This window comes from Leucopleurus acutus, assembly GCF_964270905.1.
Source record: "Leucopleurus acutus genome assembly, chromosome: 5".
NCBI lineage: Eukaryota > Metazoa > Chordata > Mammalia > Artiodactyla > Delphinidae > Leucopleurus > Leucopleurus acutus.
Window position 1 is genome coordinate 40103202 of NC_139147.1, and position 72089 is coordinate 40175290.

General features: G+C 34.5%; 2 protein-coding genes across 3 annotated transcripts; one reads left to right on the plus strand and one right to left on the minus strand.

Annotated features, from left to right (window-relative positions):
• The first annotated feature begins 5782 nt into the window (after positions 1-5782).
• On the plus strand, positions 5783-35742 carry CHMP2B (charged multivesicular body protein 2B). The gene is made up of 6 exons (XM_082839515.1): positions 5783-6024; positions 21512-21603; positions 26478-26672; positions 30404-30506; positions 33734-33840; positions 34045-35742. Exons 1-6 carry the CDS (start codon positions 5991-5993, stop codon positions 34153-34155), a joined length of 642 nt encoding a protein of 213 aa, XP_082695641.1. The 5' UTR covers positions 5783-5990; the 3' UTR covers positions 34156-35742.
• Positions 35743-40402: 4660 nt separating this feature from the next.
• Positions 40403-55169, minus strand: POU1F1 (POU class 1 homeobox 1; the record flags this gene model as incomplete). 2 transcript variants are annotated; one of them, XM_082839650.1, is made up of 6 exons in its annotated part: positions 40403-40613; positions 41705-41765; positions 42500-42664; positions 44690-44914; positions 52065-52136; positions 55028-55169. In XM_082839650.1, the coding sequence occupies 6 exons, from the start codon at positions 55167-55169 to the stop codon at positions 40403-40405; spliced, it is 876 nt and encodes a 291-aa protein (XP_082695776.1). The 2 variants fall into 2 exon arrangements, with proteins under 2 accessions (XP_082695776.1, XP_082695775.1); XM_082839649.1 differs by having other exon boundaries at positions 52065-52214.
• Between the last annotated feature and the right edge of the window lie 16920 nt (positions 55170-72089).

Consider the following 72089-nt stretch of genomic DNA (forward strand, 5'->3'; position numbering starts at 1 on the left):
TTACATATATTAGCTCATTTAATTCTTTCAACAGCCATTTGAAGGTAGTACTAATATTATCCCTATTTTACATGTGATGAAATGGACATGGAGAGGTTCAATGACTTGCCCCATGTCTGATAGCTAGAAAGTGTCTGAGCTGGTTATAGACCTGGGCAGTCTATGTCCAAAGTCAGCACTCTCAACCGTGATGTTGTATAACAGCCAAACGAGTAAAAGAGGGTGTCCGTTAAAATTATAGGCTATGACAGCAAAAGACTGGAGAATGGCAAATATTCTGGTTCTCAAAGAGGAAACTATGTTATAAAATACTTCAGAAAACATTCTTAAATAGATTATTAAATTATGTTTTATTAATACTCGAAAAACAAATTGTTGAGCATGTGGAGTGAATGTTGTTTCCTCTGGAATAAATTACGCCAAACTCAACTCATCTTTTTTATCTTTATGGTTGTTATAACTGATAAAATGTGATATAACAGGCATATTGTACCTTGATATCAGCAGAAGTTTTTCTGTCTTAATAAGGTTACAAAAATCTTCAAAATGATCTTAAAAATGAAAATTAAATAAAATCTTGATGATTTTGTATAAATAGATTCATAGATAGCTACAATGCCTCAGAAGTACTTATAAATGAATCAATACAAAGATGAATGGATGTCTCTAGTGATGCATGAAAACTTTTGTATTTGGGTTAATATTATCCATAATCCAGAATAGGATGAGTGGACTGAGTAGGAATTTATATTTTTAAAAAATGCTAAAAGTTTTACTTGACTAAAAGTTTGACGCATTTCAAAGAACATGATAGTCAAAAATGGTAATGCAGTCGAAGAGAGTGCTATCAGAAATTCCATGTACAGAACAAGGGAGGTAATAGATGGCATAATTTTAGGATCGCATGTAAACAATTATGTTCCATGTGAGTGACTCATGATGAAGGGAAATAATTAGGAGGGCAACCTGGATGGTAAAATTTTGAACATATAATGAATGAATAACAGAAGTTCAATCTGTAAAATGTGTGTGTGTGTGTAGGTACACATTCACATATGTATGTGTGGTCCAGACATAAGTATTGAGATTATGTTGATCTCTTTCTGAGAAACAGATAAGCATCATCAGGATGCTCTGATTCACATTTTAACAGGACCACTCTGTCTCTATATTGTGACAGAAGAAGAGTGAGGTAAGGATGGAAACAGAAAAAATAACATAGATCAGCGGTCGCCAACCTTTTTGGCACCAGGGATCGGTTTTGTGGAAGACAATTTTTCCATGGACGGGGGCGGGTTGGGGGGATGGTTCGGGATCGCGATGGGGGAGCGGCAGATGAAGCTTTGCTTGCTCGCCAGCCGCTCACCTCCTGCTGTGTGGCCTGGTTCCTAACAGTCTGTGGACTGGTATCTCAGGGGTTGGGGAACCTTGACATAGATGGTAATGATCTAGAAGAAAGATGAAGGTTACTTGGATTGGGATGATCCAGAATGGTAAAATGCTATCTTTTTTTAAACAACTTTATTGGGGTATAATTGCTTTACAGTGGTGTGTTAGTTTCTGCTCTATAACAAAGTTAATCAGCTATACATTTATCCCCATATCTCCTCTCTCTTGCATCTCCCTCCCACCCTCCCTATCCCACCCCTCTAGATGGACACAAAGCACGGAGCTGATCTCCCTGTGCTATGCGGCTGCTTCCCACTAGCTATCTATTTTACATTTGGTAGTGTATATATGTCCATGCCACTCTCTCACTTCATCCCAACTTACCCTTCCCCCTCCGCTTGTCTTCAAGTCCATTCTCTACGTCTGTGTCTTTATTCCTGTCCTGCCCCTAGGTTCTTCAGAACCATTTTTTTTTCTTTTTAGATTCCATATATATGTGTTAGCATACGGTATTTATTTTTCTCTTTCTGACTTACTTCACTCTGTATGAGTCTCAGGTCCATCCACCTCACTACAAATAACTCAATTTCGTTTCTTTTAATGGCTGAGTAGTATTCCATTGTATATGTGTGCCACATCTTCTTTATCCATTCATCTGTCAATGGACATGCAGGTTGCTTCCATGTCCTGGCTATTGTAAACAGAGCTGCAGTGAACATTGTGGTACATGACTCTTTTTGAATTATGGTTTTCTCAGGGTATATGCCCAGTAGTGGGATTGCTGGGTCATATGGTAATTCTATTTTTAGTTCTTTTGAGGAACCTCCATAGTGGCTGTATCAATTTACATTCTCACCAACAGTGCAAGAGGGTTCCCTTTTCTTCACACCCTCTCCAGCATAAAATGCTATGTTTTTTTGGCTTCCCATATCTTTAAAGGTGAAGCCAATAAGATTTGATGGTATTACCTGTAGGATATGGGACACCATATGCCAAGATATTTGTCCTGAGCTATATTTTATTCATAATAAAATTCCAAAATTTAAAGGAACCTTAGAGACCTTCTAATCAAACCTTTGATTCTTCAAAGGAATTCTTTCTACAATAACCTGCTCCCGCTTGAACACTTCTGTGACAAGGAACTCACTGTCTCACGCGGCACTCATCCTATTTTAGAGAAGCTCTGCTTTTAAAAGCTCTTTTTCTTATACCGAGCTAACGTCTGTTCCTCTGTGATGGACAAGTGTGCTATTATGATTTATAAAAAAGAAATATATATTTGGTCTCCCTCCTCATTTCTCGCACAAAGCTTCTAAAACTCTTGGGAATTCATAAATGATAAGAGCAATAAATGTATGTTGACATTCATAACAAACACCTTTCAAACACACCTGCGTTTATGTTAATAAGGTGATTTTGGAAAGCCTCTAAGGATGGGGGCTGGTCATGAACGGAAACAACCATGTGAATAAAGGGTTGGAACTTCTAGTCTCCTTCCTCCAACCTCTGGAGGGGAGAAAGGGGCTAGAGATTGAGTTCAGTCACCATGGGTCAATGATTTAACCAACCATGCCTATGTAAGGAAGGCTCCATAAAAACCCAAAACGTCTGGGTTTAGGGAGCTTCCAGGTTGGTGAACCAGAACACATCCACATGCCACTGTGCCTGGGTCCCAAACTCCATGGAGACAAAAGAACCTGCATTCAGGACCTGGCCCTATGTATCTCTTCATCTGGCTGTGGATTCCTTTAATATCCTTTGTAATAAACTGGTAGTCTAGTGAATAAACTGGTTTCCTGAGTTCTGTGAGATAATCTAACAAATTAATTAAACCCAAGGAGGGGGGGTATAGGAACCTCTGATTTACGGATGCTTGGTCAGAAGCACAGGTAACAACCTGGACTTGCGACTGGCACCTGAAGTGAGGATGATCTTTTGGGACTGAGCCCTTATGCTGTGGATATGATGCTATATCTCTGAGTAGATGGTGTCGGAATTGAGTTGAGTCGTAGGACACCCAGCTGGTGTTGGAGAATGGCTTCATGTGGGGAAAAAAATCCCACATGTCGGAATTCGTGTCACAGAGTAACAAGTAAATGATAAAAGATGAAAAACCTGGTAGGAAGGCGGGTAAGAGAAAATGATGGAGGAACTGTATTTGTTTCTTCACACAAAACATGGTATGTGTCATTAGGTATATAACAAATATATTTTTCACTGCCTGAGCAGTTTGGAAGACTATTATTGGGTCATAATGACCATAGGATATTAGTTCATTATTTCTTAATGAAGTTTAAAAAGAATAACATTAAAACATCTTCTCTATCCACTATGCTTATATATATGTCTTGTTGATTCAGTGAGTTTGTATGCGATGATGGTGGTTTTGAACAAATGAAAAATACCATTGTATTCTAATTTATGGCACCTTGGTGTCCTAAGTCTCAGTTATATTTAAGTGTACATGCCCTTCCATAAGGAGTGATCTACAAAATATAAACCAGTAGTTTGGCCAGCAACTAATCAGAATGGATGCCAGTTTGCTTATCAGCTGCATATCAGCCTGCTTCAAACCAGGGGAGAATTAAACTATTTGAGTGCTGAGCTTAAATACTGCATATTTCTATTTTGTTTTTATTGTAATGAGGAAGCCCTGCCTTTAGCTCCTGCTGTGCACTTTTGGAGGGTCTTCCATATGGTTGCTAAGTATTTTGGCATTTTCCCAACTGTTACAATTGGGTCAGTGGGGGGGATTGTGTGGGAGTAATAAAACAAGGGTGACTGCATCAGGGAGGAATACGATCACTAAACACATCACAGTTCATTGCCTCTCAGGCACTGAAGCACAGCTCAATGCTATTCATTACAACAGGCAGCCAGGGCAAACTGCCTTTTTGCTATAGAGCTTACCCCAAGAAAGGCCGGGACTTGGGGGCAGAGGCTGTTTACTGCTTATGGTTTTTTTTTGTTTTTCCTGTTTCCTTACTTCTTCACCTTCCCACAATATCTCAAATAACTTGAGAAGGAGTAAGATAATTATACCTTGCATACAACTATGTTATTCTCAGAAAGTTTTCATGAGCAGACTCTTAGCTAAATTTTAGCAGCAACAGCGGGATGATCAGTGGCTCTGAGGGCTTTGATGTCTCAAGAGGCAGAAAAATGGGGAAGGAAAGTCTGACTACCCCAAATACTTAAAAATCCTTGAGACATGATTCTTAAAGCCAGAGGTGACTAATAATACTGATACTATTATTGAGGTGTCTTCCTATCATAAATCACATCTTTGTAAAAAAGGTACTATGATTTTCATCCTGTGGAAGGCAGTGCTGCTTAAAGCACTAATAGATTGGGAGAAAAAAGTTCAAAGCAAAATTAAGATTCCAAATAGGAAAATAATATATTAAACAGAGATGTGTAAACACAAAGAGAGACACACACACTCACAAAATGAACGATGAACTCAAGGTCTTGATCCAAAGACAGTATTTCCCATATTTACACTTATACACAGGATTCTTGAAATAATTCATTATGCTTTTCCTTTTACATAATATGGAGCTTTTTTCCACAGTGAATACCAATGTACAGGTATGTAGCATTCTAATAGGTTCACAGTGTAGCCATAAATTTTCCTTGAGCAATTACAAGAAATTGAGATATTAAAGAAATAGAGTTGGAGACATTTAAACCGGTATACAACAAATGTGTATGGATTTTTTTCATGTTTCCAGCCAAGAACATTAAATAAAAAATGTTGCCTTAAGGAAGCTGCTCCCCATTCCCTTCCTCCCCCGCCACTCCCAAGCCTAGAAACCTGATCCCCGGAGACCCACACCTGGTGGTCAGAGCCTCGGGCTCAGGGCCGCAGTGAGCGCCTCGGGTCCGGCAGCGGGCTGCGTGGGTGGCGTCGGAGAGACTGCTGAGCAAGTCAGGGCCCAAAAGAGCGTGAACTCCCGAGACAAACACCACCGGGGCTCGGACCTCAGCATTAACACCAGCCCCTGCACTTATGAATGCCTTGATACAGACAGCAAGGGGATGGTCGTAAATCAACTGGTTCCAGGACGACCCACGCTTGTCCTAGGATTCTGGGGACCCCCTTACTTCCAGCTTCTCCGGGGCAAGAAGAGCGCTAAGTAAGGCTCATCTCTGTCAGCATTCAGCACGGAACCCGCACCTAGAAGCTACCTGACACAGCCCGCAGGCTCCTACGCACTGCTACTACTCTAGCCTCGCATGATTCGCCACACTGGGACGCCGCAAGCAGGAGAGCGGGCAGCAGCTGAACTGAGGGCAGCGGCTGCAGCTTCAGGCGCCGCAGTACGCAGGCGCGCGCGCAGATCGCGCAGGCGCTTCCTGCAAGTGACTTCTCCAAAAAGTGTCTTAGTTCGCGGTCACCTGAGCTGAGGGCAACTCCGCTGCGGCAGGGTTCGTGGATACCCGCCCTCCGCGGGTCCTGTCTGGAGACCCCGCCCTCTTCTCTTGCCCATCCGCTCCGCCATCCCGAGCCCTCCAAAGGCCTGTCCTTTCCCTCCGGTTCTTTCCCAGTCGCGGGCCGGACCGGGCCGAGCCGGGCTGCCCGGGCGCGGTCCCTGACCATGGCGTCCCTCTTCAAGAAGAAAACCGTGGATGGTGAGTTCCAGGCCGGGCCGAAGGGGCCCAGCTCTGTCTTTCCCCGGCGTATTTTGCGGGCTTCCGTCCGCGATTCTTTTTGCTGTCCCTGGGGGCGGGGCTGGATCAAGTGGCCCCACAGGTAACCACTTGACCTACCTTGTGCGTCACTTTTCTGTTACCCTATCTCTTCTGACTCGCCCCACCTCAACCTCACCTGGGCAGTCTGGCTTACTCTCGCTGATAACAGAGTCCTTAACAGCCCCGCCCCCAGGTTTCTCCTTTAGCGGGATCCCGAGCATACAAGGAGGCAGGATGCGGCTGACCCTTGAGTGTCATTAGATTTGGTGATTTGATGAATTTCTTATTGGTTTCCCCTGCTTGGTTTACTGCTCCTTCAGTTTGGAGCCGTACTACTTCTGGGCATCCAAACCGGAAACCTGTGTTGGGGTGGGGGAGGGTGTAATAGGCTACTCTTACAAACTGAACTTGGGTACGGGCCGGTCTTGCCCTAGGAACACCCCATCAATAGAGACGTGAAAAAAATGCTTCTTGACTGACACCGGTAGAAAAATTAAAGAAATCCAGGGGAAGTGCCTGGATTTAGTTTTCATAGTAGATTTTTCTCCCTTATGATTATCTTTGGCTATCTAAAGAGATATGGTATGCATTATCTGCATAGAAGTTTATATTTTAAGATACTTGCATTACTTCAGACATTTAGCTCAATGTCATGTTAAGGGGGAAAGAAGTGAATGTACAGGAATATACAAATGGGTATTTATAAGGAATGACTGTGATATGTGTTTATATAACTGTTTAATTAGTCTTGATACTTTCATTGACTCTACTAGGAATCAAATTCATTCAAGTTATTTAAAAATCGTGTTTCTCATTACATGTTGAATCTAGGTTGTTGTTGGTTCAGTCGAAGAATCACTTCTTTGTCAGGGTCTAACTCTGCCACAAAAGGAGCAGTGGTAGCTAGACAGTGATTGGTACAAACAGGGTGCTCAGTCCAGACCTGGGGTAACTCCTTCATTCCTTTGTAGTGACTTTTCCAATGCCAGCACAATTATTTTGTGGAGGATGACAAAAACATCATCTTTACCCTGCCACCCTACCCTTTACTTCAACACATAATGTCATTTTACCCCTAATTTATCACAGAGCATAATAATATTTTTGCTTATTCTGAGTGGGTGAAATTGACCTTTTATTAACTGAGAAATACCACTTACAACACCTGAAATAACTACCAAGTTGGAATAGGAAGTAATACAATTATGTGAAATGAGTTTTATGTGTGTTTTACCTGAGAATCCTATTTAATCTTTAGCATGGCACTTTAGTTTTTCAGTGTTTCAGTACCAGTAATATGATTTTCAGTCATTGTATAGTACTCCAGGGGAAAAAAAGGTTCATTTTTTTTGTTTCAGTTTTATAGAGTGAGAATTTACTAAACAGAGGAAAAGGGTTGCATCTTTCTTACTGTGATGTTACAGATTAAATTTTAAAAATTAACATTATAAGCCAAACATCCTAGCTTTAATTGCTTGATATCTGTAAAATATTTACAAAGACATGAATATCAGTTCTATATTTTTAGTGCTGTGCTTCCTGGTGCTTTTGGCAATCTAGGGATTATTGTACTTGAAGTATAGAGCAGAAAAAAAAAAAGACAATGAGGATGTGCAGTGAGGGTGTTTAACTGTATATTTATTTGAAGTTGGGTTAATTCATCCAAGAAATAATGTTTTTGCTAAATACACTTATTTGCGAGAAAAAGATCCTAAGGACTTTTGGCAGGAACTATACTACTGTCTTAAAGATCTGTGTATGAAATTTCTGAATATAAATTTGGCCACTGTGTACATTTACTATAACTACCAAACTGCATACTTGATGTTTTCTTAGATTATCATGTCAATTCAGATCACTTAATGACATCTTAACTGTCGACCTGTACTTTCATTATTTTGATCTAGATATTTACTGATGTTTTTATTCTTTGTTTTATCAAAAATCAGGTGTTTTGTTTAAAAGGTGACAGCATTCTTCTTAGCAATAATGAGGGTATATATTATGAAATTAAATGTATTCTTATGCATTTCTCCCAGATCCTTAGACTCGTTGATTATTGATCACAAGATCTTTTACTGTATGCTGTCTTTTTATCTGTTTCAGCAATAATGAATTCTGATATAAAAGAAAATATGTAACTGCTTATAGAGCTGGAGAATAATTGAATCTTTTTGTCTCTTTGGATCGGCTAGAAGAGTTGCATACTATATCATTAAAGAATACTGCACATGTAAATTAAAAAGGGAGACAACATTAGAGCACTTATTACTATTCAGAGTTATGTTTAATTCATTTTTGACATAAAGATGAACAAGTCTCTGCAGTGTATACTTTGTTACAAAAATTAATGAGAATTGTACCTCAGTGCTAAAGAAGAGATTCTTTTGAATTTGAAATTACAGTTGAGTACTTTTACTGATTTATAAGTTATACACACATATATATATAAGGCATATATATGGCAATGTGTTTATCTACAGTGTTTTTTTGTTTTTCTTTTGTTTTTTTCCTAAGTGAACTAATGGTGACCTATTTATTGAAGCTAATTATGAACCTGTGAATCAGGATGCCATGAGGACTTGTCATGAATGCACAACTAAATATGCCTCTTAAAAAGTGAAATTCTTTAGGCACTATATACTTTTTGTCTGTTATCCTCACCAAAGACAAATTTGAGGTATTACTCTAAGCCAGCACTGTTAGCATTTTGTATCAGTATCTTATTTAATTCTTACAAAACCTATAAGTACTATTATTATCCCCACTTTATAGATGAGGAAACTGAGAGGCAAAGGACTAAGTAACTTGCCCAAGATCACACAGCTACTAAATTCACTTGGGTACGGGCCTACAGCAGAGCCAGGACCTCATCTCTTTGGGTATTATCATTGTTATTTCTTCTTATTGGAGGGCCTGTGGCACAGTTTAATTTTGCTGTTCTTGCTAAGTACATGGACTTCTCAGCTTTTGGTAGGTACCATGTACACCTGCCTTTTGTCTGTGAGGCAGACTCTTTTCTCTCAGAGTTAGTATTAGAACTTTAATTTCTAATGGTGGTAGAACTGGAAACAACCCTCCTTTTCCTGACTCTCCTTTAACCCAGCATTTTCTTAGGAAGTATTTTCCAGTCTGTTTTTGCTCTTCATCGAAACCTCTCGAAGGAGTGGTGGTGTCTGCTATCTTCACTTCTTTACTTCTCTGATGCCCCCCATTGTACAGCAGTTTGTTTTACATCTCATGTAATGAATGAGATCTTGCTAAGATCCTCAATGACTTCTAGATCACCAAATCCAGTGGTCATTTTTTAGTGATCGTCTCTTGGGCTTATGTTTTGCATTTGATTTTGACAATAATTTCTTCCTTGAAATTTTCTTTCAGCTCGCATGACATAACACTGTCTTAATTTTCCTCAAATTTTTCTGACTACTCTTTTTCTTTTTCCTTTTATGTTTTTCTTTCATTTTTCCTTTCTTTCTTCCTTCCTTCTTTCCTCCCTCCTTTCTTCCTTTTCTCTCCTCCTTTCTTCCTTTCTTATTTGAACCTGCCCTTTAAATGTTAGTATTTTTCTTGGTTCCATCTTGAACTACCACTATTCTAATTGTACATTCTCTCCCTACATGATCTTATCTAAACTCTTATTATTTTAGATATAACCCAAGTGCTGATGGATCCCAATTGTGTATCTCTAGATATATTTTTCTGAGTTTCAGACCAATATATCCAATAGTTTGCTAAGTATCTCCGCCTTGATGTCCCAAATACCTCAAATTAAAACAGATCCCAAACAGAATTCATCACCATCTCCTTCAAGTCAGTTCCTTTACTGGGTTCTCCTCTTCGAGTGTTTGGCACTTCTTGATTTTGCCCTCTACCTTCAATTAATTACCAAGTCCTGTCCCTTTTGCCTCTTAAATGTTTGGCACATATGATCTTCCTTGCTCTTATTCAGATCCCATTTATCTTACACTTTACTACATCACTTTTCTGTGTTTCTTTCCTGTAACTTCATAGCCTTTAAATCATTCATCTATTGGGTTGGCCAAAAGGTTTGTTTGTCTTTTTCTGTAAGATGGCTCTAGTAGCACTTAGTTGTCTTTAACTTCATTCGAAACAATTTTGTTAGATTGTGTGTAATGGCTGTCATATCAGCGTGCATTTAAAAAAAAAGACTTATCAAAGTTGGTGAATTTTTGTGTAGCCATTTTAATATTGAAGATGGAAGAAAAAACATTTTCAGCATATTATGTTTTATTATTTCAAGAAAGGTAAAAACGCAACTGAAATGCAAAAAATGATTTGTGCAGCGTATAGAGAAGGTGCTGTGACTGATCGAACGTGTCAAAAGTGGTTTGCGAAGTTTCCTGCTGGAGATTTCTTGCTGGACGGTGCTCCACGGTCCGGTAGACCAGTTGAAGTTGATAGGGATCAAATTGAGACATTCATTGAGAACAATCAATGTTATACCACTTGTGAGATAGCCAACATACTCAAAATATCCAAATCAAGCATTGAAAATCCATTGCCCCAGCTTGGTTATGTGAATCACTTTGATGTTTGGGTTCCACATAAGTTTAATGAAAAAAAACTTCTTGACTGTATTTCTGCATGTGATTGGCTACTGGAACGGAAGAGATCATGGGGCAAGCGAAATGAACCACCACCAACCACACCAAAGGTCGGTCTTCATCCAAAGAAGGTGATGTGTATATGGTGGGATTGGAAGGGAGTCCTCTGTTATGAGCTCCTTCCAGAAAACCAAACGATTAATTCCCACAAGTGCTGCTCCCAATTAGACTTAACTGAAAGCAGCACTCGACAAAAAGCATCCAGAATTAGTCAACAGAAAACGCATAATCTTCTATCAAGATAACGCTAGACTGCATGTTCCTTTGATGACCAGGCAAAAACTGTTACAGCTTGGCTGGGAAGTTCTGGTTCATCCGCCGTATTCACCAGACATTTCACCTTTGGATTTCCATTTATTTCGGTCTTTACAAAATTCTCTTAATGGAAAAAATTTCAACTCCCTGGAAGACTGTAAAAGGCACCTGGAACAGTTCTTTTCTCAAAAAAATAAAAAGTTTTGGGAAGATGGAATTATGAAGTTGCCTGAAAAATGGCAGAAGGTAGTGGAACAAAATGGTGAATACGTTGTTCAATAAAGTTCTCGGTGAAAATGAAAAATGTGTCTTTTATTTTTACTGAAAAACCAAAGACACTTTTTGGCCAACTCAATAAAAGTTGCCTGTGTGATTAATATATATGAAATCCAAATCTTACTATGCTACTCCTAGGTATATATCCATTTATTGAGTCTCTAGCACTAAAAGGATCAAGTGAATGCTCTTTAATAAGGTATGTATGGCCCTGCTTGATCTGGTCCTTGTCTTCCTTTCTAGCCATGTCATTTTACTCTCCAAGAACACTTCTCATATTCATCTGCATATACCATACTCTTTCTCACGCTGACATATTTTAAATTATGATGACTTTTTGCATAGAATTCCCATCTGCTTCCCGATTTGCATTCGCCAGAATCAAAGTAGATCCTCACGCACTTCCAAAGTTGGATTATGCTTTTTCTAAGTTTTTCCTTCATTCCACATTTGCAAGGTTGCAGAGAGTCTTCAGCATAAATGAAAATAGCTGCAGCAGTTTAGAATTTAGAGAGTAAATTCCAAAATAGTAGCATTTACTAACCAAAAGTTGTGTTTCCAGTATCCAGAGCTTACTATAATCTACATCCATATTATCGCCACTCACCTCGAACCTTAGTACAAGTTTAGAGATAATTTGAGTAATGTTACTGACAGTAGAGGAACAAAGCTTCTTGGGTTTTGCCTCATTGGGGTGGTATCCATGTATGCTAGTTTTCCAGAGTTCAGAACCTGAGAAGTTTTGACTAAGTTGGATAAATCTGTCAAGAGTCAGTTGTGATGCCACATTTTTTATAGCTCAAGAAGGAATAAAATTTACCATCTATATAAATTAGATCCCCTTCAGAAACATTCTGCTTTCTTCCAAGTAAAATACAAAATTCTTATGGTGCTACCTACAGTAAGTACCCAGATCTTTCCTAGCGTGTTCTGTGTTCCCAGAGTGATTATTATTATGAATATTTAAAAACTCAAATTACTTTCTGTTTGGTCCCTAAATTCTTGGCACACCAAAGAAAAATAATTGAATAAGGAATTCAGGAGCACCATTCTCTCTTCTGAGCATTTTTCTGAGCAAAAATTGTTCATACTTTTATTTATTTATTTGTTTATTTTTAGGAATGTAGACTATTCTCTTTTTATTTTGAACAATTTCAAATCTACAGAAAAGTTGAAGTGACAGTATTCAATGAACACCCATTTTCGCATTGCCTAAATGCACCAGTTATTAACATTATGCCACATTTGCTCTCTCTCTCCCTCCTCTATGTTTGTATGTCTTTATATGTACTTATATACACACATGTGGGTTCTTGTTGAACTATTTAGGGTAAGTTATAGACATAATGAAACTATCTCTGAATAGTCCACCAAATATTTTCCAAGAATAGGATGTTCACCTGTATAATCACATGCATGATGACTCTCAAAAAATGTAATAGTATACAATAACATTATTTAATATGGAATGTAATTCAAAATTTCCTCTATTGCCCCCCCCCCCAAATCCATTATTGCTGTTTTTGTTGTTGTTGTTTGTGTGTGTGGGAGAGTGGTTACCTGAGTGATGAAAAAAGATTTCCCTACTTATGTGGCATTTGAGGGAAAAACAGAATGTTGAGAAGAAATAGTCATGTGATGATCTGGTACGTGAACCTCCTAGGCATAGAGAACAGCAAGGCAGGAGGCCCTTTCAGAAGCCTAGGAACAGATATTTCTGTAGGAAAATATCTTTCCTCTGTATTTCTCCATCCCAAGCATGATACCAAAGACTGGTATTTCTTTTCATGCTACCATTTTTCTACCTTCAAGTCCATCCATATATCTGTGAGACTGTTCTTTCAAAGGGTCATTCCCTCATTCCCTTACTTATCTAAGCTGAAAACTGCCCTTTGACAGTTTTCTGAAGCTGTTATTGATGATGATGCCAAAGGCTGTGTCTTTGAGAACCACATAAGACCCAAAGATGTGCCAACAGCTGACATCTCAAAACCTTCCTTCAGCTCTTGAAAACACTGATATTTTAATAATAATGAACAAATTCATTTCAATGAATTCCTCAGGGCTTGAGTGACTTTTGAGACTTTACTGGTGGGGGGAAAAACATTCCTTATTGCTTCCTTTTATCCTACCTTAGGGCTAGACTCCTATTCTCTTCTCAGTGTTCTACCTCTTCCTCCCAAGTGAGTCCTGCTGAGTTTTTCAACTTCAACCTTGTTCTTAAGTGGATCTATGTATAGAGTAAAGCTGTTGGCATGATTCTCTACTGTCCTTTCTGTTTCCTATAGTTTATTTATTTTTGTTTTTATTTTTTCTTTTTCATGTGTTTAAAACTGGTTAATTGGGCTTCCCTGGTGGTGCAGTGGTTGAGAGTCCGCCTGCCGTTGCAGGGGACGCGGGTTCTTGCCCCGGTCCTGGAGGATCCCACATGCCACGGAGTGGCTGGGTCTGTGAGCCATGGCCGCTGAGGCTGCGCGTCTGGAGCCTGTGCTCCGCAACGGGAGAGGCCACAGCAGTGAGAGGCCCGCATACCGCAAAAAAAAAAAAAAAAAATTTAAAACTGGTTAATTAAGCTGATACCTTTTCTCCCTGATTTCTCATATATCATGTCCAAAGCCTGAGAAACAAGTTTGCTTTGCATATCAAATTCTGATTTCTCCTCACCCACTCTCTCATTGTCATTGTCCTTCTGCCTCTGAGTAAATTTGGCTTTTAGAGCTGGTATTTTCTGGTTACTGGCCTTTAGTATTTGTTTCTTACCCCTTAACCTTTGAGTTTGGAGCATTTTTGCAGTTTTTTTCTCCTCATCAACCTAAGAAAATGGTATAGCCCCAAATGACCAGGACCCCCATCCCCCTTTATTGTTCATTGGTGAGCTCCACCATGACTGCTTTAGCTGACCTCACACTCCCAGCTCTTCTGTTCATAGCCACGATCAGGGTTTATCTAATATCCATTGTCCCACTATACCAGTGCCAGAGTACCCACTATTTCCATTGATACTAGCTTGCAGAGCTTGCACATGAAATCTGAAGAGGAAGCTCACTTTCCTCTTGGATCTTGATTTCCAAAACCCAGTTAATGGAGGTGGTAAAGCAGGATGTGGGAGCATTTTGTGCTCCTTTCTCAACCCATGTGATCATTAGATTCAGGGTAATTGGTAGGCAATAAAGTTGCATAAATCAGAATGATTTTTCTCTGAAGAAATACATTTAAAAGCAGAAAAAATATATTAGATTAAAAAGTCCATCATGACCTTATAGTAAAGTGGCAAACCCAGTACATGGTACGCGGATGCTGTCTAAGAGAGCAGCTTGAATCCAGCTGAGTGGTACAGTCGGTGAGTTGTGCCTTAGCGCTCATGGGGCAGTAATCCTGAACTCTCCGGAAAGCTTGAGACAGGCCCCCTCCCTTTTCTCAAACGATAGGCACTTTAGAGGATATTACTCACAAATTAATGAATGTCTGTATTTGCAGTCGGTAGCCACTTTTTGCTTTAAGCCTCAGATATGCAAATAGCATGTAAATGAGCAGGGTCTAGAAGGACAGCCATAGTTCAAGTTGGGCCTTGGCCTCAAATCCCAGTAGAGAATTCTAGTGAGCTAGACCACATGAGAGGCTCTTTTAGATTTTATTTTTTGGCTTTTTTCTTTCTTTTTTCTGTAAGCAGATAGGCCTTATTGGCTCAGAACCAAAGAGTACAGAATGAGCTTTTCTGTCTGTATCTTCTTAAGTCCAAAATTTACATCAGTGATCTTATCACTCTAATGTATACATGCCTTCTTTTGTTCAGTTAAAAAGAGCCTGAAAGGCTTGAGACAGGCTTTAGCTCCCAGAGTGGAACGGGCCTGAGTGGCTTTTTCTCAGTGTTGTGCTGGGTGTGGGTGAGGAGAGGGTGGTGGGTGGGGGAGTTCCCAGACCCTTTGGACCTCACCAAATGGTAACAGAGAGAGCACGCCACAGGCACTCCCATGTATTTTCACATTGTGCAAGTTCCCTATAGCCACCTGTTACGAAACACTTCACAGTGCCCCACGAGGTAGAAGAAGTGCTGGCGTATGAGAGTTCAGGGAGTGATCTTTACTAGAGGAGGAAACGGGATGGACAGGGAAGCACAGGTTAGGCAGAGCCTAGCGCTCCGTCTCTCCTAGGTCAGCAGTACCTGCACATATTTCTGTCATGGTCATAACTCAGAAGGAGAAAAGGGGACAGCAAAAAATTAGAAACATCTGATTATTTCAGTGTTACATTTTTCCATCGTAGAAAGGTATCTATCATAGTTCAGATCTTACTATGATAATTTGTTAAATTATCAGCCATCTTTCTTGATAACCAATAGATTTTATTATACATTTTTAAAGAAATGTGTTAAATTATGACTATAAGGCAAATCCTTTTACATTTTGATATATATGTTTGTGCTGCCTTAGATTACTGTTAACTAATATATTGGTATAGTTGTTGACATGAAGTGAAATGGGAATACAGATAGGTAAATAAAATAAAATGTATTCCTTGCTCTTAAAGAGCTTGTAATCTTAGGAATCAATCAGACCTACTAAGAAATAAATATGATTGGAAATAAACTTGGCCTTAAAAACATTAAAATTGTCTCAGAATCTTTCTCATGTTATTCCTTCTGAATTATCTAGAAGACCAACTGGGGGTTTAGTGTAGGGATTGTTTTTAAAGAAAATTAAAGAGTAATTTGTTTTATAAGATATACCTGTCATCTCATATGAAAAAATATTTTACTGTCTTTTCCTACTTACCTTAATATGTTTTAAAGTGTTATGACTCTGTTTTAGTATAACATTAGATGCTCTTGGTTTATAGCCTAGAACTGTTTAAATATTAATAGGTCTATTAACAATAGGCTGTGGAATATGCAGTAGTTAATTTTCTTTATTTTCCTTCTCTTATATACAGTGACAGTTATGGTACACATAGTTCCATAAAATTAAGAAAAGTGAAGTCAAACTATTTAAATTATGTTTTGTTAAAATTTCATGTCCTACTTGTTTTTCAAGAAAGATGGCTATATCTTCTTTACTCTGATTCTCTGACACCAACTGGGTGTCTCCAGCAGTTCAGTTCAATATTAACACTAACTGTCTAGAGTTAGCACAGACCCCACACCACAGGTTAAGGGCTCTGTCCACAAGACTGTCCTCACTTAAGAGGCCAGTCACAGTCCTAGATTACCACCAGTACTTCTGACCGACCAGCTATAAATTCTAGTGTCACCACAACTCCCTCTTCAGGTTTGGTAACTCACTAGAACAACTCATAACTCAGGAAAGTGCTTTACTTAGTATTACCATTTTATTATAAGGATGCAACTCAGGAACAGCCAAACGGAAGCAAGTTATTATGCAGGGGGGGTGGGGTGAGGGGTGCAGCTCAGAGCTTCTCTGCCCTCTCTGGACATGTTACCTTCCCAGAACATCAATATGTTCACGAACCCAGAAGCTCTTCCAATCTCTTTGTTTAAGAGTTATTATAACCCAACCTCTGGCCCCACTCCCCTCCCCTGAGGGATGGGGCTGAAATTGCCCACCTTCTAATGAAATATTTGGACTTTCTGGTAACCAGCCCCATCCTGAAGCTATCTAGGTGTACCCCTCTCTGAGTCAAAAGATGTTTCTATCACTCAGGAAATTCTAAGGGTTTTAGGACCGTTGTGCCATGAACTCAAGCCAAAGACCAAATAATGTATTTTTCATTATGCCACCCAACTAATGAAATAAATGTATGTGGATAACATTCTAGATCTTAGCAGTCAAGGCTTTCAGTAGTGTTTCACAGTGCTTTGCACTGTGCCAATTACCTGGTCACAATTCAACTTATCAATACAGTGACTTCTCTTTCAGCCCAGTACTTTTGTAACTTTAGGAGACCGTCATCATTATTTTAATATTTCATCTTATCCTAGTTGAGTTCAGGGAGTTTTTAGTATACAAAGGGGCTGTACTCTAAAAGTTCATTTGTAATTTCATAGTTTTAAATTTAGGGCATATTTTCTATTGAAATAGTAGGATAAGTGGTGAATGTTTTCATACCAATCCATTGCCTTGGGCAAAATAGGGAACTAAGACCAAAAGATAAAAATTTGGAGGGTTTAAATGTTGAGGATGAAAAGGCTAATGACTGTTTTGAAAGGGGAAATGAGCGCTTTCTTTGTTATTTTGTTTAGTATGAATCTGTAGATGTCAGAGGAAAAATATCATGTGTTGTGGACTTAATTATGTCCCCTTAAAATTGGTATGTTGAAGCCCCAACTCCTAATGTGACTGTATTTGGAGATAGGGTCTTTAGGGAGATTATTAAGGTTAAATGAGATCATGAGGGTGGAGCCCTAATCCAATAGGATTGATGTCCCTATAAGAAGAGGAAGAGATACCAGGGATGGGCACACACAGATAAAAGGCCATGTGAGGACACAGCAAGAAGGTGGACATCTGCATGCCAAGGAGAGAGGGCTCAGGAAAACCCAACCCAGCCAGCACCTTAATCTTGGATTTACAGCCTCCAGAACTAGGAGAAAATAAATTTCTGTTGTTTAAGCACTCAGTCTGTGGTGTTTGTTATGATAGCCCTAGCAAACTAATAAGTCATGTTATTTTAGAATAAGATCCCAACCAATGCTCCATGAAACATTTGTATCTGAGAAATTTGAATAGAGATTTCTCAAAAGGGACCCTTGGCTTAATAAATTTGGGAAACAATCTATCACATATTCTCCCCTTAAAGATTGACAATGTATATTCTTATGTTAAATGTTCTTAGAAGCCTTGAAGCAAAGAAATCGGGTTATTTTTTTTTCCAACTTGAACATTTCCCAAATATATTTGTCTATAGAATATCTCCTTCCCTCTTTTTTAAATGAAACATGTTTCCCATCCAGAAGAAAGTTGGTGGAGGGAGAGAGCTCCCTCTCTTTTCTCCTCCCATATAGATATTTTATGGTTTCATATTCTTATATTTAAGGAACATATAGAATGTGTTCTTAGTAAATCCTGAGCATGAGATGTCCACCAATATAACTTCATTGAGAAACAGAGTAAGAAAAGGAGGAGAAATAGATGTCTTGTATGTAAGATATAGGAGCTCTGGCATCTTATTTTAACTTTTATTCAGAAAGTCATTGTAGTTGATTAGTTATATTCTATATAATAACATGAAATGTTTTTCATTCTGCTTTAACAGTATTTTTATTGATATGGATCTATATTTATAAGGATTATGTCTCTGATAACTTTACTTTTTGTTTTCCTAAAAGCTTCACAGTGTAATAGCATATTTAAAATCAGAGGCCTTGGAATCAGAATGGCTGTATGTGAATCCTACCACTTTTTCTCCCTGGGGCAGATTACCTCACCAAATATCAATTACCCCCTCTGAAACAAGTGAGATAATAGTACCTACCTTTGGGGGTTGTTGTGAAGCACTTAGTATGGTGCCTGTTACTCAGTGTAATTAGTTATTTGTATTCTGAGTAAAGTTTCATTAAAACAGAAATGTGTAGAATATAAGTTGTGATGCTCCATCACTAAAAAGGATAACGGTTGCTGGCTTTGCTGCTGTTTTAATTGAGATGAAAGTCCCATGACATTAATCATTTTAGAGTGAACAGGTCTGTAGCATTTAGTACATTCACAATGGTGTATAACCATGATCTCTAGTTCCAAACCATTTTCATCACTTTAGAATAAAACCTTATATCCATTAAGTAGTGACTCATCCATCCCCCCTCTCTCCAACTCCTGGCAACTATCAATCTGCTTTCTGTCTTTGTGGACCTATTCTGGATATTTCATACGAGTGTAATCATAAAAGACCATTTGTAACTGGCTTCTTTCACTTAGCACGCTTTTGAGGTTTATCCATGTTGCACTATGTATCAGTACTTCATTTTTTTAAATAACTGAACAATATTCCATTATATTATATGTATATACCACAGTTTGTTTATCAATTCATCAGTTCACGGACATTTGGGTTGTTTCCACCTTTTGACTATTGTAAATAGTGCTGCATTTGTGTAGAGAGTATTTGTTTAGGTACTTGGTTCAGTTCTTTTGGGTGAATACCTACGAGGGGAATTGTGAGGTGATTTGGTAATTTTATGTTTAACTTTTTGAGGAACCACCCAACTGTTATCCACAGTGGCTGAAATAATTTACATTCCTACTGGCAGATCAACACTTATTTTCCTTGTTTTGATTATAGCGATTTTGGCAGATGTGAAGTGGTATCTGGTTTTCCTAATGACTAATGATATTTTGCATCTTTTCCAAGTGTTTATTGGCCATTTGTGTATCTTTGGAGAAATGTCTATTCAAGGCCTTCACTCATTTATTGAGTTGTTTGTCTTTTGTTTTTGAGCTATCAGAGTTTTTTTTATATATTCTGGATACTAGACTCATATATAATTTACATATATTTCCTCCGATTTTCTTTTTTTTTTTCTTTTTTTGGTGGTACGCGGGCCTCTAACTGCTGTGGCCTCTCCTGTTGCGGAGCACAGGCTCAGTGGCCATGGCTCACGGGCCCAGCCGCTCCGCGGCATGTGAGATCTTCCCAGACAAGGGCCCGAACCCGTGTCCCCTGCATTGGCAGGCAGACTCTCAACCACTGCGCCACCAGGGAAGCCCATATTTCCTCCCATTTTCTACACTGTCTTTTCATTTGGTAATGTCCTTTAATCACAGTTTTTAATTTTCATGAAGTCCAGTTTATCTATTTTTTCTTTTGCTGATGTGCTTTTAGTGTCATATCTAAGAATCAGTTGCCAAATTGCAAATCATGTAGATTTACTCCTGTGTTTTCTTCTGAGTTTTATGATTTTAGCTCTTATATTTGGCTCATTAATCTTTTATGAGTTAATTTTTAAATATGGTGTGAGGTAGGGGTCCAATTTCTTTGTGTGTGTGTGTGTCATGTGGATATCTAGTTTTCCCAGTGCCATTTGATGAAGAGACTATTCTTTCTATTGTGGTGGTGGTGGTTTTCAATCTACCTCTTTACTAAAGAGGTACTCTAGTGAAATGATTAAGATCACTGATTCAGGAGACAACACTTGGATTCCTTGGGCACATTATTTAAACTTACTAACACTTAGTTTTCTCATATATATAAAATAATAGAAAAACCAACTCCATGGCATTATTGTGAACATTATACTGTATGTAAGCACTTAGCAAGATTCCTGACAATGAGGGAACAGTTTTGGCAAGCATTACTATCCATATCTGTGATCCTTTGAAGAAATCACTATTTAGTAACAGTTAACCCAAATGATAGTCTGTCAGTCTCAGACTAATATTATAATTCTTCAAAAGGTAAGGCTAGGACTTCCCTGGCAGTCCAGTGGTTAAAACTTCGCCTTCCAATGCAGGGGGTGTGGGTTCGACCCCTGCTTGGGGAGCTAAGATCCCATGTGCCTCACAGCCAAAAAACCAAAACATAAAACAGAAGCAATATTGTAACAAATTCAATAAAGACTTTAAAAATGGTCCACATCAAAAAACAATCTTTTAAACAAAAAGGTGAGACCGGTGGATCCAGATGAATTGAGATAAATGAGAAAGACATTAACAATGACTGGACACTTACAATATATCAGGGCATTGTGTATGTTATTTACTCCTTAACAACAATCCTAATTTTGTAAGAAACCTGAGGTTTAGAGTGTTAACTAACTTTGCAAGGTATCATCATATAATTATCAAGTGGCAGAGGTGCGATTCAAATCCAGGTTTTCTTCATTGGAAGGTCGGCTGCTTCACTCTGTTATGATGACTTAGTGTAGAAAAAAAAGATTTAATAAACACATTGCTTGTCTTCCTTCTTGGAATTTCATGTAATACTGGAGTAAGGAGAGATGAGAAGAGTGTGTGTGTGCACGTGTGTGTGTGTGTGTGTGTGCATGTGTGTATGCATATGACATATATATATATATGCCATATAAAACATTGTATAATAATCAGTTCTCTAAGGGAGTATTTTACTGTGATTTATATATACTTTTAGCTAAACTATAGCATATTTGCACTTCTGTACTTTTTTATATAATCGATATTTATTATTTGTTTTAACATTTGATTAATTTTTAGTATATTGAATTGAAACAAAAAAAATTAACATCTTGTAATTTAAGGTTTTTTTGTTTTTTTTTAATTGAGGTTTCTGAGTCCAGTATTTTAAATGGTATTGAAGAAGATTTTACAGCTCATACATTTAGGTTTCTTTTGTGGTTCTCTTAGATGTAATAAAGGAACAGAATCGAGAGTTACGAGGTACACAGAGGGCTATAATCAGAGATCGAGCAGCTTTAGAGAAACAAGAAAAACAGCTGGTAAGTAAAACATTAAATTTCAGTTTAACTTTTCAAACAAATTTAGAAATCAGTGTTGGAATAATTAGCTAACTAGGAAAAAGACACGACAGGTGGTAAGTGATTTACTTTACTAAGAAATGACGTTTAACGTCTTCCTGCAATTTCTGCTTACCTTTGTTTACTGTGTCATTCTGCTGACTTTTATCAGGATTCTGTGTATTGTGTATTCTGCTGATTATATTCTTCAGTTTGTGAAAGACATGAATGCCTAGGAAGAAATATTGCTTAAAGCAGCCACCTTCTTGTCAGTTAACAGCAAAGATAAAATAGTCCTAGAAAACAAGAGAGTGTTACAAGAAAATAATTATGTTAACTCATAGGTGTCTTACTTGATATTTTAACTGTTATTGGGTCTGTGATAATAAATGTACTTTTTTAATAGATTGGCTATCTTTCTGTATTTTTATGTTATGCTTTTAAATGTATGTTGCTTAAAATATTTTTTAAAACCAGCATGTTTGAGGTATACTTGACATGCAGTTGACTGTACATTTTTAAAGCATACAATTTGATACATTTTAACATATGTATTAACTCATGAAACCATTACTACAGTCAAGATAATGAACATATCCATCATCACCAAAAGTTTCCTTTTTCCCTTTGTAGTCCCTCCTACCCATCCCTCCCTGTTTCCCTCCATAGTTAGGCAACACTGATCTGTCATTGTAGATTAGTTTACATTTCCTAGAATTTTATATAGATGGAATCATAAAGTGAATTCATTTTTATATGGCTTCTTTCATTCATAATTATTTTGAGATTAATCAGTGTTGTTACATGTATGAATACTAACTCCTTTTTATTGATGAATATTATTTCATTGTGTGGACATTTCACAGTTTGTCTATCCCATTCACCAGCCAGTGGACATTTGGGTTATATCCAGGTTTCAGCTATTTTGATAAAGGTTGTTATAAACATTCAGTTGAAGTCTTTGTTTGAACATATGTTTCCTAGGGGTGGGATTGCTTGGTAGATCACAGGTTAAATGTATGTTTGACTGTATACGAATGCTAAATAATTTTTCAAAGTTGTTGTTCCCACCAGTTATATATGAGAGTATATATATAACTATAATATTTTCTGTTCCCACCAGTTATATATGAGAATAAAATTGTTTCACATCCCAGCCAATAGTTGGAGTTTACAGTCTTCATATTTTAGCCATTCTAGTGGTGTTTAGTAGATTGTCATTTTAAATTGCATTTCCCTAATCACTAATGATGTTCAGCATCTTTTCATGTGCCTGTTCACCATTTAAATATTTTCTTTGCCAAAGTGTCTATTGAAATATTTTACCTATTTTTTTCATCAAGTTTTCTAATTATTTAGTTGTGAGCGTTCTTTATATATTCTGAGTGCAAGTGCTTTATTGAATATATGTTTTGCAGTTATTTTTTCCAGTTCTTGGCTTGGTCCTTTATTTCCCTAAGAGTGTCTTTTGAGGAACAGAAGATTTTTATTTTGATCAAGTGAAATTTATTTATTTATTTTCTTCTGTGATTTAGTACTTTTAGTGTCCTATCTAAGAAATCTTTGCTTAACCCTAAGTCACTAATATTTTCTCTGAGATTTTCTTCTAGAAGTATTATAATTTCAGTTCTTACATTTAGGACTGTGAATCTTACTGAATTAAATTTTACTGTGTTGTCAGATAAGGGTAGAGGTTCTTGTTTTGCATTTGGATATTCAGTTGCTCCATCATCATTTGTTGGTGACATCTTTCCCTGTTCAAATATCTTGTCATCTTTGCGGAAAATCATTTGTTCAAATACGCGTGGGCCTCATTCTTGACTCTATGCTATTCCATTGACCTATATGACTATTTTTTTTTAACATCTTTATTAGAGTATAATTGCTTTACTATATAACTATTTTTAAGCCAATACCACACTGTTATTACTAACACTTAATAATTAAGTCTTAAAGTTGTATAGCATTAACCCTTAAGTTTTGTGCTTCTTTTTAAAATTGTTTTGGCTATTTTAGGTGCTTTGTATTTCCCTATGAACTTTAAAGTAAACTTGTCAATTTCTACAAAAAAGGATCAGATTTTGATTGGGATTACATTGAACCAATTTGGCATCTTAACAATGTTAATCTTTCAACCCATGAGCATGCTATATCTCTCTATTTGTTTAGATTAAAATTTTTCTCAGCAGTATTTGTACTTGTAATTATACTGATCCTGTGCTTCTTTCATCAGATTTCTGATTTTGTGTTGCTGGTATTTAGAAATACATTCATTTTTTTGTATATTGATCTTTTATCCTGTAACCTTCCTAAACTCACTTATTCTAGTAACCTGTTTGTGGATTCTGTTCTATTTTATTATCTCTTTCTACATAGACAGTCATGTCATCTGTGTAAATAAAATTTTTCATCTTCCTTTTCAATCTTAATGCTTTTTTTTTTAATACCTTATTACACTGGCCAGGACTTCCAATGTTAAAAGTGGTTTATAACCTCTTTTTACTGATTTTAGGGGAAGACATTCAGTCTTTCATCATTAAGTATGATATTAACTGTAGGCTTTTTGAAGAGGCCCTTTCTCAGGTTGAGGAAGTTCCTTTTGTATCTAGTTTGTTGAGAGTTTTTATCAGGAATTAATTTTGTCAAGTGCTGCTTTTTTTTTTTTTTTGCATCTGTTGAGATGATGATTATGTAGTTCTTCTTTAGTCTGTTAGTATAGTGAATTACATCATTGATGAATTCCAAAGTTGAATTCCAAAGCTGAATCAAGCTTTTGCTACTGGGATAAACTTCATTGGTAATGATGAATTTTTTAAAAATACTTTTATTTCTATTTGCTGAAATTTTCATAAGAATATTAGCATCTCTGTTCATAAAAGCTGTTAATTTGTAGTTATCTTTTTGTATAGTGTCTTTATGTGGTTTTGACGTCAGAGTACTGCTGACCTTAAAGCATGAATTGGCAAGTGTGCCTTACTGTTTCATTTACTGGAAGGGTTTGTGTATTTCTTTCTTAAATGTTTGATAGGTTTCATCAGTAAAGCCATTGGGAGTGAAGTTTTCTTTGTGGATAGATTTTAAGCTACACAAAAATCTATCTTTGTGGATAGATTTTTAAATACTAAAATTTTCAATTTTTGGAAAATAGATATAGAATGGATCATGCTATCTACCTTTCTGAATGAGATTTGGTAGTGTGCATCTGTCAAGTAATTTGTCCATTTCTACTAAATTTTAAAAGGTAGTGACATCGTGTTTATAATATTTTTTATTATTCTTTAACATCTTTAGGATATAAAGTGATGCCTCCCTTTACATTCCCAATATTTATCGTTTGTGTGTTCTCTCTGTCTGTCTCGGTTTTTTTCCCTCTTCTGACTGGCTAATGGTTTATCAATTTGATCAATTTCCTGTAAAAAAACAGCCTTTGATCTCATTAATTTTCTGTATTTTTTCTTTCCTAGTTCATACATTTCTTGTTTATATTATTTCCTTCCTTTTGTTTACTTTATGTTTTATTTACTCTTCTTTCTACTTTCTCTATTTTGAAGCCGACGAGATATTCATTTTTTTAATGTAAGCTCTAATGCTATACATTTCTAAGAATTTTTTTTTAACTGCGGCTCACACGTTTTGATATGGGGCATTTTCATTTTATTAATTTAAAATATTATCTCATTTCCCCTCTGATTTTTTTCTTTAACCCATGACTTATTTCAAACCACATTGTTTGATATCTGCTTCTGTTTTTCCTTTCATATTTTTCTTACTGCTTTCTAGTTTAATTTTACTGTAGTTAGAGATCATACCTCATATGATTTCAATCCTTTTATATTTGTTGAGCCTTGTTTTCTGTTACAGAATATGGTATATTTTGGTGATTTTTATTTTTAGTGTACACTTGCAAAGAGTGAGTATTCTGCTGTTGGCGATGGAGCTTTTAGTAAATGTTGCTTAGGTCAAGTTGGTGATAGTGTTTTTGTAAATCTTCTGTATCATTACAGATTTTCTGTCCACTTGTCCTAACAAGTACAGCAATATACTTAAGAAAGGAGCTGTTGATACCCCTCATCCTAGTTATGTATTTGTCTGTTATGCCTTTCAGTTCTATCAGTTTTTGCTTCATAAATTTGGAAGTACTGTTTTAGGTGTGTACACATTTAGGATTGTTTTGACACCTTTATGTATTAATTCCTTTATTATTATTGAAATGCCCCTTTTTATTCTGGTAATACTCCTTTTTCTTAAGTTTTTTTGATCTGGTTAATGTAACCACTCCAAATTTCTAGATTTTAATAAGTATTTATATAGAATATATTCTTCTATCCTTTTACTTAGCTCTATTTAGCTTTGTTTTGGTAATTAAATTTGGTTTCTTGAGATAGCATATAATTGCCTTTATGTTCTTATCTAATATAACAGTCTGCCTTTTATTTGAGATGGAGATGGATCTTTTCACCTAACATAATTGTCTATATTACTAGCTTTAAATATACCACTGTGGTCTTCTATTTTGCTATCTCCTACCAACTCTTCGTTTGATTTTTTTTTTTTTTTCCTTTTTTTCCTACCTGCTTTTGGGTTGAGTTTTAAATTCTCTTCTGGGCTTTATGTGAGTACTGTTTTGTAGACTTGTTTTGTATTTCTGGATGAAGGTACTAGTTCTCTCTTTTCCATGTAAACATGTAGAATAAATTTCCTTCTCATATTACTATTTCTGTGACTTTATACTAGCCTCTTTCTTTTTACATAATCAGGGTGAAATGGTATATTGTATATGTTCAGTCTATTCTTCTTAAATCATTGAGGACTTGCCCTTAATGATTTTGTTCCCCTCTTTTTATTTCCGCTCTTAGGAATTAGAAATTAAGAAAATGGCCAAGATTGGTAATAAAGAAGCTTGCAGAGTTTTAGCCAAACAGCTTGTACATCTAAGGAAACAGAAAACAAGAACTTTTGCTGTAAGTTCAAAAGTCACGTCTATGTCCACACAAACAAAAGTGATGAACTCCCAGATGAAGATGGCAGGAGCAATGTCTACTACAGCAAAAGTAAGTGGGAACCTTTATATCCATAGCTTTATGATTTTATCTGAGATATTTAAATGTCAGTATTCAGATTAGATTCAAATTAAATTTAAAGCACCCTCTGATATATATGTGTTACAGAATCTTTCTAATTTTTAATAAAATGAGTTATAATACTACATAATCCAGATAAATATTTCTAGATTTTTTTATTGATTTGTTTTAATATAAAAATTTTTGTTCCAGGGCAGTTCCACTGTTCCAAGATTATATATAGCTTCTAAATTTTTTAAATTGACTTAAAACATCATTTTAAGATTTTTGGCCTTATTTCATTATGCCGTAAGTTTTGGTATAATAATTTGAATAATAATTTTCTCTTGATTCATTTTCATGAATGTGTCAGAAGGACACATCAGTATCGTGAGAAGAATTTATCAGTTAATTTTTATCAGGAACTTAAGTTTAACTTACAGTCTTTACATTAAAAAAATTAGTATTTTTACTATAGACCTTAAAGGACTGTGAGCCTTTCAGACATTTAATAAGTAATGAGCTGTTTGATGTATATTAAGAATTGTGAGAAATCAGAAATTCCAGACAAAGGCTCTGCCCTCACAGATCTTATATAGTTCAGTCGGGGATGGGAGGAGGTTAAGATGTGTCTGACAAGGAAACTCACTATACATCAGTCTATGCTAGGTTTCAGTAAACTGCACAGATCCCTGAATAGTACTTACTGTACATAAGATGGACACATTCTATTTCCATGTGTTCTGCAGTTTAAAAGGCAATTACACTTGATCTGAAAGACTTTGCAGAAGACCTACGTCTTAAATATCAATAGGCTTTAAATAAAGGGAAGAAAGAATATGAATGTGAAGAGCAAAAGGAAGAAAAGTTACAGAGGAGAGAAAGTACAGGTTTATATTAGGAAAATAGTACATAACAGTTGATTCTCATTATTTGCAGTAGTTATGTTCTATAAAGTCAGGAATACTGAATTAGGGAATATCAAACCATTGCTCCTAGGGGAAATGTAGGCTTAGGTTCCTGTGAGCCTTCGATCACAATTTTTGTCAACCAGTCTATACCTAACCCTGTTTTATATGTTTCTGTTGAAAGACACCTTACTTATCATAGTTGATCATTAACATTGAACTCATGGTCAGTAGCACTGTAACTCATGCCTGAAAAAAGCTTATCTAACAAATGTATTTTTTCCACATTTGTATTTTTTCCAATTTTTCCACATTTGATCCAAGGCACGTCACAGGCTTCTTGCACTTAGAAACGCTAGACCACACTTCAGTACATTTTAACCCTCAACCAACCAAAGGCACAAAATAAACCGCAAAGAAAACACTAATTTACAGTATTAGTGCTGAGTCAAGATGGCAGAGTGTCACCTTGCTTGAACAAAGCTGGAAACGTGTGTTGGGTGACTCAGATGTTTTGCAGCTCTGCGCATGTCCACAAGTGAGCACAAAAGTACTGCAAGTGTTGACTTGTTACAAATATATTTTAGTGAGTAGGCAAATTCAAAACTAAGGAATCCAGAAATAATGAGGATCAAGTATAATTGCCTTTTAGACTGCAGAACACATGAAAATAGAATGTGCCCATCTTATGTACAGTGGCACATCTGTTCCTTAAAAAAACAGAATATTTCAATATACCTTCGTTCTGTTAGTTTTTAATCTCTAGGAATCTTAGTCATCTTACAGTGAAAAACACAGTTAAAGGCAAAAACTTTTTTCTCCTTTTTTGGTTTTACCAAATTGACAGAACTAAATGTCTGTCTAATTTGAGGAAAAGGTCATATCTGAAGATCACACACCTGGACTGGATAACGTTTCAATAATGTTGAGGAGGAAGACTACTCATTTTGCAATTTTCTGCAGCTGACAGGGGAGGAAAAGGTACCTAATATGGTCCTTCCATATAGCAATGTATGAATTAGTTTTCACTTAAATTTCTCAGAAATTTATTAATTCAGGAAATATTTGTTTAGGTCCCCTAAGTAGGAATTATAATAAGTGATGGAGATGAAATGGAAAGCAAAACCAGGCAAGGGCTTAACCTGTAATAGGTTAAAGTCTATTTAAAAGGCAGCCCATCTGAGATGTAGTTTAGTGCAGTGATTAAAAACATAAGCTTTGGAGTGAGATTATTTGGGTTCAGATCTCACTTGGTAGCTATGTGACCTTAGCAAGCTATTTCACCTTCCTATACCTTCATTCTCCATTTGTAATGGAGGGGAAATGGTAATACCTAGCACATAAAGACTTGTTAGGTTTAAATGTCAATTAACTTTAAATATTGTATGTAAAGTGCTTAGAACAGTGCCTGGCACACAGAAAGCTAATATATATAGGCATTAGCTGCTCTATTATCACTGTCAGCATCCTTGTTGTTTTTAGTATATTTTTGTAACAGTAATGTAATTTGCGAGTAAAGTAATGTAATTTACACCAATAAATAAAATTTTATCTATAGTGAGTAGGATTTAACAGGGGTATCTGTTCTAACCTAGGGTGTCAGGGACTACTTCCCTAAGGAAGTTGTATGTAAACTGAAATCTGAAGTATTGATAGTGAAAGCAAATAAAGAAGAGCATTCCAGGTGAGGGACAGTATATGCAAAGGTCCTGTGGCAGGAGGAAACATAGCACATTTAAGGAAATGTTAGATCAGTGTGTCTAGAGGACAGTGATGTAGAATGAGACTGGCTTGTTAATCAGAGTTCAGATGGTGCTTGGTATCACAGGTCAATTATGGAATTTGGCTTTTAATACTAAAAGCAATGCAAAGCCACTGGAGAGTTAGGTATGTGTGGGCTGGTGGGGGTTGGGGGGTACAGTGTCATACTTGCAAAGATTACTTTGGCTGCAGCATGCATAAAAGACCGTGTTTGCTTTGTATCTTTGAAACTGACATATTTCATATAATACACACATATAATATATACACAGACACATATATAATAATAATATATAAAATATTTTGGCCTTACTAGGTGGCATTAATTTCTTTTAACAAAAGTAGTTGTGAATATAAAATGTAAGAGAATTCTTTTCACGTATTTTTGCAAAACTCAATGTTTTGAACATTTCTTGAAATCATGGTTTAAAATGAATTAATAGGTTAAATATGTATGCTAGTATATCCTTTAATTTAGACATTAAAACTTCTGAAATTTTTTGAAAAAATTAAACAATTCTTTTTAATTTAGACATTACCTGCTTGCCACATTATAGGCAAATGTAGTTTTCCCATTTGAGTAGCAGTGGATTTTATGTTGTCAGTGGTGGTTTTTTTTTTGCGGTACGCGGGCCTCTCCCGTTGCGGAGCACAGCCTCCGGACCCGCAGGCTCAGCGGCCATGGCTCACGGGCCTAGCCACTCCGCGGCATGTGGGATCTTCCCGGCCCGGGGCACGAACCCGTGTCCCCTGCATCGGCAAGCGGACTCTCAACCACTGCACCACCAGGGAAGCCCCAGTGTTTTTTATTATATAATTTTTTGCCTACTGTTCAGATGAGGTTTTTCGCAGTTGTCTTTATTATATAGATGTTAAGCAGATGGTTTCCAAATGAGCATTTCAATTTTTTTCTAGAATACTAACGCTATTATGTTTGATTATGGTAGAATATCTTTAAGAAACCTGCCTTTTATTGATGTGCTCCCTTTGGACTTACTCCATAGTAAAATTTTCATAATTATGTAGCTAACGTGAATCTTTTCATATATTTAGACAATGCAGGCAGTTAACAAGAAGATGGATCCACAAAAGACATTACAAACAATGCAGAATTTCCAGAAGGAAAACATGAAAATGGAAATGACTGAAGAAATGAGTAAGTTTAATAACTTGTAATGAAATTTACAGGTTTTTCTCTTTGAATTAGCAAGTTTATTTACTAGCAACCTCATATTCTCATCCACGAAGGCACAAATGATGAGAAAAGAAATGATACAGCTCCCTTCTAGATAGATGACTATATTGTAATTTCATTGTATTTTTATATAAGGCTCAAAATTCTATTAACATTTAACTGAAGGAAAAATATAAAATATGTGATGCCATATTTCTATGCCATATTGGCCTCAGCAGTCTTACTTTATTGATTAGAGGACCAAAACCAACTTGTGAATAAAATAATTCTTCCTGGTATAAGTTAGATAGTTTAAGAGTTGTGTTGATTCTTTCATACTATAGAAGATCTATAAATATATATAGAAGATATATTTTTATTTTTTCATGCTATAGAATAATGTATATCTATCTATATATAAATTTAATGTATATATTTCATGCTATAGAAAATCTATTTATATTGGAAGTAGAGATAACGGAGTTCTTTCTTTTTTCTTTTTCCCTTTCCAGAGTCTAAATTTAATATTTAATTTCCTTCTTTTTGAGTATAAACTACAGGCTGTGGTGGAAATATGAGGAATAAAATGAACAAAGCTATAAAAAAAATTTATCATCACACCACCCAGATATAGTTAGGGTTAACATTGTATATGTCTTTCCTATATTTTTCTATATCTTATAAAATGAGATAATATAACATGGACAATTTTGAATCTTACCTTGCCTTTAAAAAACAGTAGTATAACATAAACATGTACTCATTACCTTGAATTTTCTCTGAAGTCTATTTTTTTTAATGGCTTTAATATTATGTAACATCAATATACCCTAATTTATTGAACCATTCTTAACATTGGTCAATAAGATTGTTTTAAAATGTTCAGTGTATTTGATAATCCTTTGATAAATATGTTTCTTTGTCTGAATTTCTTCAATGTTCTTAGAGTATTAACTTTTATAAAGCTTTTGATTCATACTGCCAGACTTTTTCCAGAAGGACTATACCCATCTTTATTTCACCGATAATAAATGAGTGACCCTTCACAACACCCTGGTCAACACTGAATCATTATTTGTATGATATGTCAAAGCTGGCATCATTATTTCGCAAAGATATTTTCTAATTGTTTTACAACTATGTCGGGATATGCCAGTTTAGTTCTGCTTATCTGCTAGCATTTTAATTTAATGGCATTTATTGAATAAAATAGTATCTAATTAAATTACTAGGATTACTAAATTTACCTTTGTTCTAGTATTCTATTTCAGAGTATCTATTTTCCTTCTAAGGTTTAATGATACTGTACATGTATCTTTGATAGTTCCAAAAATTGTTTACTTTAGTTTTTACTTTGAACCTTTACTTTTAAAAATATAATTTTTCGAAGACATCATTAGTGAATTTTTAATGACTGAGGGAATTGTCATTTATATAATGATCACGGTATCTAATATGTTTATGTGGATTCCAGTGGTGGCACAGGTGTGAGCAGATCTTAACAGAGGGATTAACTATTCCATTAAGCTATAATGAAGAGAATCAATAAGCTCGTACTTAAAACTTGTATCTGTCACAGTTCTTGTTTGTGTTTTAGTAATTTGAAAGTGAGTCTGAAAGAATAGTAGTTATTGGTGGTTACTTGTTTTTTCAGTAAGGTATTTTAACATTAGTATTTTCACCCAAAGATAAATTCAAGGTTTAAATGGACATGTCTTTGTCCAATTAGAATTTATATTGTACAGTGTTGCTCCAACGCTTGTTCACATTTAGATTTTGGAAACAAGATCTTTGGGAAATTTTTATTACATCCTGATTACACCATTCTGGTGTTTCTCCTCCATCCTTTTCTTTCATTTTTTCTGCAAGTCGTTTTGCATTCAGGCCCTTATAAACTCTGACCTGGACTCCCCACCTCCCTTGTTACTTCACTATAATCTGAGTATCACTGCTAAATTATTTTTCTAGAAGCTTACCTCTGAGTGTGCTGATCATATTCCCACAGTGGCTTCTTTCTGACTACAAAATAAAATCCTACATTATAAATCAGAAACAATTTTCAGGTCAAGCCCCTTTATTTTGTCAGTGGAATACTGAGGCCCGGAGAGGTAAAGTGACTTCCCCCAAAGTTGCACAGGTACTAAGTGGAAGAATTGAGATTGTAATTAAAGTCTTAACATTCATTTTACTTCTTCGGAGATGATATTCCACTTTCTTGGCCTTTAGCTGTTTAGCTTTTTCCAATTGACTTTATACTATTAAACTAACACAAAAAATTAAATTATCAAACCGTGCTCATACAAATCAGAGATCTTAACCAATATCAAGCTTTAGTAGCAATGTCAAGGATACAGGCTCTTAAGATGCACATGCAAAACAAGGAGAGTGGTGGACATCCCAAATGACTCTCCAAATCTTTTCTTTCCATATCAGACATAAGCTCTTTGACCTAGCATAAGACATGATGTGTCCAATAGGTTTGCTTATCATCTCATGTTGAAAAGAGCATTTTAGGAAATATATTAAATTTATACCTCAGATGGTCACCTACCTTTTATGTTATTTTCTAGGGAATCATGGATATAAACCCATAGATAGTAGCTATAGCAATACCAAAGCAAAAACAGCCTGCTAGGAGCATTCCATAAACAAGGACTCTCTTGCTAGCAAATATTAGTCTGTTTACCAGGAGCCCAATTTGCAGCGTGCTTACAGAGAGATCAGACTAGGTTATTTGTCTTCCTTTCTCTGGGGGCATTTCCCGGTGATCATGTTAGTAATGATCACAGGCCAGTTGCTTTGATTCTTTCCTTCTCAACCATTTTCCATTTATACATCTTAAATAAACAGAGGAACTTACTCTTTCTTATATATATTCCCTATTGTCTTTGCTCACACTACGCTATCTCTGTTTGGTTAAATCCTGTGTGTTCTTCAAGGACCATCTCACATTTTACTTCCCCCCAGGTGGATATACTCTCTTCCCTTTGAAGCTTTATAATCATTTACCTTTCCATTTATCACAAACTGTTTATTTTTTTTTCTGTTCTACTTAAGTGTAAACTACCTAAGATCTTTACTTTTCTCCATCTATTCATAAATTTTATTTGTACTGTGTAAATTACATAGTTGGGCCTTTTTCTAAAAATATAAACCTAACCTGAAATCTGTTTGAAAGTAACTGCTTTGTTTCCTCCCCTCCTCTCAAGTCAATGACACACTTGATGACATCTTTGATGGCTCTGATGATGAAGAAGAAAGCCAAGATATTGTGAATCAAGTTCTTGATGAAATTGGAATTGAAATCTCTGGAAAGGTATGAATGTCTTATTCTCTCAGTTGGAAATATTTTCTCTATCGTTTGTGTCACTTAATTGTTTTAAGTTTTCCTTTATGTTAGGTTGTATATTTTTAATATTTGTTTGAAAAGTAAATTACACCGGTTTGCAGCACATCCTTTATGTCCTATCCCAAAAGTTTGATAATACACATTTTTTCTCTTTTTCTCTCTTTAATATAGATGGCCAAAGCTCCATCAGCAGCCCGAAGCTTACCATCTGCCTCTACTTCAAAGGCTACAATCTCCGATGAAGAGATTGAACGGCAACTTAAAGCTTTAGGAGTAGATTAATCAAAAAAGCCATTATATTTTGCCTATTATAATTATTTAGTATAAACCAGGCACAGTGCAGATTTCCTTTTACAAAACACATTTATTTTGCAAAAATGAAGACCATGAGTAAACAGTTGTTTCCTAACCCATGGCTGTTTTGAATCTTTTGCCAAAGAATGACAATGATGCAAAAATGGGAACAGTTTGGATTTTAATTAAAACTGTTTAGGAGTGATGATGTGTAAATGTTGACTTCTGCATGGCATAGAGAAATTATATTCATTACTTAGCGTAGTTTATGTTCTAAATCTTTTTCACTGAATACAAATCTTGTTAAAGCCACTAGGCACCAGCTTAAAGAGACCTGTAAAAATATTAAAAGTATATCATTAATTCTGTATCTGTTAACTTGTCCTTTGTAAGCGATATGTGTTATGACCATAGGTGGTTCACCTGCCAAATTATTTTTAAATTACCTAAAAGAAGAGTGCTATTTAAACATCTGTCTTAAACAAAAACTGTTATGAGCTTTTCTTTTCTTTTTTTTTCCTTTGGGAGAACATTCTAGTTGGTAAGTGTCTTACCTTTCAAAATGTGCTTGGCACCTGCCTTAAATAGCACAAACATATTGTGCACATCTTTAAATCATTTTAACTGACAGAAAAGAATTACATTTTAAACTCAAATTGAAGCCTTTTACAAAAATTATCCAGGCTCTTTTTTGTAAAGCTTATAAAAGTGAATTAAATATAATTAGCAAAAAGAGACACTGAATTAATAACATTTTTTAGTAATAAAACAATATATTTTGATCTTTCTTCCAAGAACTTAGATTTTCTCCATATGAGTTATAATTTAATCTCCTTAGTTTTGAACTGTATTAATGTGTACACTGAACCCTCTAAATTGAAGCCATCATTCTCAGTTAAATAACACTACTATGACAGTACTCAGCCTAAATTTTAAAAATTAGCATTTTTTCTTGGTAAATAAACTATAACTTTGTCAGAAATTACTGCCTGAATGTGTATTCATGTATTAGCTGCATTTTTTAAGGTAAAGTTGCTATGGTATTTAATGTATGGATAGAAAGTGAGAATAAGTGAAGAAGTGGCAGATTAGTTAGAATTTAGAATTAGGTTAGCTTTGAAAAATGATGTTGTCATATATGGGTTCTAGCACATCCCACCATAAAAACTCTTCTGGAGGAGATCAGATAGCTGTAACCTGGTTAATTTCGGATAATGGATATTTTGGACTAATGTGGACAACATCAATACATTTTAGGACTAGTAGACATGTGGCATATGGATTGGTGGGAAAAACAAAAACCTAAACTTTACAGTTTATAATCCATAAACCATTTTATAATGTTCAAAGATAAGATTCCGATATTGATAATATTAAATGCAGTTACCCTGAACATTGATGGGTCAAAACATTTTACTGGATTATGGAATGTTAACCCAGAACTTGTTTTGATTCTTGGATGTACATAATAATGCTAACTAACTTTCTTGTTTACTTTCTTGTTTACATGTGAGGGGTTTTGTTTTTAAAATTATTTTGTTAAAAAAAAATCCCAATAAAGGTTTATCGCTGTTATGCTTTTTTTTTTCCTTTAACTCTATTTTTGGTTTCTGCTAAAGTTAAAAGTTTTATGCATATCTGGTAATTTTTCAAAAGACTGATTTTTATTACTTTCTTGGAAGGAAAAATTAGATAACTCTGCTACTTACATTTTAGCAATAATTATCTTTTTAAGAATTAGCAGCTGATACAAGACTGATGTTTGTGAATGGAGTAAGTCTAAGAATTGGTGGTTTTACATGACATTTATCTGACAGTTTCTTTCCTAGAACTTCCAGGGGATAACCATTTTTAAACAGATAGGTCTTAGAGCTTATTTTTTAAATTTCAGTCAAAAATGGATGCCACAGAAGACTTTGGGATCCAAAGGAAAAAGTAGAGTCATTCTGATTTGGCTACATTTATAAAATGCTCTAGTGGCAGTTTTCATGAACAGTCACTATAAATTTGTAATGTTACACTATCCTTTGCTAAAAATAAAATTTCCTTTTAGACCCTTAAGATTAGGAAACAAGGATTCTTACACACTGAGTTTAATGAAAATACTGATTTTTTTTTTTAACTTGATTTCCCTGATTTCCTACTTTTGGCCAAAGGATTTCTTTAACAGCTGTAGTCAAAAGTTTGCCAGTAGAAAGAGAGTAGAGGAGTATAGCAATTTCTCTGTTACTGAAAGGGATGCAGCCCTATGTCCTATTCTATTACTGGATGTAAAAGTCATGGATGGAGGAGATTGCTGAGTCTCAGAGAAGTAGAATGTGGTACAAAAATGTCAATACGCAACTTAGAAAACATAAAATGACCATCTGTCACATGACTGTGTTGCACAGACTGTACTCTGTGCTCTGAGAGGAGCACCTGGTCATGGCAGGGATAGTGGAAATGGGCTCAGGAAATTAACACAATATTGAAAATCAACTATACTTCAATAAAATAAATTTAAATTTTTTTTTTAAAAGATAAGTGACCTTGTAGACCAGAGTGGGGAATCTAGTAGCCTGTGAGCTTTATGTTATTTGACCTGCACAGTGATGTGTATTTTATTCTTTGTAATGAATGCCTTTAGGAGAAGCCTGCCCTTGGCCACATGTGCATTCCTTACTAGCCCAGTAGCGACACTTCTAGCCTGATCCCAGTGGGCCCAATTTAAACATGTACCCCTATTTCAGACACTCCCATGTTAAAATAGTGTATGTGCAGATCTGAAAAGAGACCTGTGATGACTTTCTCCTTTGATGCCATTACTCTACATGAATAGGGTTTTGCAGCTACAAAAAAATAGATCTTTTCCAATTTCCTTTCTGTAGAAGCTGAGTCCCATAAAGGTATTTAAGACCATTCCTGTAACTTAGTTCCTTCAAGAGTCAATTGGACTGAAGCCTGAGGATCCTGAAATCTGATTTGAGGTACCCTGCACACACACACACACACACACACACACACACACACACACACACACACACACACACACACACACACACACACACACACACACACACACACACACACACACACACACACACACACACACACACACACACACACACACACACACACACACACACACACACACACACACACACACACACACACACACACACACACACCCTCTGTCCCCAAACACTGAAAAAAATGTAAATTACATGAATGAGTTTCTCAACCACCTCTACAGGGTAAAATTGAGTATACCAATAGCTAAGTGACAGATCTTTCCATTTTAGTGGAACTCTACTGAATGCCTGAAGATTTACCACAGAAGAGCTCACAAAAACATGAGATGGAAAGCCTGTGTGGCTAAAGTCAGCTTTTGACGTTTATTCCCAAATGTATGAACATGTAGATACTGCACAGCAAATCACATTTGTCATTTGTTTAATTGCAGTTTAGGATTCTAAATAACATTAACCATTTTCTATTTTTTAAAAAGGCCAGTATCTGTTAAAATTCTATCAATATAGTTAGAAAATATAGTCTCAAAACTCATTTATACAAATGAGTTAATAGCAAATACCAGTGCATTTACAACCAATGAATAGCTAAATAACTAAGGAATTGCTATTTCAATATTAAGTATTGATTCAAAATATTTTTAGGGAGAAAAATTGGTTTCCAATGCTAATTGTATCTAAAGTTGTAAAGAATGACCTTCAAAATGAATGTCTGATAATATGATCTAAACATACATCTGTAATGATGACTAAGCATGTATACATGCTTTTTGCTATATAATGTCAGAGAAAACATTCCCAGCAGTTTCATATTTTAAGTGCAAAATGTCTGGATTTTAAGTGCAAAAACTATTCTAGATTTATATTGCATTACATTTGCTTCTATTTGAAAGTTTCAAAGGCATGCATATATGTATTTTTAGGTGTGTATATATGTACATACATTTTGCCCTGCCTTTTGCAAACTAAATAATCACTCCCCCCAGCTAATGTATGCTTTAAGCAGGTGAATTATCAAGAGAAAGTACTTGTAAATCCACATAGCTGAATAATTTGGAATTTACTCTCAAATAAGAAAAACCTTTATATATATATATATAGTAAATATATATATATAATATATTAAATATACAGTTATATATATTATTTAACACCTCCTGGGTGCTAGGTGTGTGCTTAAGCATGGATGATCAGGCCACTGAAAACTATTTCTTTTTAATTTTTGGGGTATAGTTGTTTTACAATGTTGTGTTAGTGTCTACCATACAGCGACATGAAGTAGAGTTCCCTGTGCTATACAGCAGGTTCTCATTAGTTATCTGTACATAGCTGTATATATGTCAATCCCATGAAAACTAATTTTTTTTTGTTGTTCATGATATATCAAAGTTTCTAGCCATCCAGTTAATGCTGATTATATGTGCACAAACATAATCTACATAGATTATGACCTGTATAATGCTTGGTCTTTATTAATATTATAAAAAGCAAGAGACAGGACAGTATAGTTTATTTAGTAAGCATTCTAAATAAAAAAATTTAGTCTAATTGTTCCATAAAATAAGTTAGATAAACATTGCCAGCAGATTGACATTCAAAATGCAAAACAAAGTCATTATTTGATAGTGCTATCGCATTACAGTCTACTTCTGCCTACAAGTTTTAAAGAAGTGCATTCTATTTTTAAATTGAAGTATAGTTGATTTACAATATTATGTTAATTTCAGGTGTACAACATAGCGATTCAATATTTTTACAGATTATACTACTCCATTTAAAATTATTATAAAATAGTGGCTATATTCCCTGTGCTGTACAGTGCACATTCTTATAAATTAAATAAATATGTCCCTCAAGGTACAACTCTCTGAATTGAAAAGCTCAATATAGTAAACTTTTTTATTAATAATAAATCATATTCTAACCAATTACATCAAAAATGATCATCTTTTCTGATAGGACCCCAGATGATTTCTAGGTTGTGAGATTTCAAAAATAAGTTATGTTATTAAATTAGACTCCATTCAAGTTTGTAGCCATTGTTAAGAGCACACCCCTTTGTTCATTTAACAAAGACTGCATGCCCCTTGTGAGCACAGGCTTTCCCAGACACTGGAGAAACAACAGCAAACAAGCCAGACATCTTCCTTGCACTTTTACAGCTTACAGAAATAGCAGTGTGGGGCTCAAGAATCAATAAAGCATGTTTTCTAAAGCTAAACATCAAAAAAGCTAATGTCTGGGAAGAATAAAAAGAACATAACAATATTTCTACAAATTTCTTTCGAAACACTTCTTTGGGCTCTATGCCCTAAATGTTAACTTCAATGGTGTCACTTCTAAGATTTATTCCTAAATGCAATAATAAAATTCAAAGGCCCCTGTGGTTCTTAAGTGCAGAACTTTTAGTTCAGGACTTCCCTGGTGGCGCAGTGGTTAATCCGCCTGCCAACGCAGGGGACACGGGTTCGAGCCCTGGTCCGGGAAGATCCCACATGCTGCGGAGCAACTAAACCTGTGCGCCACAACTACTGAGCCGGCGCTCTACAGTCCGCGAGCCACAACTACTGAGCCCACGTGCCACAACTACTGAAGCCTGTGCACCTAGAGCTCGTGCTCTGCAACAAGTGATACCACTGCAACGAGAAGCCCGTGCATCACAACAAGAAGAGCCCCCACTCACCGTAACTGGAGAAAGCCCGCACACAGCAACAAAGACCCAATGCAGCCAAAAATAAATAAATAATAAAATAAATTAAAAAAAAAATTTAGTTCAAACAAACTATTAGAGCTGATGGTAAGCAGGACATCAGTTAAGGAATTTTCTAATTGGATCTTCTCTGGTGATACTCTTTATGTGACATTACTGACTAAAATATTAAAAAGCAATACACAGCCTTTGGAAAAGGAAACTTTAAACTAAAAGACCACTCCCCTGTGTGTGTGTGTGTGTGTGTGTGTATAAAGAGAGAGGGAGAGATATATTGAGAGAGAGAATCACTGTTTTATTCCTATTAGTCTCTGGCTTAAAAAGTACAACGTGGCTTCTGAGAATAATTCATCAATATAATTTAAATTGTATTTATTTTTAAAGTAGAAAAGAAAAACTTCTGCAAAAGTTACTGATAGGATTTTTTTGAAGCTAACCAAAAAAGGAATTTGTATTTTGGCTGGAGAAGAGAAAGGAATGAAAAATAGAAAAACTGGCTATTACACAATAGGAAATCTTATCTGCATTCAAGATGCTCCTTAGAAATAGTAAATAAACTCTGATTCAGACTTGTTTTCACCCGTTTTTCTCTCTGCCTTCGGTTGCAAAACCAAACCCTCACTACTTCTTTCTCCAGGTTCAGTTCTTCAGCCATCCGCAAGATCTCTTGAGAGGAAGGTTTATTCTGTTCTCCAAAATGTCTCTCCAGAGCGTCTTTAGCAGCAATACTGGGAGGTGGGGAGTTGACAGGAGAGAAAGGGAGATAGGATATTTTTAGGGATGTTTTTGGCAGATCAAAATTGTTAGGTTGAATTTCCTAAATATTAACATAAAAAGGAAATTTAAAGACTCCGAAAACACCTTCAAAGCTCTTCAACAAAGATAAATGTGCAGTTTGTTGAACATTTGGATGCTTGCTAGTCTTACGTAGGCTACCTATACCAGAGTCACAGGAAGAAATAAGTAGGGGAACCCAGACACTGTGTTTATCCCACTTTGTGCCACAAGAGGGCACTGACTTACTGAGAAGGAAATAATTCTGTAGGCATTTCTAAATGTCCCCCAGAAATCATTTATTTACAATAAATGAAATGTTTTGTGTACAACTAACCCACTAAAACAAAAACTGTATTTTAGCAATTCCTCTGTGAGCCTCATGGAAATTACAAAAAGATCAATGAACAATCTGGCTTGAAATGCAAGGAGTTACCTTGAACTTTAAGCAGCTAAAATACTGATGACTAGTTTTGTTATTTGTAATAACATAGATACCATACTGCCAGAGCAAGAATTATGTCTAAAAGGACAATAGAGGGCTTCCCTGGTGGTGCAGTGGTTGAGAGTCTGCCTGCCGATACAGGGGACACGGGTTCGTGCCCCGGTCCGGGAAGATCCCACATGCCGCGGAGCGGCTGGGCCCGTGAGCCATGGCCGCTGAGCCTGCGCGTCCAGAGCCTGTGCTCCGCAACGGGAGAGGCCACAGCAGTGAGAGGCCCGCGTACCGCAAAAAATAAAATAAAAAGGACAATAGAAACGGTCACTCTATTTAGAAGTGATTGTCCAGTTTCTGTTTTATCCAAAACTTGCAGAGTAAAACTGTTCTTGAATCAAACAATACATATTTTTCCATCAGATTTTAAATTTCCAGCTATATCTCACTAGTAATTTATTAAATGCTATGCTTTTTCACCTATCTTATTTTCTCAATTGACTCTATTCATTTTTATGTTATATTGAATCTATATTATGCTTAAATGCTCATTCCATTTGTAAAATATCTTTTTCTTCTCCAGTAACTCTTAATATCTCAAAAGTATACCTGATAGTTGTTCTCCGTTTCCTTTTTCTTTCATTTGCACCCACTTTCTCATTGTATAAAGCTGTGATGGGGAAAAGATGAATAATTACAAAAACAAAGTAAGTCTTTTTATTTTAACTATCAGATTTGGATTCAAAATTTTCTTTATAAAACAATGCAAAATAAAATTACCACACATTTTTGTTTTAAAGTTTTGCGGTCTACATCATTTTAGATTACAAGCCCTAGATTAAAATGTTAACACAGAAATAAATATTAACTTAGCAAAAACAATTGTCTTTTAAATCATATCCCTACTTTTGGTTGGAACACTTGCTCTGAATGCTCTCAAACCTTGCTCTTTATCCAGCCTTGACATTAATATAAGTAGATAATTTTATCACAATAAATTGCTCATCTAGCCATTGCTTGTGTGTGCAAATGCTCTGGCTACACTTATATTAGGTTATGAAAATGATTCATGTATAATTACTACCGTATATAGCCCAGAGGCAAAACAATCTGGATGTGTTAAAAAGAATCATTTTACCACTTCACACCTATGCCATATTGTCTAGAAGTTCTCCTTATACCGTTTATTCTCTCACAATTTACATTCCCAGTAAACTTATTTCTACACTCGCTCTGGCCTTGCTGTTTTTAGTGTGATGAAACAAGATATTTATTTTTCACGTCAAAGAGAAAAAGCAAACCCAAACCAAACTTCAAGCCTCTCACTTTAGCATTAATCCAACCAAGGGAAGGCATTGTGTTCAGGTTAGAACATCACTGAGTCTCCAGAAACAACTTTAGTACCTCCTACTTGCTCGGCTTCCTCCAGCCATTTGGATAATATTGCTTTTAGTTTGCATGCATTTTTGAAGCTGAGCTGCAGGTTTTCAAATCGGCAGATAGTCGTTTGACTGAATTCAGAGCCATGCACAGCTGCCAGGGCTTCCCCAACATTTGTTTGGGTGTATCCTGTGAAAAAACAACAAAGGCCATTAACTTGTTTTTCAAGAAGCATTCATTTTGGTCCATTATTGTACAATTTTGTGTATCTTTGTCAATTACCACTTTTAACCATATATTGGTTGGCAACTTAGAATAACAGTAAGGTTCAGTGTAGAATTGTTCAGTATTTCAAAAAAAATTCCTTATAGTTAATAAATTACTTTTTTAGAAGTCAAAAGAATTCATGTAGGAACATCTGCCATTCATAATTTTTAGCCAGATTGGTTAGATGTGTCATAAACACTTTAGAAGACATTTAAAAATTCTCTCTTAATCATTTTTATTAAACATCTGATGATATATACTCAAAATCTATAGTATATTAAATATAATGCATAAAATACATGGTGGTATATCATAAATATTTTTATCTCAACTTTAAGAGTGAAAGATTCAACATGTTGAGGATAAAACTAAGAATTGTGTTTACTTTCCCTAAAAACATGTTTATTATGAGACTTTGATCACACAATATTTTATGTATACCTCCAAGCATATTTATGATATCATTCAGTAATGCTTCTATCTCCAGGCAAAAAGTTCTCATAGATTGTCTCAAACATTTTTAGAATACAAGTTGATATAAGCCATCAATATAGAATTTGAAACATTCACAGCAATATAAATAGCAAATTGAAAATGAATGTTATAAAGATGCCTACTGCGTGTTTATGACAAATAGTTACTACATATTAATTCAGGGCCTAAGGCTATATACCTGTATGCACAAAATGATTACATATGATGCCCATCAATAAATATCATTAAAAATTACCAGTGGCTCATTTCACAAATGCAAAAGTTTGCACCATCATTTCAATCCATTAAAAAATACATTTCATGCATTAAAATCAAGGTTAATTATTATGGTTATTTACATTAAAAACACTTTTCAATAGAAAGTGAGCAAAGGCTGAGAACAGACAGTTCACAGAAAAGGAATTACACATGACTGTCAAACACATGAAAGAACATCTTTCACTCTTCACTCATAATAAGAGAAATTTAAAATGAAACTACCATGAGGCACCACTTTGACCTATCTGATTTGCAAAGATCCAAAAGATTTAAGCATCTTTTTCCTTCAACAACTATTTTTTTATTCTATGTGCCAGTCACTGTTCTAAGTGCTGAGGATATGCCCCTAAGGAGAAAACAAAAAAGAAATAAATAAACAAAAAACAAAGTACAAAAAACTCCTGCTTTCATGGAGCTCATATTCTGAAGGGTGGCAAAAGAGACACCTATGGCGGTAGTAAAATTTGGTACAACTTCCACAGAGACCAATTTGACATCTATCGAGATTCCAAACACACATACTCTTTGATCAGGCAATTTTGCTTTTAACACTTTCCCTTCACATGTATTTATATAGGTGCAAAATGACATTTATGAAGTTAATTATTGTGGTATTGTTTTCAGTAGCATAAGATGAAAGGCCATACAAATTCCATCAGCAGGAGACTGGTAGTATATTCATAAAATGGAAATTGGCAGATGCATTACAGAAAGCTTCTAAAAAACTAATATTGAAAGCTCTCCAAAACAAATAGTTAAATGAAAAAAAAATCTGTATGAAGAAATATATGTATCTGCTTGTATGTATATGCATAAAATACCTCTGGAAGGCCACACAACACTGATAAACAGGAAAAACAAGCAGAAGGGATATATTTCACTTATACCTTTTTAGCCTTTGAATCATACAAAGGCATCTCTTCAAATAAAATATAGGTAAAAAAGGCACTTCAAAACTTATCTCTGAAAAAGAGTACCATTAATTTAGAAATCTATGTATTTTGGCTACTAAGAATTTACAGGGAAATGAAGGTTTTTGTAGGTGTGTCATCATTCGAGTAACTTACATCCGCAGTAGATATGTAGAATGAGAACTGTCTTGGACTTTTGAGCAGAGTGTAAGAGACTGAACAGTAACAGAGTAAGAATTTGCAGAGCAGGTTGTGTGCCGCACTGCTCATAACAAGTACATACCTAGCTTAATTCTTCTCACTTTAAATTCATTGGCAAACTTTTCAAGTTCTCGGATTTCCGGAGAATCCATGTCTATTGGCTCTTCAGCCAACTTGCTTTTCCGCCTGAGCTCCTGCTTGAAATCAGCGGCTGTGAGGTCCTCTGCCAGGAGAGGCTGGTGCATGGGAGGAAAGCCATGACTCAAGGTGTGGTCGGGAAACTTATAAAGACAAGGGGCTAAGCTCCCTGTAACAGCAAGAAAAGGAAAGGACCGTTTGTAATTATCCCCCATTTCTATACATGCAAGAGTTTGGCCCATAAGATTATTGTGACAGCCAGTCTCAATTCTGAAAGGTTACCTGACATTCAGTCTTCTGAAATAGAAGAGTAACTTAGTATAAATGCGATGATTTATTTTCCACCTTCCTGGGAGCAGCAAAAACAAAGATACTGCAAAGCCAAAGGGAAGAAGCAGGGACTTGCAAATAATTAAAATAGAAATAAGCAAATTTCACAGAAGTGTGAGTTTTCCATCATTTTTTTCTCTTAAAAGACATCTATTCCTGGGAATCTGAGGTTCAACTTTAACCAGAATGTACATATTCATCTCTGTTTTCTTAATTCATTGAACAAATAATCTATGATGTTTGTTATAATCAGGCACGTGGTTAAAGGCTATGCTGGGAAGTTTTCGTAGGATTGAAAAATTGATTTTACATTATTAAGAAACCCCACTGTTTTTTCAGTAAATGCTTAATTTAGTAAAGGCAGGTAAAAATAAAATTATGAGAACACAAAATGCATTAATATGTTTAAATAGATTTGACGTTAACAAGCGACAGACATTAACAAAAAGTAATTTTTAAAGTTCTATTAAAAAGTCAGCAACAAGAGTTCTTGAAAAGTATAAAATATAATGGAATCACTTCTTGACAATTATTTAGGAAGCAAAAATAAGTGGCAAGGAAAGGTGCAGTTCTAGATATGATAGGTAATCACCCATAAATGATGAAGCATTGAATCCATTTAGTGAGTTAAATAAATCACAAAAAACTAAAAGATTTAATTTTTTAATTGCTTCTAGATTTCATTCTTCATTTGGAAAGAAGAGTCTGCCTCAGTCGTGGAGCGTGGGTGAGAGGATTGTATAAGCCAAACTCCCGCACATTTTATTTTTGTTTTCTTCATCAGTACTTTACATTTTTATTCATAGAGATTTAACTTTAATTTATATTAAATGACACCTGTATAACCAAGACATTTTGATGTAAATAAAATATGCAATAATTAATAATCTTTCTTATGAGTACAAATAAGTATTTAAACTAAAAATAAATGACTACAGAATACCTGCAGTAATGATTCTTAGAAACTTACTGAAAAAATACATCGAGTTTATGCTACCTATAATTTCTCTATAAATACATTCACAAGTCAGACATGAGTAATAGTGTATTTTGCCAGGATATATAAAGCTTACATTAATATATCAACACGTAATGAGCAAAGAATAGTGTAAGTCAGCAAATTGTTGGCTTATATTATTTACATGAGGATATGTAATTATATAGTGTACCCCAGTAGACTATATTACTTTTCTGAAGCAAAATACACATGCAATTGAGAAATTAAACAAAATAGCATAAAATAAATTTAGCCATTTCACAGATGTAAAAAATATACAAAAGAAACTATTCCTGTCTAGAGCAATTAATGTTACTTCTAAAAATCAAAATTATCCAGTTTTATTCTTTTTTTAATATCAATTTTTAATTTATTACATAACTCAATTTGTTAATGTTTATTACCTTTAGGGTTCATTTTTAGCTTTCTATTAGTTTTAGATTTCTGCTAGTTGAACTAAAAGAAAGGACTAATATATAAAAAAGAAAACTGATCACTTTTATTTTCACATTTACTTAATATTTATCTCAAGACTTTTCTTTTGCTTTGCTTTCAGAGTTGAATCTTACACATATGAAAAAATCTTCACTTCTTTCGTCATTCAGAAAGAGCAATGCTACTTAATACACTTAATGATGAAATACTCTGAGAAACAGTAAAAACAGAGACAAATCAGGCTGCTGTTTTACTTTGCATATTTAATGTATTTTAAGGCACTTTGGATAACTCATGTAATCTGTGTCAAATTATTTTTATTTCACATAAGTAATTTGTTGCATATCGTTTACATGAGATGCAGAAAGGTCTGAATTTGTTAGCAATCTTGATCACTCTTTTCAATTTTTCTTGCTGATAATAGTTGCACTGCTACAAATCTCCATGCTGTGTTCATTTTACATTTGTCATCTTCTTATCCTTATATAAACAAATGAAGTAGAAAAGATATGTATTTTTTACCCACAATTTAAAATTTGAATGAAAACAAGTTAAATAACTCTCCTTGGGTGTTATGATGAATTCACTACACAGTTGAAACTAGAAGTGAATTCCAATGAACATTGCAGTAAACCACATCAAAATAATCAGTCCATTTTTCAGGTAGTCTGTACTCAGGGAAATCAAATGACTTTAAGGATTTCTGCATCTTAAACATATTTGGCTACATTAAACAAACGCTTTCAGACAAAAGTATTATATTTATTTAATAAAATATTGGAAGTGAGCCATCTCTATTTCTGGAAAATTTTAAAGCTAGTTTATACATTATAAATACTCTGGAGAAATGCACATTTAACAAATAAATTTGAACATGAGTCCATAAGAAGTACACAGAAAATACCATGTTCAAAAGTCTGGCATCCAGAGGAAAAAGGAAAGCACAATGTGTGACATGTTTTTATTTTCCGTTAATTGAAAGTATCCACAATTATCTACAAGGACACGGTTTTCCTGGAGCTAACCTTAAACAGAAATTCATGACAGTCACAAGCACAGCCAAACAACCTGTGGTTTCTATCATATGATCCTATATTTGGCGGAAAATGGGGAGTGATTGGTATGGTATACATGACAAGATATTTAAAAATTTTTTCTAAAGCCTGGATTATTGAAAAGTCAGACTGGGGAGGAGGAGAATAAGATACATTGAGTCGTGTGCCGCAGAAGTTTCATGAACAATTTCCAAAACATTGCTAAAGCAAAATTGTCTATAAGCCTAGAACAAGTGCACACCTAAATAGCTTGGAAGTGTTTGTACATTCTTTACAGCCCAAGATGTATTTTCACACTGCAGATTAATCCACCACAGCCTTTCTGAACTGCTCTGCATGTACTTCTGGGTGGTGGAGGAGGGAGAGGAACAGAGGTGAGTCTTTTAAAGCAGGTGATGGGGAGGCCATGGTCTTGCCTTGCGGGGACCTGACTCAAGGTTCTGTGATACAGGGCAGGGGGCTCTTCTGCATCACGTGGCTCAGCCAGATGCTAACTGACAACATCTCTGAGGTTATGAAGCTTTAAAAGAACAAACAGGGGAAGCAGAGGGACACAGTAAAATACACCCACCTTGCTGTAGACTGGAACAGCAAAGTACTGTTCGGTTTTTTTTTGTTTGTTTCTGTTTGTTTTTTTTTTTGTCCTCATGCATGACAACGTGAAACAAATCATAAATTTGAATTGTGATTTTTTTTTTCTCTTTTGTGCATTTGTACATCCTATTCATGTACAACAGGGTCCTTTTCCTGGTTTTATAAATTAGGTTGATTTGGAGCATAGCCATGCCTGTTTGTTTAAATATTGCCTGTGGCTGCTTTACAATCACCGAGTTGTGTAGTTGAGACAGAGGATACAAAATTTAGGGAAAATACAGAGAGTCAGTGCTACTGAAAGTCCTTTCATGATCCAGAGGCAAAAGATGGTCAGAATTACTCCTTCCCTTATTGTCAACACAACCAGAATAAGTTAGGGGAAAAGTAAGACTAAATAAAAGAAAAAAATGAAACAGAAAAAAAAAAAAAAAGACAACTTAAGAATGAAGAGATGGGCTCCGAAGTAGACTATCTCTCTATGTCACTGTCAAACAGATTTCTGTTACCCTTTGCCTTAGCCCAGGTGTAAAGGGCACTTGCAGCCATACTAGTCTTTTCTCTTATTATCCACTTCTCATAAGAAAAGAACATCCATCTTCTTGATGAATTCTCCAATATCAGCTATTTTGCTTTCCTGATAAAATTAATTTTTAAGCAAGGACTCTTACAGCACATCTTGGGTGCCATTATGTCATAACCTTGCTGGATTTAGCAATCATTACCATGTAGCTGATTTGCCCAGTTTCCACAGGACTGTGGACAAAGTACACAGCTCATTAAGCTTGTTTTCTAACTTGGACCCAGCTTTAGAAACTGGAGAAGAGACACAATGTCAGATACCCAGGAATCAGAGTTTTGAAGGGTTTTTGTTGTTATTTTGCTTTATTTTGTGTTTTTCCAGAAGAGATTTTTGAATACCATTTATAATTCCCTGTTTCCTATTATCTATACTGTAGGCTGTTGAATTATCTAAGTTCTCAGGAGAAAAGAGACAGAAGAAGAAATGTAACTGGGAATGTATCTGAAGAGAAGATCAAGGAGAAAGCCAGGTTGAGTTGGTACAAAGTTGCCACAACTCAACTCTGATAGATCTGTGGTACCCACTGCAACTTGGATATGAAGAGACTGACACTTGGAGATGCTGACTTGAACAAGGTTTGTAATTAGTTCCTGGTGTGGCTAATTCATTTCATCCAATCAGTCATTCTCTTTGGTATGCCCACACCTGGTCTATGAAGCACAGTGAATTCATCTGATGATTAGAGTCCTCCCTACCAACCTTAACAAAATACTAGCTATAGCTCTTGTCTTCCGATGGGTTATTAATTTAATGAAATGCTCAAACTAAATGTAAGCATCAGAGTATAGTGACAAAATAGCCGTATTCAAATAAAGTAATTTCACACCCTTTGAAATATGGTTCTTTCTGCAGCTTCGCTTTTATATGGAGTATGTGACAATGCATCTGTCTTTGTTGTTGATGATTAAACGCTTCTGTGGATTGTGTGGAAGCAGCTGATTTGATGAACGCCTTGAGACTTCTCAGAAAATTCAAATGACATTGCCAGGTCTCTCTTGTGTTTTTTATACCTTTTCTGAATTCCTGAATACTTCTGAATTCTTGTGTTTTACAACTTAATTTGTGTAGCTTCTCTGGGGATGACGGCAGAAAGGTTCAGATTCTCTGAGATCTAATCGGCCATGATGCAAAGGCTAATTACCAAATATATGACAAAATAGTGACATTGTAACAAATTATAAAGCACACCATATTTTAATGATATCCCTCTCAAAAAATATTCAAATATAATCTCTATGCTTGCTATGGTGAATATTTCTTTCAGTGACAAAATATATTTAACTTTGGTTTAAGACTACAACAATACCTCCAAATCTTAGGGCAAGTTTTCTCGTGATTGTCACCAACCCAGGCTTTGAATCATTTTAAAGGGCTTTTCCAGGGGCCTCTCCTTTTTAACTTTTAATGAGGAAGAGAGTTTGCTGAGCCTGCCAGGGAAACTTGTACCAGCACAATCTGAGCTGCCTGTGGACTCTCAGTGTGAACCTGGGCCTGTTCTCTCCAATCCTGGAAATTGGAAGGGTGTTAGATTTCTCAGGCCAGCTGTGAACTCCACAGACACTGGCCTAGATCTGGTGAGAGGGAGGTGGTAGCAAAATCCATCTAAAAGTATTTGGTCTGTGGCTGGTTTTATCTTTGTGCCAACCTCAATCCATTCCTGCCACTTGCTGGGTATAGAGGGAGCCTATAGTTGTACCGGCGTTCCTGGAACTTACTGTGAAGGAAGAGCAAGGCCTTTTTCCTCCAAGAAAGGGCAGCACGTGGCCATGAGCTTGTTATTTCCAGTCTCCATAATCAAAATGTGGTAGAGGCCACAGAAAGAATTCTGCCTGCACCTCTAGTGGCTAAATGCATATTATTCTATTTTATAATGAAAATAGTTCATCATCAAGGGCTGTTCTCATTAACCATGAATACTGATTAACTACTACATATATGAATCATAAATGATCTGTTTTCAAAGAGGAAGAAAATATATGGCTTTCTTTATTTCTTACTTATTAAAGAGAGACATCAGGATTTACAGGTAACCATTAAGAACATCAGTTTTCATTTTATATAAAGGTGAGGCTACTAGTTTATTCAGAATGCTGCCTAATAGAAGGTAAAAGAAGCTAATTTGTTCTGGAATATTTTATTTTAAAGTTTTAATATTTTATTGAGTCTTAAACTGAGAAATTCTGAAAAATGAAAGGTTGGTGAACTAAATTCTTTGTTCAATTTTATTTCAAATGTATAAGCATAAATCCATATTTGATGTTTTATCACCTACTCTGGATAACAAAACACAAGAAAAGATTTCCCTAATACGTGATTTCTCTATCCAGAGTTTCTTAATATCACACAAGCGTGCACACAAACACATACACACACACATACACACACACTCACATTCTCCCATAGATCCTTGGTAGTTTATTGTTACCCATAGTATTTATCTCCCTGCTGCAGAAATAAATATAAAAGATTAAGGGATACCCCCAAAAAATTTCTGTGCCCAGCAAAATTGTTTCTATGGCCATATCCTAAAATTAAGTCATGAATTTTGTAATGAGTGGATCTCTTAGGTCATATTTTCTTTTCCTTAAGAAATGTGCTATCAATATCTTCATGCAAGTGTCAATAAACAAGTAGTTTATCTTGATCTAGTGATGTTTTACTCATTCAAAAGGAAAAAAGATACGTAACTTCAACTATTTCAATCTCATCTAAGACTCAGAAGCATCTCAGACAGGGCTGCCAAAGACTCAACTATTGCTAAAGCAGCTGCAAATCACTCTTAGCCGTCAATGTCTTATTTATCTGGCCAGAAGAAATATTGTGGTGAGGAGAATGCTCTAGAAGTTGGTCTATCTGCTTTGGTAGCCACATAAGATTACTGAGCACTTGAAATATGGCTAGTGCAACTGAGGAACTGAATTTTAAATTTGACCTTATTTTAGTTAATTTACATCTAAATTTAAATAGACACATAAGGCTAGCAGCTACCTTATTATTACTGTAGGCAAGCCCACTAATGGCATAAACAAGTGACAATGAGCAGTTTGGCAGTAGAGAATTAAAATAAAAATCATACAAAGCAAACACAAGAGTTAAGAAGCATAGCAGCTCAGAGCTGGGTAGAATAGGGGCAATCAGGTATAACTATTATGGTCTCTGAAGACATCACAGATCAGAGAACATTTCAATAAGCGGTGGTTTTACCAGCATTTCCAAGGTTAAGAGATCTGAAATTCATGATATACTCTGGTCAAGATTCCCTCAGACCCAGGAAATCCATCCAAGTGTCCCCAAACTCAATCTTATATGTAAGGACAATTTTTCTTACCTGCCATCACTCCATAGGTCGATGACTGGTTTCCATAATGACAGGAAGGAACAGAATAATGAAGTCCTGTTGCTGTGTTTCCCAATGTTGTCACCAAGAAATATGTGCACAAACATTTAGGAGTTTGGATCAAAGACAAAATAGACGGGACTGGTAAGAAAATGTACGAGGATTCAAGACACATTCGTTTCATTTCAAAAGTACACGTTTAAGCTATTCTTAAAGTTATATGCCAATAATTTGTTCTCATTTGGGGGCAGTTCTCTGATGAGTAGGTTAAAACTAGAGGTTGAAATTTGTCTCAAGTAATGAGATCATGAATCATCAAAGTGGACTAGAGCCTTCATTAATTATATCCTGTGCTCTGTGTTGGGGTGATTGACCAGTTTGAAACTTGGCTAATCGGAAGTAGCCGAATTCTCGCAGGTTCCACTCAATATAGACATTGCAAAGAACTGACGAGAGGATAGTTGCTTAAAATTCTTGTATAACATAGTATAATACTGGTCTTTTTCTGGAACAATGAATACAGAAATCAACTCCTGATCAGTCTTTACTTCTGCTTATTCACCTAACAAATTTTTTCTATCAAAGAGGAAATGGCAGAGCCACTAGCTTTTTACTGGATATAATAATAAAAAAACCCCACTAAGTTCAGAGGCTTATGAAAAGCCTGTGACAATGTACGATGTATTTAGGCTGGTGTTGAAACCATGAGGTTGTAGGTTTTCTTCATGCACACAATTAATTCAACAATTCTAATGAAGAAGCTGGTCAAAAAATAAGTTCGTTGATTGTTGAGTAACTTGAGGTTTATAAAGGTTGAACCTAGCATATAAACTTAACCTCATTTATAAATAGTTATAGGTTTCATTGAATTAATGTATATGTTGAAAGTATAAATTTGAATTACTAAACTTTTATCAAGCTTTAAACATGAATAACAATGGACTACTGACAATAAAATCACTAGCCAACGTTTTCTTATGTATTTTATTTTCGCTTTTTTTTCATGATATCCTGAATGTAGTGGTGGATTTTCATAAATAAAGTTGTATCTTCTTGAATAATATGAGATATTATAAAGAATAGATTTAGAATCCTTTGAAAATATATGGTCTACCGATTAAAGACAAAATTTCTTCAGAACATAAAACATATTTTCTCTATAACTCAATTTTTAATATTTTAAAATATCTGCATAAATTTTCATTTTACAACTGACACAGAGAGAGAACTGAAATCATTTTACTTTATAATGATTACTATGCATTCCAAAATTAAACAAATAAACATGAAACGCATTCAATATCTAAGTGCTCTTCTCATTATAATCACTATTTTTAATTCCTTACTTAGAAAATTAGATGTATATGATTACAATTTGATGGAAAAATTATAAAAATCAATGTTATTGTTATTTAAAACACGTTAGGTCACTTTTATTGATTATGAATTTTTTTACTTCCAAGGTTTAAATACCTTTTGTCTTTCTGATGTGGGGAAGTAGTGTAAAAGGGTAGACTAACTTACTAAATACACTATTTATTTATTTTTAAATTATTTATTTATACATAATTATGTATAATTATGTATAAATTAGTTATAAATATTTATAACTTAGTTATAAATTATTTATTTATACATTATTTACTTATTTTTAAATAAATAAATAGGGTTTTGACCTAAACTTGCTTAATTTTAACCTCAATTCCAAATTTTACTTTTATTCTAGCCAAATACTATCCACACACAGTAGATTAAGCAAACAATGCATTATCCTTCTCATCACCAAACTATATAAATGCCTATTATGTAAAATATACAATTAGCTATGTGATGGTTGTTTAAATTTATTTATACCACACCTCTTTGATAAAAATACTTTGTTACATTTTCCAAAAAATATGTTTGAGGATATTTTCATTAGTACATTTTAAATTAAATTCTGAGAATGTTTAGTAGATAAAAAATCACTACATTAATAATTTTCCCAGAGTCTAAATATATGATCTCTAGATACTTTAAAATTCAGCCGAAGATTAATGCTAAACTTACGTATAAGTTTGAAAGCTGCTTAATTATAACAAAAGATAAGGCTAAAATACTTTAAATCAGCATATAAATGTATCAACTCAAATTTTGATTTTTAAATGTATAAAATTTAGTTCATATTTAGATTGCTTTTAAAACAAGTGGAAAGTGCTGTTAAACAGAAGACATTTACTCAACTCAAGACTGTTTATAAATCAACTTCAAAACAATTTGTTACTGCATAAAAAATGGACATATTAAAAAAATATACTTATCTGCTTGGTTGTGTTTGAGACAATATATTTGAATTCTCAAGTTTAATTTTCATTTAAGAAAGTTATATAAGAAAATATAAAAACTTTGAAGTCTCTCCAGAACTCAATTTTGAGAAAATTCAACTCAGTCCATGGGCTCTAAATATTATATTGCCTCTAGATTTGATTTCTGAGTTTTTAATTATGCTAAAAATTAAAGTATTTAAAGTAATACTTTAAATTAAAGTATTTAAGTAATTAAAGTATTTCAGTAATTAAAGTAATTAAGTATTTAAACACTTAATTATTTTATTCTTTGAAACCCATTGTTGTTGGTATTGGGAATCATTCAGTTGTGTTTACTGTGAGGTGTATGACTGTTTTTAGACATGGTAGTAAATGTAATCTAAAAACCAAATAAATCTCAGACTCACTGTTTACTTATATAGAAAACAGATCTCTTTTATAATAAAACCAACAATAATAGAAATTACTACACTTACTAATATTTCTTGAAAATTTTCTTAGGCATTTTGACCTCTTCAATATCCTGAATATTTAACTTAACACCAATGAAAATAAAAGAAGCAATGAGATTCTAAACTAACAAGATTCAAAGCGTCCACCCTGACATGTTAGGCCCAGCCACACGTAGACGGTTATTGGAGTCAGTACCTGTGGACATCACGTTGGTGGCGTGGTTGGAGACTGGTAGGCACTCGGCAGCGCTGTGATGCATTATCAGAGGCAGAGTTGCAGAAGACTCAGAATTCAGAGGTATAAAGGTATCAGCCGAAGTAAAAGGTTGGCAACTCATTCCCACAAAAGAGTAGAAAAATGAGGAGAAGTCTGCTCCTCAAGTCAGAGTTTTATTATATCACCATCTCAAAGGGCCGTTTCAAATCTCACTACCTGCATATATACATCAGGGAGGCTCTGAGCACCAGGAGGGCGCGTGCTGGTATTTATACTGCAGGGAAATCCCTTTATACATGTTAATCGTCTTTTCCCAGGGGTATTGCTTCATCAATCTGGACAGTCTTCCTTCTTACCCAAACATAATCCATGCCCAAGTGGGGAAGCTGGTTCTTGGGTACAGACTGAAGGCCAAGGAGAAATATGAAACTTTATTTGACAACTTCAGTAATTCAGACCTTTTAGAAAGGAATCAAGAGCTTAAAAAAAAAGTGTCCCTCAAAGAAATAACACTACAACGAATTGAAAAACACTAAGTCTGTTTTTGCTACTAACAAAATGATAAATTTATACATATGAGATATTTTTCTTTTTTTCATAACCTCATTAAATCCGAAAAACAACAAAACAAGAGAAGTACACGCTACATAATTTTAAGAAGCAGAATTTTTAAGTTTAAATTGAAAGAAGCATAAAAGACTAAATGTGAGAATGAATATATTGCCAACTAGTGATTCACACTCAATATAATTCTGAAAAACTATAAAAACAATTGAATTTTTACTATATCACAAATAGAAAATGATAAAATATTAAATAAAATTCTAGTAATTTGTAGAGAAGATGAACATTAGTGATAGTATCTTTCCCTTGGTTTCAATTTATTCAACAAGAACATACACTTAGTGAGCTCTTACTAGATGTCAACACTATTCTAGTCACTTTCTACAGTTATGTCAGCAAATGTCACATCTTTGTGAGATCTGTACCATTCTCACTAACCTTGATTGTGCCAGAGCCTCTGATCTTTGCCATTCCACTCCAGAACCTGCACTGGGTGCAAACTTTCCACACAAAATATATTGACATTATAAGACTATGAAAAAAATAATATACTATAAACAATTGATTCAAAGATAATTATCAGTATAATGATTTCACAATGATCATGATTTCTCATATAAATGAATGAATGCAATACTGTCTTTATTATGTATACTAGGGATAATATAGGGAACAGAAGTAACCTGACAGGCAGAGATATTACTGACATAAGGAAAGACTTATGCTCCATTAGATATTTTTGAAATTTTATATTATGGAATATTTACCTTGGAATTGGTTGCTTTGTGCTAAATTTAATGTTGATATTGATGAGAATACACTTTCAAAAACTTGAAATTTGAACGCTTGTCATTAACCAGTTAATATTTTGTAGGAAAAAGATGTTATAAGGTTGCCCAAATCATGAGATATTGCCTGAAAATATTGTAAAAATAACATATTTTCCATTCTGAATTCTCTTTGAAGCTCCATTTGTCTTCTCTAATGAGAGAAGAAGGTTACAGGTAATCAAACGTATTTATTTTACTTTTGCAGAATTCTTGTAATTTTCAGACTTCACCTATACAAAAAAGTATTTTTTTGATGTGTTTATAAAGAGAATTTTTTTATAAAGAGATTTGTTAAGAAAATTAAAAGTTTATAGGGCATCAAATAATTTTAAAAATAAACTAAATGATATTTAGAGAGAATAGTACTTGAAAATTGCCCCTAATAATTTTGCTATAGTTTGAGTCATTGGAATATGTCGGTAAAGTATATGAACCAAATGATAGCACTGTAAAACTTGCCTGGAAGAGCAATAAAGAACTTCACCAGTATTTGCTGTCTAAGATTCTAAAATTGCAATTTTAGACATAATTTCCTTAATAATGGTTTAAAAATTTTTAACTATTTATGTTATGAAGTGGAAACCAGACTGTTACAGTTAAAACTGTGTAAAGCCAGGAAGTAGATGTTCCCATTATAATCTTTACTTAGCACTGTAAATTATTAATTTATCAGATTTTTAAATCAGTTTTTGTACACAGTTTTGCTTTTGCATAGTATTGAACTATATAGCTCTATTACAATTTAGCCATTTATTATTGGGTGTTTGTATTGCTTTTTGCTTTTCACTTTTATAAATAACAGTGCAATTAACTCTTTGTCCAAAATGGTTTTTTTTACACGATGCATTTTTACAATTTATCTATATGATTGTTTTGAATATCCCTCCTTATGATGGGTTCTTAGAAGTGGGATTATGAGTTTGTCTTATGATATTTTTAAAGTTCTTGAAAACATTCTTTAATTGCTTTTCGCAGGACTTTTTTTTTTTTTTTTTAGAGCAGTTTTAGGTTCACAGCAAAACGGAGCAGAAAGTACTAAGAGTTCCTATATGTACTCTGCTCCCACACATGCATGGTCCACCTCACATCTGCACCAGAGTGATACATTTGTTACAATTAATGAAACTGCAATGGTACATCATTATCATCCAAAGTCCACGATTTACATTAGAGTTCACTCCTGTGTATTCAACTAGTTTGAACAAATATTTAATGACCTGTATCAACTATTGTAGCATCAAACAGGATAGTTTCACTGCTCTAAAAATCCTCCTTACTCTGCCTATTCATTCTCCCCTTCCTCCTAACCCCTGGCACCATTGATCTTTTGACTGTCTCCATAGTTTTGCCTTTTCCAGAATGCCATGTGGTTGGAATCATACAGTATATAGTTTTTTCACATTGCCTTCTTTCACTTGGTAATATGCATGTAAGTTTCCCCCAGATCTTTTTAGGGTTTGGTAGCTCCTTTCTTTTTAGCTCTGAATGATATTGCATTGTTTGGATGTACCACAGTTCATCCATTCACCTACTGAAGGACATCTTGTTACTTCCAAGTTTTGGCAATTTTGAATAAGGCTGGGGTATACACCTGTGTGCAAGATTTTGTGTGGACATAAGTTTTCAGCTTCTTAGGATAAATACCAAAGAGCAAGATTGCTGGATTGTATAGTAAGAATATGTTTAGTTTTGTAAGAAACTGACAAACTGTCTTCCAAAGTGGCTGTACCACTTTGTATTCTCACCAGCAGTGAATGAGAGTTCATGTTGCTCTACATCCTCCTCAGCATTTAGTGTTGTCAGTATTTTGGATTGTGATCATTCTAGTAGGTATGCAGTAGTATTTTATTGTTTTCTTAATTTACTATTCCCTGATGGCATATGATGTTGAGCATCTTTTCATATTTATTTGCCATCTGTATATCTTCTTCAGTAAAGTGTTCAGATCGTTTGTCCATTTTTAAATTGGGTTGCTGTTTGTTCTTATTGTTGAATTTTAAGGGTTCTTTGTATATTTTGGATAACAATCCATTATCAGATATGTCTTTTGCAAATATTTTTTCCCAGTTTGTGGCTTGTCTTCCAAGTTTCTTTTTCAAACAATTTGTTCTATTATGATTTGGTTTCAAATACCAGGAACAAGTTGAGCAAAAAATAATTGTTTATTATTAGGTGATACAGAGGATTCTTGGAACTCACAGAGGTCATGCCATAGGGAGGGACTGAATAGGAAATGAAAGCCATCTGCCACATCTCTCTGACTCTCCTATCTCCTTTACTCTGTGTCTCTCACTTTTTAACTCTCTACAACACAACCTACGTTGAGTCCATCTATGGCCACTTCACAGATCTCCAGATCACACCTTAAGCTCTTAACCAAAGAGACTATTTTGCCATTTCTCAGTCTACATTTATGAGAGAAACATTCTGATTGGCCATGGCTTTTGTTGTGTTCCAGAAGCACAACGTGGTTCCCTGTGTCCACATTTGTGAATGGATTGGGTTGCATTGGAAGCGTTCAGGCATTTGTAGACAATGAAGGATGGATTGCTACCTGGGAAGACACCCTTAAAATGTGACTGATGCTGTCTTGCAATTTCATAATAGCCTCAGTAGAGTAAAACTTACATTTTTGTTGCTTTCTCAATGGTATTAATAAACTAAATTTTAAACACTTAACTCTATTAGTCACTTAAGACAATAGCATTTTATTAATTTAATTTGCATTTTTATTGTTAATATGCTATATTTTCATATTTATATTAGCTGTATGTATTTGTTTTGTTAATAAAAGATGTTATGTTTTACCTTTTTACTTAATATTTATTTTTTATTATCAATTTGTATGTGTTTTTTAAATATATTAAAACATTAATTTAATTATCACTGTTTACATCATTTCATGATTAAATTTTTAAAAATTTCTTCTTTGTCTTTTAAATTTATATTGGATGTTGACATACATAATGTTTTGTCCATGAACTAAATATGTTGATCTTTTCCTTTGTGCATTTCTTAGTGATTTTAAGTTTTAAAATTCTCTTTTGTCTAGAGGTTTTGTTTTTGTTGTTGTTGTTTTTTATTTTGGAGCCTTAAAAAACTCCTCTTAACATTTTAAGCTGGTGTATGCATTATGTTTCTAGAGTTGATTTATTTAAAACTTTTTTCTACTGAGATATAATTGATATACAGCACTGTATAAGTTTAAGGTGTACAACATAATGATTTGACTTATATACATAATGAAGTAATTACCACAACAAGTTTACTTAACATCCATCATCCCATATAGATGCAATATTAAAGAAAAAAATGTTTTTCCTTATGATGAGAACTCTTCAGACTTACACTTTTAACAACTTCATATATAACATACAGCAGAGTGAATTATCTTTATCATGTTGTACATTACATCCCTAGTGTTTACTTTTCTTATAACTGGAAGTTTGTACCTTTTGAGTACCTTCATCCAATTTCTCTTTCCCCTAACCCCCACCTCTAGTAGCCACAAATTTGATCTTTTTTTCTATGAGTTTTATTTGTTTTTGAAGTATAACTGACCTACAACACTATGTTAATTTCTGGTATAGAACATAGTGATTTGATATTTCTATACATTTCAAAATGATCACATTGATAATTCTAGTTGTCATCTGTCACCATACAAAGATACTACATAATTATTGACTATATTCCCTATACTATATATTTCACAACTGTGACATTTATTTTGTAACTGAAACTTTGTACTTCTTAATCTCCCTCACCTATTTCTTTCCCTCCACTCACCTCCCCTTTGGCAACCACCTGTTTTTCCTCTGTATTATGACTCTGTTTCTGTTTAGTTATGTTTGTTCATTTGTTTTGTTTTTTAGATTTCACATCTCAATGAAATCATACAGTATTTGTCTCTCTCTGCCTGACTTATTTCACTTAGAATAATACACTCTTGATCCATCCATGTTGTCACAAATGGCACAATTTCATTCTTTTTTATGGCCGAGTAATATTCCACTGTATACATACACCGTATCTTATTCATTCATCTATTGATGGACACTTAAGTTGCTTCCATATCTTGCCTGTTGCAAATAATGCTGCAATAGAGTTCATTTATAATTTCTTAGATACTAATGAAAATTATAGCATAATTTGAAAACTATCAGATAAATAAGAAGAAAAATCCACTTCAAGTTAAGGTAATAAAAGAAAATATAGCAGACATCTTGGTGAGGCACATTTGTTAGTTTGGTTCATTCACTGTAGCTTCTGTTCAATTAAGTAAACAATTATTTTTTAAAAATAAACTGAGTTTTGACAGAATAATCACATTTTGACAAAAATATATAAACCCAGAAAAACTGCTGTTACGTTATTAGGAAATAATACTCAAATCTATTTGTCTCCAGATAATAGAAGTGAAATCTTTTTTTTCTTTTTCACATCTTTTTTCTTAATTTTTCTACATTTTTGCATGAGTTGAGAAATAAAGTAATAGTTCAGCATGTAGATAGATTCTGGAGCCAAAATCTTTGGGCTTGAGCTCAAGTTTGACACCTTAATAGCTATGAAGTGACAGGAAAGTAACTTCACCTTACAGTGTCTCAGTTTACTTTTTCTATAAAATGGAGATAATACTAATAAGTTCTCTATAAATGTTAAGAATTATTAATATGTGAATTTTAAAATAAACATTTATGCTTATTAAGCCTATGTGCTTTATGGTAATTATTTTCTTTGATCCTCACATTAATCCAGCAACCTAGGCACTGTTTTACAGACTGGGAAACTGAGGAATAGAGAGGTTAAAGACTTACCAAAAGTCATACGGTAAGTAACGGAGATGGTATAGGAATCCAAGCCATCCATTTAAAGCCTAAACAAGCTACATAATACTGCCTTTTATTGTATAAGGAAAAGGTGTATTGATTTTGAGATTTATTAACTATGGTTCCCTGACTCTTTCTACGTATCTTTATATTTAGACTTTTTGTTTGTCACATGACTTCAGGGAGAAAACATGGAAAAAGAGCTAATTCTCTACAAGATGTAGTATTCTCACCTTCTCAGCATATGGGTCTCTGTATAAACCTATATTAGTTCCCAGGTGTATTACATGAATAATATAGATATTATTTCTTGTGGGGTAATGGACTGGCACTACTAAATAATTTAACCCGATTCAATATGTTCAATTAATGTTAATATTCTTTCTTTACCAATTTGTAATTCAAATCACTTTGAACTAATTAGAATTTATATATGTATATACATATGTTCTCTCTATATATAAACAGAGAGAGAGAGAGAGGAGAAGGAATTAAGATGGGGGATTCCCATCAGGATATGAAAATGAATCTAAACTAATTTATTCAGTTAGTGTAAGTGACAATAAAATGTAGTATTCCCACAACTCAACATTTGAGAAGATGATAGATTTTACTCAAAGCAGTTTTTAAAGAAAAGATTATACAGACATATGGCTTGAAAAGAAACTCTGTTACATTGGAAGCTGACATTATTCAAAACATGCAGCAGTCATGCATGTCATATTTAGCTCTTTGTTGATTGTGAAAGCAGCAACGAATGTACGCATTATGCAGTTTATTCTTGCTTAAATTCTTTTGTATCCAGAAATCAAGGTTCTTTATTGCCCAAGGAAGAGATAATGTCAATGACTTGCAGCCTTGCTGAAGATGAATGCTTTCTTAATGCTGTCTAAAGGGTAAACTTGGTACTTATGGAAAACAAATGTCAAGGTGAGACATTGACTTAGGAATGATGCTCTTCCACAAGGGCCATATCCCTGTTGTACTACAGTTCATGGGTAGATTTATTATTTACCTCACTCACTTTATAGAGTAAGTCTTGTCTAAACAATGGACTGCTGCACTTGAATTAACTTAGTTGGAAAACATCTTTGCTCCAAGTTTCATTAGACAGCGTTAATACATGATGCATAGAGGTACGTTCTGGAGTGAGTAAATCTTTCACAAGAGGCGTTTGCTATTTGAACCTAAATTAGAAATTATATTGTTATTCCTTATACTCATGGTGTAAAAAAAAGATTAGCTCCTTAGTAGTCTTATTGGGTGACACAAGGATATCATGTGGTGTAACAAGAAATGTATACAGAACACAGCAAATTAATTGATACTGTGCCGAGTGAGTCTGACTCCTTTTTTCATTTAGGTATCTCTGAAGATGAAAGAAGCAAATGCTTTCCTTAGTTACTGCAGTGAGATTATTTAATTATAATCATCTGGCTGTGGCTTAGTTCAGGACACAAGATAATCTAATGTAGGGGTTGTAGAAGGGGGACAAGGTAAACAGGGGTGCAAAGTAGGAGAAAGAAAGGTGTTTCATTTCCTCTGATAGAGATCAAAGGCTAAGTTTGATTATTTGGGATTGCCTCAGTATTTTGTGTTCTTTTTGAGGCGGGCTGGAATATGTCAACTAAAAAATTCAGTTATTTATGTGTGATTCCCAACATTTGCTAAAAAATATTTCACTCAAGTTAATGTGGTAATCATTTCATGATGCACATAAATAGTCGAATCATTATACTGTACACCTTAACCTTATACAGTACTATATGTCAATTATACCTCAATAAAACTGGAAGAAAAACATGTTCTTAAAGTGACGGTAAGCAAGGCATTATAGATCATAATGAAGAATTAGAAGGCTTTCAGAAGACAAATTAATACTATGTTCTGCTTTAAGACTACCTCTCCTGAAATGTTATCTATACCATTTACTCCTCTTCTGCTTATCCTATGCTTTGATTTTTCTTTTTTACTACAATGTTTATGCTGCTTTTATATTTCCTGCTTATCAGGCAGCAATGTCATGAGCAGATAAAGTGTTTTTAAATTTGTGTGATCATTTGAGAAACAGATCTAATAACCTAAACTTTCATAAATCTATATTATTCTGAGTCAGATGTGGCTATATCTATTTTCAGTCACTGATTAAAATGGGGGAAAAATGAATGGCTTAATGAATGTGGGAAAACTAAGTAGCAGCGTATCTAAATTTATTGAAAACCCCCAGTGCCTGGGGGGTCATTATTTAAGAATAGTCCTGAGGGCTGCTCTTGGCTCACAGGCACACATTTCTGGTTAGTGCCCAATTATTAGGAAAGAACATTCTTTTATTGTAAACAATGTTTTCTAATTTGAATATAGATTCAATTATTGTTTATTGAACATCTACTCTGTGACACATTTATGCTAAGTGTTTTGAAATATATCATGTTACCCCAGCATATGTTACTTAATTGAGTGTAATTTTAACAATATCCAAGTGATTTTATGCTGATCTCTGTTCTATATTTTCCCGACATTTTTAATGTAAATTTTAAATGTAAATTTGTTATTTATGTTTCTTTAGTTGAAAATACTTCCTTTATGTTTCTTGTAGTGTTACTATCACAGAAATATCTAAATATTCTGACTTGTACTTACTTTAAAAATCTTAATCTCTCCACATATATTTTCATCCAGTACAAGAACTCTTTCAGTGTAGTAAGTGAACAAGTCTGTGGAGGTAATTTCAATTCTTTCTTGGGTGTCTTATTAAGCAAGTAAAGTGCATTTGTTTCTGCAGGGGAAAATGGAGAGAACAGATTAAAACAAGTTAGCAATTAACCATATACATTTGTGTCCTGTGTATGTGTATGTATGTGTATACATATATATTTTTTATGAATAATTAGCTGCCTAGATCTTAGGTCTCTGAATAAAAATGAAGGTAATTACATTACTCCTGACAGGAGCCTAGAAGTTTAATTAAGAAAAAATGAAAGGTTCAATAAAGGGTAAATAAAATTAGAATTTCTTTCACTGAGACACCTGCCTTGAACCAGATTGATTCTGCAAATGAAAACCACTCTGTTGTACATTAAAGAAAGGAACTATCTCTGAGGATAAAGCTGTTCTTCCCACGGTTCTCAGAGAACATGTAGAGTGTAAACAAGGTGTTTTGACAGAATTTTTTTAAAGCTAGATTAGCTAAATTTTGAATTTTAAATAATGATAAATAATGAATCTTAGTAAAACAATAACTGACTTGGAAATGTTTATGACAATAAAGTTGAACACATAAAATAAATAAAACCAATAAATGTCATAAAACCAAAGACATTGATATTCTTAGGATCATGGAAGAATGAAAATTAAAAAGTGAGTTTTAATGGAGTCATCTATGAAACTGAATATGGTCAGAATCACCTAATTACTTCACTGTATGAAATAAGATCATTTAAAAATACATTATATATTAAAGTGAATATAATAATTCTATTTCTAATGAAAAATTGAGTCAATGAATCAGACATCATGAATGATGAGTGATTAAAATATTGATAATATTTACAAAATATAAAAAACACATGACAGTTATTTTGCAAAATACATTTCCCTTTAATAAACAAAGGTATTGACTAGTTGGTACATAGTGAAATAAACATGTTTCTTACTCGCCTTACTTTAACTCTACATATTTTCCAAGGGGTCAAATAGGTTGGAGAGGGTGAGGGGAAAAGTGAAGGGGAAAAGCAAGAGGGAGTTGTGGGAAGGGAGATGAAGGGACCAGAGAGGGTTAATGATATGTCATGTGTTTAAAAGATCCACTGAGAATCTTGTGTAATGGTAAGTAGGAACAGACACATGAGACATATATAGCAGGAAACTCTGGTCATGCTTCACATGTGATAGATATAAAAGATAAATATAAATATACCACATCATCTGATTCAAGTAATTTTGATATAGTAAGCACCATGTAAAATATTACAAAGAATTTTGTCTTTTTAAATTATTCTTCTTAGTACATCCTTTACATGTATTTGATATCCATAATCTGGAGAGATAACTTAGGGAAATAAGAAGGATGAAAATAGGAATAGAACAAGTTCCTAGAATTAGCCAATTACGTAAGTTTGTAAAGCTAACTACAGAATTCCAGTTTAAAAATGATTAGTAATGAGAACAAAAGTTCTTCAGAGTTCAGGGAAGCTTTGTAATATTTTAATTGCTCTTTTTATATTGAAGAACAAAGTACAAATCATAAAGATATTGAGAAACGATGACCTAATGGAGATTAACATGTAAGCACCAAGAAAATCCATTTCATTTTTATTCATACCTGAACTTTGGACACATACTTCTGTTTAATGAATATTGGTGCATTAAGCAGAAAAACATCATCTGTTCAAACACAGTTGGTAGTTTAAGGTTTCATTTTTTTATCAAACATCTTGCAAACCAAGCGATTTCATCAGCATATTCAAATCAATACCCATCACCTGTAAAAGGTCACTTGTAACACTTTGAAACATAAAACAGAGAAGGTAAGATTGTTAACTTAAAAACATTAAAACGAAATTCTTTTCTGACAAGACAGTTTTTAATCTTTTATATTTACAATAATTTGTCAAATTCTACTAATAATTTCAAAATAATTTATACAAGTATCAATGTGAGAATTTTGTTTTTGATGTAGGTGCCTTTATGAATCAGTAGGAAAAGAAAGAGTTATTTAATAAATGGTCCTGTGACATTTGCCTCACTTTTGAAAAATATGTTGGAAAAAGAGCTTCACTTTGGAGCATATATCAAATAAGTACAGGTGGATTAAAGTGTCTATTATTTTTTAAAATGTTGTCTTACAAGGAGAATTTATAGGTGATTTTTTAATCTCATGATGGAAATTTTAAAGAAAAAATAAAAGGATTTTTTTAAAGAAAAGACTTTCAGATTTAGCTTTACATACATATATAAAGGTCTGTATATCAAAATCACCATAAATACACTAATTTTAATACTTTCAGTTCTGAAAGAATGGCACTCATATAACCCAGAAAACTTTCTGCAACAAATGGAAATGCTGCATAAAATAAAGTTTTCTAAACATATATAACTAAGAGAGAGAGAAGAAAGATGAAATAAAGAAAGGAAAAGAAAGAAAGAAAGAAAGAAAGAAAGGAAGAAAGGAAGGAAGGAAGGAAGGAAGAAAGAAAAAAAAGAAAGAAAAAGAAAGAAGGAAAAAGAAATCTTTAGATAATAGAAACAAACAAGGATAAATACGTTGGTGAATCTATACCAGACCTGTGTTGCTGGGATGGTAAAGTGAATGCTTGCTTAGTAATAGTCGGGACCTTGGGTTTAGTGACCACACTAAACTATATATATTCACACAATTAACAAAAGGTGTAGCTATCCAAAAAAAAAACTGAAGCTTAATTAAAGAAGAAAATAAAGACATTGGGCAGGAAAAATCAACAGTTATCCAATGTAAAGCTGGATCACTTAGTAACAGAGTAAAAGAGAGACTGGAAATTGGAAGCTGAAATTCAGACTTTTTAAAAGAAATTTGGAGTAGAGGAAAGCAAAGAAATTGAGTGGTAATTGGTGTAGGTAGGGATATTCATAAAAAGCAAACCTTACAGAGACTGCTCTGGATGGGAGCCTACAAATCTTTGGGCGGTCCCTGTTCCATGTTTCCCTTCCTCTCTACTCTCACCACAAGGACCCATCTCCACCTTGTGCATTTGAAGGTGTCATGCTCCAGGAGACACTTGCCTGCTACATAGAAAAACAGTACCTATGACATTGGGAATGGAGCATCTACAAGGCAAAGCAAGTTCTCTCAAAAACAACAATCACATGCCAGAGCATAACTTCAATGAATATTTCTTCTAAAAGACTTCCTTCTCCACCCAACCACCTACCAAAAGTGAAGTTGGAAAACACAATTCTGGGGAAGGGATCTGAGATTTCTGCCTTATCTATGTTGTAGAGAACAAGAGATCAAATCCAACAGGTCCAGAGAGGTTAGACAGCTTCTTCGAGTTCTCACAATGAGGAAATGGCAGACCTGGAATTACCACCGAGGTGTCTGAACGCTAAAGCTGATGTACGAGGATGAGACTTAAAGCATCAAGAAATTTGTAAGAAACTGCTTCCCACCAGCTCTACTTTAATATGAAGAATCATGATAGGGCATAATTTCTTCCCACGAGGCTCTATAAAACAATTTCAAAGCATCTATACATTTCCATTCAGAAATTCAGCTGTACAAGAAAGACTATATTTGTTAATTTCTATAAGTAGTGTCCTTTTACACTCAAAGACCCCCATCTCATAAGGCTTGTGGGAAATGTAATATAAGACATTCTTGAAAATCCACATCCCCGCTCTTTTTTCAGGGGTCCTTAGTCCCTGAAGATGTGATCACACTGGTTACTGTTTAGATACTTTTTGTTCCAATCTACATGGTCACTTCAGGCCTTCATCGTTACACTTCTGCCATTATTGAGAAACAGAAATCTTTGGTGCAGAAGCGCTGGGTGTGAATTAAACCTCTTCAAGCACTTGTGTCTATCCTTCCTGAGGTCCTTGGCTCCTGCCAAGGAGTTGTCTGCTAGTCTCCTCTTCAATACTGACACCACTGTATTCTCTTAGCCCAGAGTTTGAAGGCTCCCATCTCCCTTCCCCCTCAAGTACTTAGATTTTTGGAAACATAACCTAGAAAGCCTTGCCATAAAAGTCATGGAAGCACTTGAAGAGATGGGAAGAGAAGACGGAGAAAGAAAATATGGAAAAAGTGAGAAGAAAAATATAAATGAACTTCTTCAAAAAGTATTTTAGCCTAAATTCTAAGACTTACTTAAAGGAGACTGTGAATATTGTTCAAGTTGAAGTCATTATGAAAATTATTTATGGAAAATTTGAGGCTGGAATCCAGCTTTGAAGAATAAGCAGTAATTGAACTGGAGGAAAGGCAATTAGGCTGGCAGAATTCTATGACCAAATGAGAAAAGCAGCAGAGGATGTTGGAGGGAAAGCAGGGAGCAATCGGGACAGCTTTCCCTCCTGTCTGCATGGCCACTCGAGCAATATCCTAATTACACTACTGTTTTCAAATATTGCTTCTTTTAAAAATCCCAAATGTAAATTTATCCAAGTAAATAAGCAAAGAAATAATCTGAGATGTGGAGAGGAGCTGGAGCATGTTGAATAATTCTTTTAAGAAAACTAAAAAGAATATTACTATTATATAATCCTTTTAAAATGTCTTCATGTGTATTTTTCTTTAGAATAATGGTTTTTCTACACTTTCTAAATTACACCTTTGAGATTTGCAAGAATCATGTCTGTTTCCACCTACTCCCTGACCCCTCATCCGTTGCATTTGGAGGAGCTAGATGCTGGCATAAGGACATCTGTTGGTTTTAACTGTTCATTTGTGATGCTGTATTATCCCATTTACTGAATGCATAGCTTGTAGAAAGAACATCTACACCTTCTTCAATTAATATTTAGTATTAAAATCTAAAAGATTATATTTGAAAATGAAATGAATAATTTCATGGGAAGTTTTTAAAAAAATCAAACTTAACCCCTTTGGTTGGAAGGAAATCAGCCTTCTTAGGAAGATACAGAATAAATCATAATGCTTCATGAAAGTACAAAGAATGAGATGCATTAATTAAAAATAGAAGTAACCAGAGTAGATGTGACCAAAAGAGGCAAATCTTTGTAAAATAATGTTGCATATTTTCTCTTCCAATGAACTTAAGGTAAATAATTTACTAAATTACACAATCCATTCTGGGTAATTAGTATGGGAGATATTAGTCTTGGTTACAGATGAGGAAATCAAGGTTCAAAAAGTTACTTTGATCAGTGACAAAAACAGGATGAGTAAATCATCATGATGCACCGAGCAATTCAATTTCTGACACTAAGTCATATCGGGACTAGTTCTACATGAAGGCTAATTAATATAGCTGCTTACGTTATGTTACTGACCACACCTTTCTTACTCCCTGATAATTATCTCTACTGACAGGTCTTTGATAGTAAGCACTGGTTATCTCTTTATTCAAATAGTCCTTTTCTTTTATGATTAAGGTGACCATATAATTTATCATCCAAATATGGACAGCCTTTAGAAGCAAACAGATTCTATCCAAAATTATCCTGGGTAACAGGTGTGAACTGGGTAAACTGGGATATAGGGCTCTATGTGATGCATCTCGGGCATGGTTGAGGAAACATAATTATGGCCCATCATAACCATAACTTGTCAGATTTATATAGAACAGAACCCCAAGTGGACATACAACAGATATACATTGACTTGGACTTTAGGATTGGATGGTGGGAATACTTAATTTGGGCATCCTGGTGGGACAGCTTGTGACTGAGAGGCTAAGAACACAGGCAAAGCATTGAAGAGGGCAATGACATTCACCTTCTAAAGCTTAATGGGAACAAAATAAAAACAACCTAACCATCATCAAGAATTGCCTGTGTTAACTTAGGGATTGAAGGATTTTTAATATTGTTTTGTAAAATATTGATCAAAATGAACAGGTATGTTTCTTCCTTTTATTAACTAGATTGTGATAGTTATGTAAGTTTTTATTAAATTTAGTATTTGAGATCTAATTTTAAATCTACATAAATTTTTAATTATAACCTATTTTGTTTGCCCAGTAATTTCAGGGTTTCACACATCCTTAACAAAGACCACCTCTACAGCACAAGCCTGCTATCTCTTAGACAGGTATACTTTCTATCCCTGGAGAGAAGGATAGTATAGATTTTATATACATGTGCATATATATATATATATATATACACACACATGTACATAGTTTATTAAGAGTAAAAGTAAATATTATTATTAGCAAACAAAAACATTAAGGATAAAGGAAAATAACGATCAAAGAAACTAAAACCCCTGTTATTTTTTACAACCTTAGATATACATGTATAGCTGCAATATACATATGTGTATTTATTATATATACTATATATCTTATATTGTATATTACATATCTTATATGTGTATATATAATTGATGCAAAACCACTTAACATAATGCTTTTGCATTGGTTTCTTTCTTCTCTGTGCAGGATTAGAAAGTCAGGTGCTTGGTTAAAGCACAAGGTCTGGCATGTTGGGAATAGTAGCAACTGTTTTAACCATGGGCCCCTTCTCTGGCGATCAGAAAGGCTATTTTTAACTTCTTTCATTCCAGTCCCCTGTCTCATAGCCTTTTCTTTTCCAAATGACATTTGCCCATATAACAAAGGAAAGACTAAGACAGAAGAGACATGAAAAACATTAGGAAATATTTGTTTAGTTTGTCAAATATAATTTGGTTAATAATTTCTGTCAATATATATTTATATCATCTTTTTTATATAATAGTATGATCATTTCTCCATATTTTTAAAAAGTTTAAAAAGATATTTTTGATGTCTACATAATGTTTCATCATATATCATTGTATTTTTTATAGTAATTTGTAAAATATTTTTATTGTAGTACAGTCGATTTACAACGTTGTGTTAGTTTCAGGTGTACAGCAAAGTGAATCAGTTATACATATACATATATACACTCTTTCTTTTAGATTCTTTCACCATATAGGCCATTACAGAGTATTGAGTAGAGTCCCCTGCTCTATACAGCAGGTTCTTATTAGCTAGCTATTTTATATATAGTAGTGTGTATATGGCAATCCCAGTCTCCCAATTTATCCCTCCTTTCCCCCCACCCCCATCCCCTAGTAACCATAAGTTTGTTTTCTACATCTGTGGCTCTAATTCTCTTTTGTAAATAAGTTCACTTGTACCATTTTTTAAATTCCACATATAAACGATATCATATGATATTTGTCTTTCTGTGTCTGACTAACTTCACTCAATATGACAATCTCTGAGTCCATCCATGTTGCTGCAAATGGCATTGTTTTGTTCTTTTTTATGACTGAGTAATATTCCAGTGTATATATGTACCATATCTTCTTCATCCATTCCTCTGTTGATGGACACTTAGGTTGCTTCCATGTCCTGGCTATTGTAAATAGGCTGCAATGAACATTGGGGTGCATGTATCTTTTCGAATTATGGTTTTCTTCAAGTATATGCTCTGGAGTGCAATTTCTGGGTCATATGGTAGCTCTATTTTTAGTTTTTTTAAGGAACCTCCATACTGTTCTCTATAGTAGCTGTATCAATTTATATTCCCACCAACAGTGTAAGAGGGTTCCCTTTATATTATTGTATTTGTTAATGTTAACTTATTATTGAACATTTAGGACAATTTCAATATTTGACAAATTACACATAATACTGCAATGAAAATCTTTGTATATATTTGTTAACATCTATGATTGCTCCCTTAGACTAGACTACTAAAAATGAATTGTTATGAAAATGAGTTCTTCAAAAGATAGGAATATTTTAAGGATTGTAATTTGGTAATTGAGATTACCAAATTACAGTCTGTAAAGGATTTTAAAATTTACACTCTGACTAGCTATTTATGAGTGTGAAGGTCTCAACATACCCTTGAAGTATTGAACAATATGTATAGAGAGATGGAAAGAATATAGTATCTGATTATTGCTCTTTAATTTGATTCTTTTTCATTACTAATGAGAATGTTTATTATTTTTTTGTTTCTTGGTCATTTTTTTTGACCTTTCAACTATTTAATTATTTTTTGACCTCTCTTAATTTGTGATCTGAAGAGACCAACATGGAAGAATATCAAACTCAATGTGAATATTATTATATATGCAATTTCATCAATCCTCCCTCTCCACTGATACAAATATAACTT

Excerpts from the sequence above, each read along its gene's own strand:
- CHMP2B (XM_082839515.1), top strand. The coding sequence starts at position 5,991 with ATGGCGTCCCTCTTCAAGAAGAAAACCGTGGATG. Across the intron at positions 6,025-21,511 it reads CAAGAAGAAAACCGTGGATG|ATGTAATAAAGGAACAGAAT; the intron begins GTGAGTTCCAGG and ends TGGTTCTCTTAG. Across the intron at positions 30,507-33,733 it reads GGAAATGACTGAAGAAATGA|TCAATGACACACTTGATGAC; the intron begins GTAAGTTTAATA and ends CCTCCTCTCAAG.